This window comes from Vicugna pacos, chromosome 33 (genome assembly GCF_048564905.1).
Source record: "Vicugna pacos chromosome 33, VicPac4, whole genome shotgun sequence".
In the NCBI taxonomy this organism is placed as follows: Eukaryota; Metazoa; Chordata; class Mammalia; order Artiodactyla; family Camelidae; genus Vicugna; species Vicugna pacos.
Window position 1 is genome coordinate 7,115,301 of NC_133019.1, and position 70,186 is coordinate 7,185,486.

At 43.5% G+C, this 70,186-nt stretch overlaps 3 protein-coding genes across 6 annotated transcripts; 1 reads left to right on the forward strand and 2 right to left on the reverse strand.

Moving 5' to 3' along the window:
* Positions 1-15,083: 15,083 nt before the first annotated feature.
* On the reverse strand, positions 15,084-26,175 carry SPA17 (sperm autoantigenic protein 17). 2 transcript variants are annotated; one of them, XM_006209837.4, is made up of 5 exons: positions 26,027-26,175; positions 24,660-24,840; positions 19,491-19,561; positions 17,662-17,736; positions 15,084-15,404 (listed from the first exon to the last, which is right to left on the reverse strand). In XM_006209837.4, the coding sequence occupies exons 2-5, from the start codon at positions 24,811-24,813 to the stop codon at positions 15,264-15,266; spliced, it is 441 nt and encodes a 146-aa protein (XP_006209899.1). In that variant the 5' UTR covers positions 24,814-24,840; positions 26,027-26,175; the 3' UTR covers positions 15,084-15,263. The 2 variants fall into 2 exon arrangements, with proteins under 2 accessions (XP_006209899.1, XP_015099546.1); XM_015244060.3 differs by having other exon boundaries at positions 25,892-26,045.
* Positions 26,176-26,210: 35 nt separating this feature from the next.
* Positions 26,211-59,321, forward strand: SIAE (sialic acid acetylesterase). Of its 2 annotated transcripts, none has more exons than XM_006209836.4 (10): positions 26,211-26,357; positions 30,057-30,215; positions 37,594-37,769; positions 45,950-46,088; positions 48,236-48,413; positions 49,821-49,930; positions 50,509-50,642; positions 54,276-54,433; positions 55,441-55,633; positions 56,888-59,321. In XM_006209836.4, the coding sequence occupies exons 1-10, from the start codon at positions 26,291-26,293 to the stop codon at positions 57,137-57,139; spliced, it is 1,566 nt and encodes a 521-aa protein (XP_006209898.1). In that variant the 5' UTR covers positions 26,211-26,290; the 3' UTR covers positions 57,140-59,321. The 2 variants fall into 2 exon arrangements, with proteins under 2 accessions (XP_006209898.1, XP_072810225.1); XM_072954124.1 differs by lacking the exon at positions 26,211-26,357 and adding an exon at positions 26,975-27,063.
* A 1,386-nt stretch (positions 59,322-60,707) lies between these two features.
* Positions 60,708-69,640, reverse strand: TBRG1 (transforming growth factor beta regulator 1). Of its 2 annotated transcripts, none has more exons than XM_006209835.4 (9): positions 69,269-69,640; positions 67,512-67,582; positions 66,655-66,887; positions 65,937-66,073; positions 65,504-65,650; positions 62,700-62,797; positions 62,309-62,419; positions 61,754-61,896; positions 60,708-61,069 (listed from the first exon to the last, which is right to left on the reverse strand). In XM_006209835.4, exons 1-9 carry the CDS (start codon positions 69,416-69,418, stop codon positions 60,924-60,926), a joined length of 1,236 nt encoding a protein of 411 aa, XP_006209897.2. In that variant the 5' UTR covers positions 69,419-69,640; the 3' UTR covers positions 60,708-60,923. The 2 variants fall into 2 exon arrangements, with proteins under 2 accessions (XP_006209897.2, XP_015099569.2); XM_015244083.3 differs by lacking the exon at positions 60,708-61,069 and adding an exon at positions 61,076-61,270.
* Between the last annotated feature and the right edge of the window lie 546 nt (positions 69,641-70,186).

The window sequence follows — 70,186 nt, forward strand, 5'->3', positions numbered from 1 at the left end:
CTTCTGAGAACTGGATTCTTTATCCATAAAACCAGAGAGCAGTTGTGTCTGTGTCACAGAGGCATATCTCATGTACATAAACTGCCTGCACAGCCAGACATACAGTAGGCGCTCAACAATTATTGGCTTCTGCACTTTCTTACCTGTGTCTGCTGTTGCTCAGGGAGCAGGTGGCAGTTTCCACTGCTACTGCCAAGCAGAGAATGCTATTTTCCAGGTAGCCCAAGATGGAGCTCAGAGTGGGATTCTCCCACACAAACATTAGCTTGTCTCTCTTATTGATTAAGTGGATTTTTATGGATTGATCTGGAAACATACGTCTTATGCCCGTTCTTCATCATTGTGCCCCCAGCACCTGGTATAGGAGGTACTCAATAAACAGCTGTTGAATGAATGAACCAATGTGTTGTTTACATGAAAAAAGACATTTTAAATTCAAGATAACCATCTTACAAAAAAGAATATTTGAAGCATAAGGAGGTCGTAAGTCTGGTTTGCTTACAGAATCTCTTTGAGGCCAGGCTCAGAGAAGACAGGTAGGGGTCCAGGGTGGGTACCTGATCTGCTAGTGGGTTTACCAAGCTATGACCTGTAGCCTAGCTCTGGACATTTTCTGGCCTCAGATGAGACAATAAACTGCAGTGTTTCATATAAATGAATTATGAGGGGGCAGGTCTTCCCAGGAGATCGCTGGTGGGCTGTTAGGGTTAGTAAAGTGGATAGTTAGCCTTGGCCTTGGCAGGAAATCCTGCAACTCACCCTTCCAGCAAATGAGGGGCACATTCAACTGAGGTCTCCTCCAAGGAGTGGTTTGTCTTCCCCTCTTTGTGATAAATACCTCCCCCAACCCGACCCCACCCCACTCAGAATGGGGAGAAGGCCATTCTGAGCTCCATCTTGGGCTATCTGAAAACTAGTATTTTCTGCCTTGGCAATAGCAGTGGAAACCTTATCTCTCTCTCTTTTTTTCCTCTCTCTCTCCTTTTCTCTCTTTCATGTGTATGCGTATACACAAACACAGACGTGTGTGTGTATGTGTGTGTATGAGTTTTGATATTGATTCTATCATTTTAACTCCAAATTCTGTTTTTCAAATGTGGATAGTTCTGGCTTGTTCATTATTCTCTTGTTGCTGGAGTTGTCACAAAAAGCAGTTTCCCATTGCTGAGATAGTGGCTCCCTGTGTCTCTTAGGGGATCAGCAGAGACAAAGTCCTTCCCATTGGACCTCTGGGAAATCACAGAGGCCACTGTAGCTGTGGGCTCAGCATGTGAGGTCCCAGGGAGATTATAGCCCAGTCCTCCCAGGAAGTGTGGACCTGCTGAGCTTATTTGCAATCTCCTTGAGTCCCAGACTTACTGAAGAGTTCAGATCCTCTTTTTGCTTCCTCCACCAAATACATTATAGACTTGCAAGAAGAATCAGAATTCCAGAATCCTTACACGAGAGGCAAAGTCTTTGGCCTTAGCTTTTTTCTTTCTAAAAGAAGCATCTTCACTCCCTGGAATCAGGCTGCCTGGTATCATTAGCTGGGAAACTGGTGGAGAGTAAGAAAATCGTCTTTCTCTTCCTGGGTAGGAAATCAGGTCATCCTCTCCAAAGGTGTAGAATACTCCCCTGGGGCCGTGGAGAGCAGCTTCTGGTTTCTACCCAGAAAAACTATAGAGGAAAATTGTGGCTGCCTACTACTGAGTATCAGGGGGAAAAGCTGAGATATTTTTAACATACGGAATATCAGTGAACAGAATGCTAAGGAACTAGAAAACTGATTCCAATAAATATGAAGCATATGCTCTGCCTAAAGCAAAGCCAGCTTTTGCTATATACAAATTTCATGAAGGAAAAAAAATGTCAGAAATTGCGGAAATATCTGGCCAAAGGCGGGCCACAACCACTTGCTGCAGGAGACCTGGAAGGCTGCGTGGATAGTGTGGCAAAAGTGACTGGGGGTTGGTGCCAGGGGTTCGTGGGATCCTTGGCCATCTTGCCATGCAGGTTGGGGATTGTCCAGAACCCTCTGGAGTCCCGGGAGCACAGCTCCAGAAGGACATCCCCGCCCCCAACCCCCCCCAACCTCGGTTTGTAATGTCAGGGTGTGCGTCACCAACCACCGGAACATCGTCCTGGGCTCCACAACCTGAATCCTCAAACACGGAAAATGCCTGTCTCAGTGGCAGAGATTCCTATCAGGAAATGGCCTTTTGGGTTTTATGTGACAGGTTCTTCCTCTTGCAACCAGGAAAGGCAGTTTGTATTTATCTCATTAGTGAAGTTCTAGTAATTGGAGATACTAATTTCATTTGCTAAAGCTGACAAATATTTTACGCTCTCCTGTAGTGGATAATTGCATTCCCAACAGCCTCTCCTTTCGAAAGGATGTGTGTTTGCCATTCTCATTAATACAATTAGTACCTCAGCATCGCGCCCGCCCCCTCCCTAGCCGCACACTCCCGGGGCGGGGGGGGGCGGTACCCAGCAGGAGGCCTGTCTGGAGGGCCCGGGGCCCGGGCTGTGGGCGGGGCCGGCGGGAGAGCCCTGGGCGCGGCGGCGGGCTAAACTACTGCAATGAAAACACCGCCGCTAACCGCAGTGTGGTGGAGGAGAAACGAGTCATTATGCTGCCTAAAACTCCCCCTGCATCATCTGAGCCCTAGAACAGCTCCCGGCACAGAGGGCGCCGCCCGCCGCCCGCCTCCCCGCAGCCCGGCTGCTGACGCGCTGCAGCCACCCCCGCCCCCGGCTGTCCCCACGCCCGGCTCGCTGCCCCTCCAGCGCGGCGGCCCCGCCGCGGGAGGCTGGGAGCCCCGTCAGGGAAAGGGGAGAGCTGGCTCTCAGCAGACAGGTGTTTGAAAGCCTGTTCCTCTTCCTCAGGAGGAGGAGCGAGCATCGTGCTCAGCCGGCCCGGGCCTGCACGTCGCTCTAGGAATCCATCCCTTCTCCATCCCCCTTCCGAAAGCTGCCAGCTTCGCCGAATCCTCGCTCCCTCTTGGCCCCGCCTTCTCAGCCGTCGCGGGACCCCGACTGGCATAGACGCTGGTTTCTGCTACAGCTTCTCTCCCGGAGGGATGGGGGCGAGCGCAGACGCGGTGTGAGGGATGGACTCCCGCCTGTGTCTCAGGATTCCTCTCTGCTGGTCTCACAGAGGAGACCATGCTGACTGTTCGCTGGACTCCCCTAGCTCCTGCCTCTTCCCAGATGTCGGGGAAATGGGTGCGTGGTGCCACTTATTTCCAACCTCGCCAAAGCGGGAGGGAAGGCAAAACCAGACAGGGTACCCCTTCCCACTCCTCCCCTTCCTCTGGCCTGAGTGTGGATTTGAGGTCCGTTAGGGAAGGGTCCCAGAGAAAAACCACCTCGAAGACTCGCCGTAGTCTGCTCCTGAGAAGGAGTCTGTCCTGCAAGACACTGGTTGTTACAAAATAGGGACAATTTTAAAAAATCATCCTTGGATATGGCAGGTAAGAGTGGCCATAGTACTACACTGTGCACATTTGCCCCGGGATTTCACATTCTTCCCCCCTACTTTGGGTCATGTTCCAATATCATTTTAGCCAGATATGGTGTTGGTATCAAAGGTTTATTTATTTAAATTTTATTTAAAATTTTTTTCTGTTTTCCAACTTTATTTTTTTGTTGTTAGTTTGCATGCTTACTTAAAAAGAAACAGTTTAAAAATAGATTCGTTTTATTTTTATTTATTTTTGAAGGGGGAAGGTAATTAAGTTTATTTATTGATTTACTTATTTTTTTAGTGGAAGTACTGGAGATTGAACCCAGGACCTCTACCACTGAGCTATACCCTCCCCTCAAGACTTTCTTTAAAACACTCAGACTGTTACATTTGGGTTTGTATGATCTTGGGTAGAAGCAAACCCCAGGTGCCTAATCCTGGTTGTGTCACCAGAGGACCAGGAGCTCTGAGCTTCATGTGACCTCTCTAATTTAAGACAGATACTTCTTCCTGAGACTGTGGTTTTTGAAACAGAGCTAAGTGGAAATAGGTGAGCCTTTTAACGAGTTTTCCCTGATTGGAATGGACGCATCCTTTCTTTCCAGCATATGACTCCATACTTCTTCCCTCAGGCAGCTTTCCTTGACCTGTTCTTTTCCTGTGCAAAGCAATCCTCGTGGAGAGTGCACTACCTGTCCCACCCAACTATTGATCTGACAGCCTTATTATGAGTTTCCTGATATATAGGAAGGAGCAACACACTCGTATGTGGTATATATTGCCTCTAAAACCCAAAGAGTCCTACCAAACATCGTGCCTCTTTTTTGTTGGTAGGTGCAACCAATTGTCTTTTACTTTAGAGAGTATATCCTGATGTGAACTAGACCACTGGATCCTTAGGAATTTCACTGACGTGGCAAGTCCTTGAGCTTTCTATCATGATACCCATGTAATGGACTAGTATTGTGTTCTACAGGGTGTTGCGACAATCAAGGTCTATCCAGACTACGTTCTGACAAAGCGCAGGGGCATTAACAGTGGAGGATGCTGTTGTCCCTGCCACTTGAAGTCAGTTTGCTTCCGACTATCTTTGGTGACAGGACTGAGGAGTGGGGAAGAATTTGTTAGGCTAATATCTGCATACCAGCTTCCAAGGGCTGTGTTGTCTTGCTCCAGCAAAGCGACCACATCCAGAATCAGCTGCAAATGGCATCACTGATTAAGTGTGTGATAATCTACAGCCGTTCTCCAAGACCATCTGTTTTCTGAAAGAGCCAGGAAGTAAGTTAACTGGGGATGTGGTTGGAATCACACCTCTGCCTCTTTCAAGTCTGTAATGGTGACACTAACTCTGTAATTCCTCTGGGATGGTTTCTAGCTTTATTTTGGGCTACTAGCTCAGCACAGGGGAGTGGGTTGGGGGTAGCACAGTTCTAGGGCCTTCTACTTAGCCCTGCTTTCTGGCCATATTAGACCTCACCCTGTGGGTCAGAGAACCAATAGGGAGATTTTCCCAGTTACTAAGTGTATCTGTTCCAAATACACCTTCTGAGACTGGGAACCATGATATAGATCCATGGGCCGCTGAGTGTGGATGGAAGCTTCTTCTTTTAACTTTCATAAGCACAGTCTGGCTAGTGAACCAAGGTGGCATTTCAGGTTTTACGATGAGGGTCAGTTCATTTCATTTCTCAGTGCTGTGAGGAATGGAGTATCCTCTGGGAACTCCTGAGGAAATATGACTTGTGCGTGGTTGAGCGGGTTGCATATAATAGATCCATTTCTCATGTTCTTTAGCATTTAGACCTCTTCCTCTGTCTGTAGAATGCCAGGGAAGTTCTGACATTTCAGTCTTGCTGATGATGGCTTACTGTTGAGATTGGCCAATCTATCAAAGCCTCCTCCCAAGTGCTCAAGCCATGACATTAAATCCTAATTCCCCGTTGCGCATTCATTTCGAAAGATTTTAGCTAATCAAGCCTTAAATTATGTTCTTGGCCTGCCAACCTTGGACTCCAGTTACATAGATGTTCCACGACTCCTGTTGATACTAGTTAGTGACATCCTGCAATTCTTTTGGCAGATAGTCTGTCTCCTCCATTACCACTATTAAATTCCAGAAGATTTCCAATATCCCTGAAAGAAGCCCTGTTCCTATTAGCAGTTAACCCCAATTCCTGCTACTCTCATCCCTTGGAAATCACTAATCTATTTTGTGTCTCTGTGGAATAACCTATTCTGGACATTTCCTATAACTGGACTCATACAGTATGTGGACTTCTGTGTCTGGCTTCTTTCACCTAGCATAGCGTTATAAAGATTCATCCGTGTTCTAGCATGTAACAGTATTTCATTCCTTTTTATGGTAAAATACTATTCTATTATACAGGTTGTCCCTTGATATCCGAGGGCGATTGGTTCCAGAAGCCCCATGGACACCAAAATCTGTGGATGCTCAAGTCCCTTATATAAAATGTTGGGAGTACAAGGAATACAGTCAACACTCCATATCTGCAGATGCAAATCCCACCAGTATGAAGGGCTGACTGTGTATTTATTGGAAATAAATCTGGGTGTGAATGCACTCCTGTAATTTAAACCCCTGTTTAAAGGGTCAACTGTATAGATATACCACATCTTGTTTGCCTGTTAATCAGTTGATGAACATTTGGGTTGTTTCCACTTTTTGGCTATTATGAATGATGCTGCTATAAACCTTCATGTACAAGTTTTTGTATAAACATATGTTTTCCATTCTCTTGGGTATACACTGAGAAATGGAATCCTGGGTCATATGGCAATTCTATGCTTAACTTTTTGAAGAACTGCCAGACTCCATTGAGTTTTAGAATTCTGCTCCCAAGTTTGACATTTTTAAGAGCTTTTCATTTCCTGAATGTTTACCCTTTAAAAAAAATTGAATGTAATGTCATCCCTCTCTGAGGGTATCAGTGAAATTTTTGAAAAGGATTTCTTCTCCCTGCATAGTCTCTCAAAGTTAATTTAACTTCATTTTAAAAAATCTCTGTTTTCTGTTAGAGGCTTTGCCCAAATGTCTATGTCTCATAATCCTTGGCTGATCAAGAGTGATTTTATTCAGGAATGAAGAACCAGAAGACTGACTGGATCATTCTCACCATCGTGTGGTTGGTCTTGTTGACTTTGAGTTTCAAAGTGATTTGATGGGCTGTTTGTTGAGAAACCCTCATGTCAGTTATATTACGTCAGATTCTTCAGAGAAGGACCTTCTAATTATTCATCTGAAAGGTAGAATGCTCTGACGGATGAATGGTAAAGAGGCCTGGACGTCCCTGGACTCATGATTCTGTGTGCACGTGGTCACTCCACACTCTTCTTTGGTTGTGGTGCTTCTGTCCTCAAGAGGCCCTCTGTGTCCCAGTCTGGGCCGTTCTATTCTCTCTGGACTGTAAACCTCCAGATTTATGCTAGGATGGGGTAGGGGGTAGGTTCCCAGTGGCATGGAGTGGGAAAAGGAATCTAAAATCTAACCGCTGCGCGAGTAGCTCTTAACCCATCTTCTTTTATTTGGCCTTCCTCCCGATACCTCCAGTTCCAGTGCTAGCTGCTGCCGCCTGTTCCAGGGAACTTTGCGGTGCAAATTGTGTTGATTCTTATCCTCACTTTGGGTTTGGGATTTGGCTCTCTCGGTTCAGCTGAATCTAGACTCCAGCTTCCAAAACTTGTTGATTTTGCCTCTTTTCCTGTTGCACTAACCATGTTTAGTGTAAAAGAAAAATTCACCTGCTGTTGTTTTAAAGGGGCTTCTGGGGGATATGGAATTAGATGCATGTGTTCAGTCTTCCATCTTTGTCTAGAAGTCTGCAACCCACCCTTCTAAGTGAAAAAAAAATCTGATATTTTGATTCTCATCTGAATTAGTCACCATCTAATCAGGGAACAAAACCCACTATACTTATCCTAATAGGTAAGAATTTAACATAAAGAATTGTTAATCAGGTGTAAAGAGTTGTTAACATGTTGACAGTGACGGAAAAAGCGAACAGAGAAAACTCAGCTGTTGAGGAGATAGAAACTGCAGGAAGCAGCTACCACTGCTAGGCCTGGAGGCAGAAAGAAAGGAAGTTTGAATTGTCAGAAACTCCGTGAAAGGGCCTAACGGAGCTGAAACCCAGACCTCTGAGGAGGAACACCGCTTGGCCGGGGCCGGTGTCTCCGAGGGGCTGGGATGAGGCTGGCGTGGCTGTGGGAAAGCTGGATTCCGCTGCTTCTGGCCTGACCTGCTGCTCTGGGGTGGGGAGGAAGCGGGGTGACACCGACAGGCAGAGGAAGCCGGCAGAAGGTTGACAGAAAGGAGCGTGTCACCCTCTCCCTAACGACCTTATTGTCAGAGCGTAATGAGGTCCAGCTCGCAAAGGAGAAGCGTGGAGCGCAGAGCCCAATGCCAGCGTCACAAAGCCAACCAGGAGGTAAGCTGGAGGCTGAGGGGCGATAGCTTAATGATGAGTATTGTCTATTCTTTGGAGCACTTGGGTTCACGTGCGTCCTGCTAAGCATATGTGAACCTGCAGACAACAGTATCCACTTTGTGTTTCTACCTTCTCACAAAACCATTGTCACTGTCTCCCCACGTGAAAAGTCCAAACGTAGGGGGTGGTCTCACTATGTCTGAGCTGTATGCGTTACTGATCAAATTCATAGTCCCATCTGAACATTCTGTTTCTAAATACTGTCTTTTGATTCTAATTTTCCTTCAACTGGTTCAGAATTGGGGGTAGGACAAGAGGGATACCATATATTGACTTTAAACACTAACAGGTGTGCACGTCCTCAGCAAGTTTAGCAGCTACCCTGATGCTTTGCATTCACCCCAAAAGCAGCGTGAGTTCCAGTTGTTCCACATCACCCACTTAGTATTGCCTGACTTCGATGTTGCCTATTTACAAATGAGAAGTTATACCTCACTATTGTTTAATGGACAGTTTCCTTACTGGGGAGGCTGAACATCTTTTTGCCATTTGTTTATTGGATTTGGGTTTCCTCTTCGTGTATTTTCTTCCTGCCCATTGGTCTAATTTTTTCTTAATGGTTTGCAGGAATTCATAAATTTTTTTTGATGAAACATATTTGAAACATACAGATAAGAATAGAGGATAATATAAAAATATTCATGTTTCTATCCCTCAGCATCATTAAATTGTCTTATTTGTTTTTATTGTCTTACTTGCTTCAGATTAAAAAATAAAACCAGAAAAACATACACAGTGGGCACCCCTTATCTGTGGGTTCTGTGTCCATGGGTTTTGCATCCGTGGATTGGGAGAGCCACTAAGGGTCTTGAGCATCTGCGGATATTGTTATCCGGACGGGGGTCCTGCAACTGATCCCTCACGGATCCTGGGGGACGACTGTATAAGTCTGAGATCCTTTTGGTTCCCTCTCCAGTCCTATCTTCCTGCTTTCCTCCCACAGTAATCACTATCATGAATTTAGTGTTTACCATTCTCATGCACGGTTTTTATACTGAGTAGGAGTTATATTCTGGTTAACTAATCTTTTGTTAATTTTATGCATTTTGAATTGCAAATCTCTCCCTCTCATTCTGTGCTGTTTTTCACTTTGCCTATGGTCTTTTTTGATATTTGAAAGTTTTAAATTTTAATGTGATTGTATTTATCAGATGTTTTTCTTATGATTTGTGCTTTTTGTGTTGTATTTTTAAAATCCTTCCTCTGTATTTCTGTACTCTTTTTGCGGATTATGTTTTATCTCCCTGATAAATGTCTTATGGTCCTTGAGAAAAGGATCATGATTTAGGTACTTCTTTTATCCTCTACAATGTTAATTCCAGTAACTCCCAACTGTTAGGTCAGAAAGACCCGATGGGTGAACACCAGCTCGTCTTTCTCCACACATCTGGCTGTTGCTGCTACTCTGTTTAGTCACTACCTCATGTCCTTTCCTCTCTTTTCCTTTGGTTTTTACTTTTTATGTCTACATTTCTCCTTTCCATTCTTTTACTATCAGTTGCATCTGAAAACCGTTCAAAATAAAGGGGTTTAACTGGCTCGTACAAGTGGAAAGTCTGCGGGCTTCAGCTTTGAGTCCCCAGGTCATGGATAGGATCACTCAAGAACACACACGATGTCTTTCTGTCTTTTTGCCCTGCTTCCTCCTAGGTCAGCTTTATTCTAAAGCTTGCTCTCCCTCACAGCCACATGACATTTTTATGCCTAATTTCAGGATTTTTCAACCTTAACACTAGTGACATTTGGGCTGGGTCATTCTTTGGGATGGGGGTCTGTCCTGAGTGTTGTAGGAGGGTAAGAAGCATACCTGGCCTCTACCCAGCAGGTACCAGCAGCATCCTTCCTCCCCACCCTGAGCTGTGACAACCAGATGTCTCCTGGGGGTGAAATCACTCCTGGGTGAGAGCTTCCGTCCTAATTAGGTAGGCCTAAGTCACATGTCAAGTCTTGAAATGATGAGAGCCTGCTGAGGGGTAAGAGGGGCTAATTGACTTAAGCCAATCTGGATTTATTTCTTGAGCTGGCTGAACTTTTGATCCAGGTTAGCGAAGAGCAGAAACCAAAAAGAAAAGCTAGGTACTAGTAGAAAGGGGGTGGTGGAAGTGATACTGGAGAGTCAAGAAATGGCCACCCCTAGAAAAATCTGATATGAGGCCCAAAGTGGCAGCTAAGTGACAGACTTCTATTTCATTATTTAATAGTCCATAGATGCAAAGCCCTCATCATTAGGGCTGCCATTGTGCTGTAAAGAGAAGTGGGGAGGGAGGAAGGGAGGGAAGGAGAGGGAAAGAGAGATCTACTGTCTGTTTCCAAAAGGACACTAATTCCATCATGAGGGCCCTGCCTCATTACCTCATCTAAACATAATTATCTCCCAAAGTCCCCAGATACAGTCACATTGGAGATGAAGGCCTCAACATATGAATTTTGGAGGGGACACAGTTCAGTACATGTTATTACTATTTGAAGTTTTGGTAATTATAATTTATTTAGAGAAGAAATAGAAATGCATATGTATCTGTTATAGATTAGCTCTCCCTCATCAGCAGGTATGCCCATCATTGGGTTTTCATACAGATGCCATTAGAGGAAGAAAAGAGTTTCTAAATGTGCATAAATATGTCAGAGATTTTCAGATTACCTATCGTAGGTCAGGTTCTCTGGGGATGGTGTTTTGAGACCAGTGGTTTTGAGAGTTTGAGTAAAGGTGAAGGTGATTTCCCGGTGAGTGCATTCAGGAACAACACTTGTAAGGATGGTAGGGAAGCAGGAGTGGATAGAGGGCCAAGTTGCAGCACAGGCTCAGCCAATCCTATGGCTGGGAGATGGGATGGCCCTGCAGGGTGGTCTCAATTTGAGGCAAAGGGCCAACCTGTTGTATTACTGAAGTGACTAGTTGTTAGATGCAAGCCATGTCCAGGAAGGGTGCAGTTTAAGCTGAAGCAGCACCCTAATGCTGAAGGTAATTCCTAGAAAGGAAGTAGCCTTCAGTCCTGGGAAGGTAGGATGGGGTGGCATGGGCCCAGGTCTGGGCAGCACACTCTTAGTCTTACGTCACCCAAGCAATCTAAAAGCAAGTGACTCTAAACTCAGGATTGTCAAGATAACACCGCAAGCGCCCTGTTTTCCTACCAATTGCTTGTTAGGTCTCCAGGCAATCATGCTTCCTATTGTTGCAAGGATTTCCAGAACAAGTTTTCTTGATGGTTTCCAAAATCGGTTTAATGACTGATTTATCAGACTGAGCCCTACTTCTTAGTAACATGATTTCAATGGAATAAAGTTCCTTAGTTCTTGGTCAAAAGCCTTTTTTTTCCTTGTTTATTTCTTGGTCAGAAGCCTCTGAGACAGATGTCTTCAGGGACAGAGTGGTGGCCGGCTTTCACACCTTCTCCGTTATATCCGACCCCTGGGATGGTGTGTTTCAGCACTTCCGGTGGTGACCTCTCGGTATTGAAGTGTTGGCAGTCCTTTGCTATCGGATTTGGTTCCAAATGTGGTGGTTCTTGAGGCTTTAGTTAGCAGTGACGTCACTGCTCAGCCGGCGTTTGCATTTTTGCTCTACACAGCAGAGGCTGCTTACTCCCAAGCATATTTCGTTCACGAAAAATAATTTCCCCTTGTAAAGTAGTGCATTTTGCATGTTCAGTCTCTTCTGAGAGCCTTACAGGCATAAATAATTGTCAAGCCCAGTAGCTACATTTGTCAAAAGCACTTCAGATTGGAAATGAGTTTGTCAGCATCGTAAATTGATACAAAATGGGCCATCATTATATGCACATAACAAATATACGGGAGAGCGGGGGGAAGGGATAGCTCAAGTGATAGAGCCCATGCTCAGCACCCAAGAGGTCGCGGGTTCAATCCCCCATAACTCCTCTAAGCGGAAATCAAGAAAACTAATTTCCTCCCCTTCAGAAAACAAATATATGGGGGAGGGAAAACAGGACTGAAAATGAAGAGCCAAAGTCCTAGTCTTATGTTTGTAACCTGCCTTTTAGAAAAATCCTCAGGCCAAGTGAGTTGCATGTAGGACATTAGTACCTGGCTCCTGTATAACCTTCCCTCCTTCCCATAAAATAAGAACATGGGAATAATTTCATAGGAGAAAACCTACAGTTTGAAGAAAATATGGTACCTGATGAACTCTTTTCAAATGTTGGAAAACTCAAGTTGTTTTGAGGTGTAGAGAGGAACTATTGGGTTAATTTTATTGAGAAATTAAGGAAGTCGCTGTTTAGTTTGCTTAGGACAACAGTTGTTACAAAACTGAATATGTTTAGAGGCAGAATGACAGCAACCATCAGATTCTTGACTTGGCCTCCTCCCTCACTCACAGGGGCCCTGACTGAGCTTCATCCACAGTGCAACAGAGAGCACGACCTCCAGATTATGTGGGACTTATGTTTATTACAAAGGACCGATTGCTGCTCTTGAATAGAAGACCCTTTATCTCTAGGTACACTGTTCACACGAACGTTTTATGAAAAATTCATGTTCACAAACTCTCACGCCTAACCTCCCACAGAGCAACATTTTGCATGTATTTTAAAAGCAGTTTAAGTTCTTTTGCTCTCACATGAGTTTTCATATGCTCCTAGATGCCAAAGATCTTTCTTTTGGGAGATTCTCATTTTCTTTGTATGACTCCAAGGAACACCATGAACATGGCAATTTATGGGGCAGTCTACTCAAATCTCTCTGCCTGCCTGTGTTTGTTAACCCCTCATTCACTGTTTTAACAATCTCCTTTCATTCTTGATACTCCCCTAGGCTTTGGTTTTGCCAATAATTTAACAAATGGTGCAGGGTAGTGAGAAGCCACGCGGAGTAAATTATTGTGGTGGGTGTTTGTTGGTTGACTGCCCAGCATCCACTATTTCTTCTTCCTGACAACATTACTCTGTTTCCTATAAGGGACTTCAAACTTCCTTGACTTTCAGCTTGGCTTTTTGAGCAGAAGTGACCCCCTATTCCAAGGGTGGGTTCTGACAGTGATAGGTATAATCTGATTAGCATATCCCCCCACCCCAAATCGCAATGATTCATTCAGGGATGGAGGTACAACCCAATCAAAGCTAATTTGATGGAAGAGATATTTGTTCGGGCCTCTCCATCTTCTGTATAAGCCACTAGAAATACTTCACTCTTTCCTGCTGCATATAAAAAAGGAACTAGATTGTGGACAAAAAACCAAATCTCTATCCTCACAGAGCATACATTCTTGGAGGAGGAAGCAAGCAGTAAACAAGGAGAAAAATAGAAAAGGGAAAATGGTTAGAGAGGTTATAGGAGGCAAGATCTGCATAGAACTTTGTAGACTGCTGCAAAGACTTTAGCTTTTACTCTGAGTGAGATGAGAAACCATTGGGGGTTTTAGGCACAGCAGTGACATGATATGACAAACTCTAATAGGATACTCTGGCTTTTGTGTTGAAAGGGGAAAAGAGTCAAACAGGGAGATCAGTTACAACAGCTGTTAGGCTTCAGTACCTTGAAATATTGGTTCCAATTCTTCATTCCTCTTAGTAGGATTAAATCTAGAGATAAAGAAGGAGACATTTCTATAAAGAAATTGTGAGTGCAGCTTTTGACACATGGAGCTGACTGGAGTCAAACGCGTAGAAAACTCACAAAGTTTTTAAGAAAAGCTTATTGGCAGAAGCACTACCAGCAACTAAAAGAGACAGAGGATGTACGAGACGTAAACATCTTTGTGCTCTCAACTTTCTGCAGGCAGGAATCAGGTTGAGAAACTCACTTATCCACCAAAAAGGGAATTTTTTCCAATGCCATTTCCGAGGAAAGATGCATGGAAGATAATGGATTGGATATTAGAGACCTGTGTTTAGCTAGCATGCAGCTCTCTATTGGCAGTAAGACCTTGGAAGGGGGGATGGCTGCCCAGAGGTGAGTGGAGATAAGAGAATGAATGCCACAACCTTCAACTCATTGACATAAGTCACCTGTATTTGGGTGGAGATCAGTTGGGTGAACTTATGTTGTAGAGCCTGACAAAGGCTCAGTGATGGGGGGGAGGCAATGGGGAACCTGAAATAAAACTGCTTTGCAGAAAGAGAATGTCTGGGCTTATGACAAGGATCTAAGTGTGTGTACTGGATGTGAATCACATATTGCTGGTTAGAAGTTCCTCAAGTCGGAGACACCCAGGCATGTCATTGAGCTTTGGGGAACAATGGCTGTGTGACTTTGGACTAAGAGAGGTGGAATCATAGAACCAAAGTCTGGGACATTCACTGTGGTGCAGACAGGAATTTATATCAGCCAGGACATGACCTCAGTCTGCTGGTAGAAGGCAACAACATTAATTAAATGATCAAACTCTACTTTCTCTCCATTTTGTTTCTGAAAGGGAACTGCATCTTTTGGTCTAAGACATGAACCCAGCGGTTTCTTGAATATTCAAGGGTGGGGAGGCCTCAAAAAGGAAAGACTGAACTTACTAAAAATAAGGCTCTGGGAGCTTGAATGGTTCACGGGAAAAGTAAAAGACATAGGCCTCTGAGTTTGTGAAATGGGTATTATCATTTACACATTAAAGAAACTTGGGAAGTTTTAGCTGAAGAAGAGAGTATTTATGATGTTGTGAGAGCTTTTGTTTTTTTCAAACATGATGCATTAGTCTTGTCTGGAGACTTGGTTCTGGAGAGCAAGACAATAAAAACACTGTCGGCTGCATGAGTGTAAGAACAGATATTTACTACTAAATCCCAGAACGTGAACTGTGCGCGATACATTCCTTCCATAAAAGGTTGAATGCATGCATGACGAATGAAAACCAATGGGTGAAACTTTCAGGGAGACAGATTTTTGATTCAGCTTATCTTTCTAATAATTTGAGTTATTCAAAACTAAATGGACTATCCTTGAAAGGCAGTGAAATTCTCTACTACTAGGAGTGAAACAGGAGCCAAAGGACTATTTTTCAGGGATGTGAGAGAGAGAATTTATTCATTAGATAATGGTTAGATCAGACAGCCTCTGAAATCTCTGAAAACTCAAGATACTCCTGCTCTATAACCCTAAATCCAAGGATCTCTATACACAGCCTTGGGAGAAATATAAATAAGACTCATGATCTGAGAGAAGATCTTCAAGAGGCATGTGTTCAATGGCATGTTTATTAAACAAATGCTCACGACAGATTTTCACAACAGCAACAAATGTTACTTCACTACATCAAGTCTCACTTACTAAGAAAAAAAGGCAATGACAGCAAGGTTGATGGATTTGGATTATTTTTTCGTGTTTTCTGGCAGAGGTGGGGGGTAAAGCCAGTCTCCTCACTTGCTTTCCTGTCTTTTGTTTTCTTGACCATCACCCAGTTTCATTTTCTTTGCCTCCTGTCTGGCTAAGTGTCCCCGGAAGGCTGCTTGGATTTTGACAGCAGCCTTCTCTTTGTCTTTGTCTTCTTCAGAAGATTTCTTTGTGGAAAGGAAAAAAAAGTAGAAGACTTCTTAAACATCCCATATTTTGATGCCATTAAAATAAGCGCATACATTTAACCATTTTAGGAATGCAACAATTGAAATGCGTTGCTTCCTGAGGGAATTTTATATATTGTCATGTTATAGTACACGTACCAAATGGTGAATGCCAAAATAGTAGGCATTTTGTTTTGTCACTCTTTGATATGTCTCTGCAATAAAAGATCATTGCCAAATTCTTCCCCCCAAAATAGCTCCTATTTGACAGTTTCCTATTTAACATTTTTGGGGGGGAAGAAAGTAAGAATCCTTGAAGCATGGTAAAAATGCCAAGAAGAATAGTAAATGTGCTGTTTCAAAAGAATCATGATTACATAAAATGGATTGAAGTGTCCTTAATTTCTCAATGATTAGCTAATCAAAATCATACATTTAAAGTGAAGTGCCCAAAAGAAATCCATTTAGTCCAATGTCAGTTTTACCATGGCTGGCAGAAATTTTGTATATAGTTTCTTTTTTAAAAAATTTAAGTATAATTTATAGATAGTGAAATGCACAGATCTTAAGTGTATAATTCAATAGGTATATAGCTTTAATTTTTTTTAAATTATAAAAGTGATGTATATACATTTAAAAACGAAAATGTCTCTGGTAGTGAAATTTTTCTCCCTTTCCCAACTCCTGCACCTGAGAATTAACCATTATTACAGGCTGAGTATATAAATATCCTTCTAAAATTTCTCTATATGCAAATGTATTCACATGGGTATATATTTGCCTTTTTATTAAAAAATGAGGTCATGCTAATCACAATGTTCTGCAGCTACTTTTTCTAAGTAACAGTATATTTTGATTCTCTTTTTCTGTGTTATTCAGTATGTAATTCTGCCCATTCTTTTTTTTTTAATGACACCTCTGTATTCCATTATACTGATGTACCTTAATTTATTTATTCATTATCCTACTAATGGACCTTTGGGTTGTTAAAATCCCCCCTCTCCCATTATAAACAGTGAGACAAATCTAGCTCTTAAACTGTAAAATGCACACGGATTGGTATAACCCCATCTGAGATGATAACCTTCTGTGGGCAGATGGATCCTGCTGAAGCTGGAAATCAACAGGATCTCAGTTCAAAGTCATAAAGCCTGTGTAAGGGCACCTACTAAAGATGTAAGGAAATGACACTCCCTTCTTCCTGACCTCCCATCGCATCTTATGCTAATGCTTGGCTGATTGAGTTGTACTGATATAATTCTGAAGTGACTTATAAAGGATATAGGGCAAAAGTTATGCCCCATTGGGTAGGAAGTAAGGTATTCCTTGAGGGGGATGTCCAGTTTGGGTGTCAATTATTGGGCAACTAATTGGGACATTAATACACGAAAAGAAACTCAGAAGTTGGGCTTCAGCATTGTAGACAGCGAGTGCTTCTTTCTCACTAGGCTTGGTTCTCTTGAGTCTAGACTATGAAGCACACAGAACAGTGATACCGTGGTAAATGTTGAACAACTGTCTCTCCAGAAAAACAAGTCCTGAGGTGTAGTATTTACTGTGGTCTTAATACTCCTACTGTGGCTCATTTCAGGCTATCAAAGTGGTGTTACTGAACGTGGGGTTGTGTAGATACGTGCACAATTGTCTCTTAAGAGCTGGCTCTAGCACACCACTGAATGCAGGCATCTTTGAGAGTGGACCGAACCCAGCTCATTATTGCTCGGATGTAGGCTGTCAGGCAGAAAGTCATTTTTGTAGAGCGAAATGTATGGAAGGTGAGTAGGACTCATTGTGTAAAGCCATTTCATTTGGTTGTGTGTAATTCCCCAGGAGTTTCCCTTTGCTGTCTCTGAACCTTTGCCACTGTGTGGTGTTGACAGCATCAATTAGTGAAAAATTCCCCAAGTTGAAGGTGAATCTGAAGGATCAAGACTGAGGCTGTGAATTCTGTCTGTTCTTCGTCTTGGGGAGATTTTTCCATCCAATGACAATCTAGATTTCATTTTTAAGGAAATGAATTTCATATTTAAGGAAAATAAGATTTTACTTTTAAGGGGAAGAATGAGTTTTTCTTTATAAGAGGCATGGCTAAATACAATCCACCAGAGAGTATATCACTGATATTAGTTATCTAGAAAGCAAAACCATAATTATAGCAATATGGATAATAGACTAGATTGATAACTGGAGTACAATTTTAAATTGAATGGCATCATTCTTTGTAGGAATCCAATAGTACATGGAAAATATAACTTACTAAGGATGTCTCCTCTTTCATAGATGTCTGAGACTTTTCTTTTCCAGGCGGACACTTCTCAGGTGGTTCTTGCTCCTGGAAAGAAGGGAGAGGGCCAAATAGGCAATGTTTCCAAAATAGTTAAGTCTTGGGTCAAACTGCTTAGAGGTAATTAAATATTACTTTAAGTTATTGATTAGTGGGAATTAAATACATTTTTTTTTACCAAGGTAAGTAGATTGGAAAAGATACAAGAGAAAACTCTCGAGAGAATATGCATGAACAAATATTGAAGACCAATGAATTGGTTAAAAAAAAACCAACAAAGTTTGATCTTTTGCTTTTGGAATGTGTGTAATATTATTTTGTATTATAAACAAACCATTGTCTTATACTAAAAGTTGATTTGATGCTGTAATAGAGAATAAAAAAGAGGTGTCCAATAGTTTCCTAAATAGGAATGAAGTAAATGCTACTGTGTTCCAGAGTGTGAGGTCAAGGTGACTTTTTAATGAAGTCAAAGAAGTGAGTTTTGCTGTGAGGAAGGATTTAACTACAAAAATGGGAAACCAGCTCTGTCTGTTTTGACATGGTTACTGAAATCTTCCTCCAGAGAGAGGCATTGCTAATTCACAACCTGTGCAGAAAGCTTCTTTAATCCATAAAACAGAAATTTAAGGACATACAAGCTAATCAAATAAAGCCTTTAGAATTCGAAAGAGAAGGAAGAACACTATAAAATTGCTATGTCACACAAGATTTTAAAAATTTCAACATTATTCTTTTGATTTCAATAACATGTGAACACAGAGAATCTAGTTAAATTGAAATAAACAGAACACTCCCATACATTCCCATATCTGGCAGGCACAAATGGATGGGACTTCACTTTTGAACTCATGGAATAAGGGCCAGATATTTTCCCAGGAAATCCCCCCAAATCTATTGTGGAACATTATCACAATTTGGCCTTTGTTAATTCCTATTGATTCTAATATCTGCTGGTATATGTGGCCCATGTATTACAGTTGTCTAGAGTAGTGCTTCTCAGGTTTTAATGTACCTACAAATTACTTTGTGGACCTTGTTAAATTTAATGTCTAATTTATAGACCTGGGGTAGAGCTTGAGACTGAATTTCTACCAACTTCCCAGTTGGTGCCAATGATGCTGGATCCCACACAGACTTTCTCAACCAGGTTTCCTCATTGGTACAGAATATTTTGAGTGACTGTTTTCTCAATTTTCCCAGGGATGGTACATAAACAGAATCACTCTAGATACAAAGGAGAGGCATTGATGCCTTACATGCAATGGATGCCTTTGGCGTAGCACTTAACTGTTTTGAGGAGCTTTGATTGAGAAAGGCTGGTTCTGAGAAGGCTAATGGGAAGATGGGCTCAGTCTCTGAACAGACTGGCTTTATAGAGAAAACTATACCATTACTATCTTCAATCCTAATTAATCTTTTGTAAGCTCTCAATGATAATAAAATAACTGGAAGAACAGCATTTTATTTCATGAAATATTTATTAATTCAGTAAATATTCACTGTGTATATGCTATGGATAAGCACTGTGATACTCAACAAAATTTGAACAACTAATGAAAGTAATTATTCTATTACTTTCATGTACAGATCATATTTAAGTACTGTACAAGATTTAAATTTAAGTATAGATACTTTAGAAATGAATTTCTTGCTGGAAAGAACTGCCCAATTGAAATATATGTAACAAGATATTTGTGATGCCTCTCACAATATTCATGATTTTGGGGAGATCCCAGTAATCTCTGTATTGGAGACAGGGAGAAGAGTTAACCAAAGCCCGTAGCTTCTCGGGACCATACCTTGAATGCATGATTGTTATAGAAGCGGTCGTCTACCTTAGTCCCCCACTCTGCTGGATCAAAGTTGGTTTCTAAATAACAAAAATATAATAATTTCAGATTTATTTTGAGTTCATTAAAGTAAATGTAGACTGTTAACATAAAACAAGTTTTCTTTTTTCAAAGCATAGGTTCTTTGCTGCCTGGCAAAAATTTTACTGATGTTGTACATAGCCTAGTACTATAGATAAAACCAGTGATTACTAAATGTTTGATGATGAATTAAACATTAGATGAACCCTTGAAGATATTTAGAAAGGCCATTAAGAACCATAATGGCTGCCTTCAGAGAATTTATAGTAAAATGGGAGAGAGAATAAATGTCAATACCTAAATATAAATATAGAAAATTATAAACATGTATTAGTAAACATAGGAAAATGTGTAAAAATAAATGCTAAATAGTAAGGAAGTTTGGAAAAGCGAAGGATGGAAGAGTTTTTTTAATTAGGCATATTAAGTAGTCAGTTGACATAGAAGTATTTATATTTAAGCAGAATTTTTCTTTATATTTAAAGAAAATTTTCTTTAGCTTTTCATTATGAAGAATTTCAAGCTTAGAAAGTAGAGGGAATATAACAAATTCCCATGTGCACATTACTCAGATTCAACGATTATAAACTCATGATTGATTTTACTTTATTTGTAACTTTCCTCACTTTCCTGCCCTTTCTTCTTCTTATTTTCAGCCCAATCCCAGGCATCTTACTATTTACATTTACATTTGCTAAATATCCTAAGATATAAATTCACAATACCATTATCACACCTAACAATACTAGCAATAATTCCTTAATGTCATCAACTATCCAAGTTTCCCCTACTGTCTAATTGATTTTTATTTATTTAGTTTTCCTATTAGTTTGTTCAAATCAGGACCCAAACAATGGGCACACGCAGCCTTTTGTTATGTCTTTTAAATCTCTTTTAATTGAAACTTCCCTGCTTTCCACCCCACATTTTTTCCTTGCAATTTATTTGTTGAGGAAATTGAGTCATTTTTCCTTTGGAGTTTTCCACAGTTTAGATATTTCTGATTCCATTCCCATGGTGATTTTTTTTAACAAGTTCCTCTGCCTTTGAATTTCCTGTATGCTAGTTAGATCTATAGGTTCAATCTGATTCAGGTTTGATTTTTTTCAAGAATACTTTATAGACAGTGCAGTATAATTCTGTCAGGAAATATATGTCTGGTTGTTTCCTCTTTTTACAGTTTTTGTGGGCCCACTGACTATGTCTGCTTTGATAATTTCTTTAGGGGTTCTAAAATGGCAATGTTCTAGTTTGATCATTACTTCTTTATTTCTGGAGTACTCAACAACAACAAAAAACCTTTCCCTATTTAGTTACTCTGAAATATAGGTCTTATAGAAGAGGCAGGTTAAAGGTTTGATTGCTAACCCTTTATTTACCAGTTTTCAGAATAATCAGTTGGTTCCTTAGCATCCTTTCAACTTTTTTTTTAATTAAATCATTATGAACTAGTGAATATTTAACAAATAGGATGAATTTCAATCCATTGCATTTATTATCCCTATTGATGCTCTCATTGTCCAAAATTGACCAGTAGGAGCTTACTCAGGTGCTGAGATATTCCTGAGTTTGGAATAACTTTGGAAACAACTCTAATAATCTTTGATAACTTTCTTCTTTTCTGGCATGGCAAGATGTTCAGGCTCATCTTGCATATTTCCTACCCAGTTCATGGGATTGGTTAGTTCTCCAAGATGTCCTGGTTCTTGGGAAATGGTAGTTAGAAGCCACAGTCTAGGGACTAGGTGCTCATTGGTACTGGGTTGGTCATTGTTTGGTTTTAAAAAATGTAGAGCTAGAAAATACTACTTTCACTTTTTAAAGAGAAAATATATTGTAAAGTCACCCTGATATTTTTCAACTCAAATTCAGGATTACAGAATTTAACTTCTTTCATTTTTATATTTGCGTGTCATTTTTCTTACACTGAAGATCCTATTCCCAATGATGGTAGGATAGTTACTTACTTGTTATGTCCTACAGTATATAAAAATATTATTTCAGAATAACAGAACTACAGTATTATCAACAATGATAATTGAAAACAATTTAAGATTTTCTTAAAACTTCATTTTGTTTTTAGGCTATATCCACCAGGAATTCACAAATTACTGTGTTATAAAGTCACCTGAAATAATTTTTTTGTGTGGTTATGTTACCCATTCAATACTAGTTAGGATTATTTGATTCATTTTGCTTCTAAATCTTAGAAATTGTTTAACAAGTAAAATTTTTAATTCTATTTTATAAACTATGTTAAATATATATGATTTTGATTTGAGATGTATTCAGAGAAGTCTAGCTTTTATCCTATTCCTTCCATTCTGTTCCTTCTTCCCTTAGAGGTAAATGTTAATTTTTAAAAGCTTTATTCTTTCTTTTAAAAAATATAAATGAACAGTTATATAGTCACATCAACACCCCTTTATTAGATAATTAGTAGCATATTCACTTTTTTCCACCTTACTTTTTCACTTAATAATCCTAAAGATCATGCCATAGCATCATATAGAAATCTTCCTCCTTCCATTTTTGTTTGTTTTTTATAGCTGTACATTATTCAGTAGTGTGGATGTACTCAAGTTTATTCAAGAAATCCTCTATGATGAATATTTGGGGTGCTTCTTCAAGTAACAATACAATGAAAAGTGAAGAAATGGGATTTCAGTGTACAAAGGTGGTTTATGTGTATAATTTTGGCAGATATTGCCAGGGTCCCCTCCTTCGGGTTATGTATCATTTTGTATCTCCTCCAGCAGTGTTCATTTCCCCTCTAGCCTTGCTTAGAATAAGCTGGCAAACTTTTGGCATTTTGTGAATTGATGGGGGGAGTTGTAGTGGTTGGTGGTGGAACTTAAGTGTAGTTTTGATATGGGCTTCTGCTGTTCTGTTATCATGGGTTAGTTTCAGTATGTTTTCATATGTTAAGGTCCATTTGCATTTGTTTTCGTGCAAATTGTTTGCTCATATCACTTGTCCATTTTTTATATAGGGTTTTTTTTTTCACCATTTCTACAAAATGTTTTTATTTATTAGGTTTATTTACCCATTGTGATGTAAAATGCATTTTTTTTTTGTTTGTCATTGGTAGTTTTATATTCCTTATGGTGATTTTTGCCATGTAAAAGTTTACTTTTACATTTTAATTTCAGTTTTCTTCCCTAATTGCTTTTGGATTTTTAAAGTAATTACAGCAACTTAGCTAGCAAAATTTTTTTCTCTTGTTCATTATAGAGGAATTCATCTATGTTTTCTTCTAGTATTTGTATGGTTTCATTTTTTTAAAATATTTAAATCTCCAATCAATTTAGAACTTTATCCTGGTATATGATGTAAGAAATAGATCCAATTTAATCTTTTTACATTTTATCTCAAGGTCATTTAATAAAAAGCCTATCTTTTCCCTAGTGATTTGAGATACCTCTTACATACTAAACCCTTTCCTGTCACAAAAATCAGAAGTTAAGATTAGCAATTACCTATGAGGAACACTGGCAAGGGAATTCTTGCACTGTGTGAGAGACTTGGTCCAGAGGAATTTTTTCTTTCTTTTTAGAGAGACTAAATTCTGATCCTTGTATCAGTTGGACAATTCACCTTGGTTTATGTGAAGGGAAATCGGTGTGGTGCTTAAATTTTTTCAAATAATTCTACCCATTTTTTTATTAGTTAGAGAGCCTGTATTCTGAGACCATTAATCTGAATCACCAATTGCTTTATCATGATCTGGCAACAAATGACTCAAATGTTTTTGTAATGGGATGTTTCTGAGGTCTAAAATTAAATAAACAACTGAAGACTTTTTACTCATGAATTTGTAAAATTAATGTTATAATAACAAAATTACATGAATGTTCATTACAAGTCACCTCTTACCCTAAAGGATTTCTCTTAATAGCTTTTTAGTGGCATTTAAGGTTCAAATTGTGCAACAAGTATTCACACTGACTGGAAATGGAAAAGACCAGCAACATTCAGGAAATTGGCAGAGATTTTGAGCTCTGTGAAGGTAGAGTAAAGAAGACAAGGGGGTGGAGTTGTGCATGTGTTTGGGAGTTGTTTCAATTCAAGCCATGTGGTAGGTTTCCTCCTTCTGTAAAATGATTTAAAATGGAATGTTTATTTGCTGGTGACTATTTCTAGTCACCTTTACTACTCTGTTGGAATACTGTAATCAAAAGTAGTGATGATAACAGCTTATACAAAATGGTGGTTCTTGGAAGATGAGTATAGCTCAGTGGTAGAGCACACGCTTAGCATGCACAAGGTGCTGGGAACAGTCCCCAGGACTTCCATTAAAAAAAAAAACTAAAAAAATCCCCAAAACTAAAATGGTTGTTCTAGTCAAGGTTTTTAATAGAAACTTATAGTTGTAGTAATTCCCACTTTGACCAATGGGTCAGGTCTTAATAGTCATGCACTTTCAATGCTGGGAATTTTGAAATTTTATTTATGGAAGTGAAGAAACTCTGCTTTGTTAGTCAACCAGAGTCACTGATAGCATGAATCTCATTCTCTGGACAGTTTGGGACCATGGAAATATAGAAAAAGAATATAAATTACCTTCCAAGCTGGAAGTTCACTTTTCAAAGCAGTTTTTCTCTGTGCCTTTATCAAGGAACAGTTTCATACACCCCAACGAATACCAACTTATTTACTCTAAGGAGTATAGAACTATATTTTCACAACACTTGTACTTTCCAATAAGAAGAGTCAAAATGTACAGAAAACCACAAACTCCACTCCCAGGAAGAACAGACAGTCAGCTGCCTGGGACACACAGGGCAGCATGCTGGAAAATGGAGAGCTAGACTGGATGCTCTCCTGAGCTCCCCTTCCACCCCATGGGTCTGTGAGAAAAACAGTGAAGAGGGTCTGGGTGATAAACTGGTAATCTTCAGTAATGTGAAATAATGCGATTATTTAAGAGAGCCTGTCAAAAAGGCATATGCTGTTTCAAATAGCAGGAACTGCTAATTGAAGGTACCTGCCTCATAAAGGCTTTCTGTGGAATAGGGATGATCTTAAGCAAGTTTCAACATAATCAAATGCTCCATCTCTTATTTTTTTTTAGATGCCTGTTTTAAAAAAGCTTACTCTCTCTTTTCTCTAGAAGATTCTCAAAATATGCTGCTGCAAAAGCCGGTATATTGTCCGGTTGCTCCCTCAGAATCTCACGTGTCAGCCCTTCAAGAAGATTCCCAAATCCTTGTGGAATTCGGTAGTGGGTGTTGGAGAATGGAATCGACATCTCCTTGGAAGGAACTGCCTATTGTACCTAGAGATTTATTAGAGAGTATTGACTTTAAATTAGTATGATTTTACTTATATAATCAGAACTAAAACAACAAATAATTTCTGAGACCCCAAACTTCTGGACTTCAATCCTTTCCCCCCCCAACACAACCCAAGTCCATCCATCTCTTCCAGAAAGTTTTGAAATTTTCAATTAGAATATTAAAAACATTTAATACGTGAATCACAAATTTTTCACTATAATACCAAGTACTTTTTCCTCTCTGTCCCACCATCTTTCTTTCAAACGGTAATTTTTGCTATCCCAGATGAATTTATAGTAAATGTTAAAAATCCACCTTAAATTGCCGAAAAGACCCTGTTTAGGGTCTGGAATTAAAAAAAAAAATTAAGAACTTGTTCTTTTTTTTTCTCTCTGTGATTTATCATAACATTTTGTGTATATTTCCCTGTGCTATACAGTGTAATCTTGTTTATCTATTCTACAATTTTGAAATCCCAGTCTATCCCTTCCCACCCAAGAACTAGTTCTTGTTATAGAAATAACTAATTTGTTGAATGAGTAAGTTTCACACTTATTCATTCCCTTAGCTTCTACTTCTGAAGCAGGATCTCCAGTGCCTCGTCGAAGCATCTATAGACTCTGGAAGGGGCAACGGGGGCGGAGAAGCTGGGAGCAAGATCATCATTTTGCAATGCCAGCCTTCGGAGTTCTGGGATTCTTATATTTTCTGTTTTTGTTTTGACCAGGCCTTCTCTTCCTGTTGTGGAATACAGGGGCTACATAAGGATAGCTGCTGAGCAGAGGGTTGGGCACTCGGGGACCTGGCCTGTTTGTGAGCGTGTCTATACCCAGTAAGGCTGGAGGCCGTGCTGGGGGTCTAGACAGTTTAATGAGGCCTAGTCTGGGGAGGTTCTTTTTCTCTTTTTGAGGGAACAGGAGATGAAGTATTGAATCATTCTAGGGTTGTGAAAAGGAGGAGACCCCAAACCAATCTGGGGAGTGGAGTGGGGGAGGGGGGGAGGGCACAGGCCTGGTCGGGGCGCGACGTCGAGGGTCTGGGATTTCATACTCGCAGAATGGGTTGCTTGGCTCCCAGTCTGCGCTAAGCTTCCCGGAATGCGGCGGGGATCCTGAGAGGATGCGAGAGGCGAAGGGAAAAGGCGAGGTCTCGCTTTTGGAGCGGAAATGGGGTGAACGGCCTCACCTCTTCGTTCTTTCAGAGCTGGAGCCGATGGTTCCGGTTGTTTTTTCTCGTTGCTGGGCAACCTTCCCCCCCCCCCCCCATTCGACTACGGCGGCCGCGGAGAGGCATGGGCCCTCCCGGCGGCCGCGGACAGCTTCGCGGACTGAGTGGCCTGGGAAGGGCGGGGTCAGGCCTTTTCCGCCCCGCGCAGGCCCCGCCCCAGGCCCCGCCCCTGCCTCGCGTCAACGCCCGAGGCCTGCGCAGGGGCCAAGGTGCCTCGCAAACATGGTCGCCCCGGGATTTGTGTTTGGGCTGGTGCTGCAGTTACTCCTGCTGGCCAACACCAGTGCAGGTGAGGCGGCTGAGCTTGGACCGACCCCTGCCCGCTCGTCAGCTGCGCGGGCTCTGAGATCCCGCGTCCAACGCAAGACTGCCCCCCACCCCGCCCCCTCCCAAGGTCCGGGAAAGAATCCGGGGCAGGAGCCGCGTTGTGCCCCCCGGGCCCAGGCTGCCCCGGCCCCGCCGCTTCCTCCACTCACTCCCACCGTCGTTATGATGTAGCGTTGGGGGCAGCAGGAGAGTGGGTTTGTCTGGGACGCCGAGGGCCATATGTGCCCAGGCCGGGGCCCTCAGTGTCTTGGAACAACTGCAGGGGAACTCGAAGGGGAGGGGGCGAAGCTAGTTAGGTAGTATTTGGAAACAGGTGACTGAGTCATCGAAAACATTTCGGTGCTGCCCCCTCAGTGGCACCCTTGGGGAGGGTTTGCTTCAGGCTGGGTTCCTTGGGGGAATTACATTTTACTAGTTTAAGTTAAGTGGTGATTAGGGCTAAGAAATACAGCCCCCTCACCAGCTCAGAATATTTAATTAAGACTCAGCTTTAATTCCTGGCGCGGCTTGCAGATATCGGTGGTGGGATAATATGCGTGGCCCTGGGGAGGAGGATGACTCACTTTGACTATTGTCCAGGTCATATCGTGTCATTTGGATACCCCAGGCTGGACATTGGGTCACGACCAGAGAGGAACCAGAAGAGGGAAGCTGTCTACTAATGCAAAGTAAAGGGATAAGGCTGGACCTTTTTTTTTTTTTTTTAACCCTTCAGACAACTCAAATAGTGGACCCCAAAGACCCTTGTTAAGAAATAAAAATCGATGTGGGAGAACAGAGTGCAGAAAATGACTGCTGCTCTACCTAAGAACCCACCAGGTACCCAGGTGCAGACAAACTGCAGCCCATAAGTGGTTTTTCAAGGTTTAACGAAAAGTGTAAACCAGCAGCGCTCTACATATCATTACTGACTCTCATCCCCACTCAGTGACCCTTTAGTCCAGTATATAGGTGGGGAGAAGGTAAAGCGGAGAGTAGGGCCATTATTATATTTGTTTTTCTGTTAAAGGCTGTTAGCCTTAATATTATTTTATCTTTGCTTTTGGGTCATATTGTTACATCACCTTCGTTAACAGAGGCTTTATTTTTTATTCATTAATGCTCTGAAGTTTCTTTCCTTATTATTTAGTTGCATATCCTGACTTCTTTCCTTCAAATCATTCCCCTGTGCCTGTGTTTATCATGTAATATTTGAAATATACAGAAATATATGTACCAGTGAAACAAAATGAACACCCATGGGCGCTCCACCCAACTTAAAAACTAGAACATTGCCAGTTTTATTGAGACTCTGGTCATTCCTCCCTGGTGCCTCTGCCAGTTCCTCACAGAGGGAACCACTGTCCTAATTTTATCAGTCTACTTTTAATGACTACTTTTAACAGAACACTAATTCCTGTTTTTCTACTCCAACACCCAAATGAAGAAAAAAAGACCTTAAAAAAATTCCCAAATGTTGTGTCTAGTATTTGACAAAGGCAGTTACCAGTCCCACCTCCTTTCTTGTTCTATTTTGTCCATTGCTTAATTCCTTGGTAATGTTCCACTGTCTACTCTTATCAGCTTGGAATGTGAGTTTTATATAAAAGACAGGGAATATGACTTTTCTTTGATTTACCACCAGTATCTAACTGTGGCAGAGTGGAAGCTGCAGTAACTTTGGAATCAGGTGGTTCGGTTTCTTGTCCTGTCCTAAACTACCTGTGTGATTTGAGGCCAAAGAAGTTTAACATCTGTAGTGTGTTTGGCTCTGTGCCTGCCACAGGTAAGCTCCCCAGTAGAATGTAAGCTCCCTGCTGGCAAGGATTTTTGTCTGCTTTTATTTTTCTCTTTCTTTCACCATTATATCCTCAATGCTTAAAATAGTGCCGGGCATATAATAGGCATCAATAAATATTTACTGAATCAATTAATTTATCTGCAGGCTATTTTAAAAAATAACCTAATCTACTTGGATCTCAGCCTGTTGATCAGTAAATAACATGATTATACTCCAGGGTGTGAAAGATCCTTTCCACCTCTGAATTCTTTAACTCAGAATAGAGCCAGGCACAGAGAGGTTCAGTGACTGTGTGTTGGCGGAAACTGACTTGGGAAGTGAGTTCCCCAGCATGTGAGCCAGTGGCTGCGCACATCCAGGGCCCCTCATTTGCATCCGCTCATGAGCTTGCCACAGCCAGTTTTCTTCACTCCGGTCCTCTTTCTGCTTAGCCCTGAGGCCTCTGGTTTTCAGGTTCTGTTCCATTTGAAGCCCTTATCGGAGACTAGGCCCTCCCACACACATGCCTCTCCCCTTCCCTCCAGCAGGCTGCCAACGAGGTGCTTATGCAATTCTGAGGTGTCCTAGTCTCTCCTTAGAGCATTTTGCTCCTGGTAGCTGTGCATCTCCAGCCTGGTGGGTCTTCTGGATAATCTTTGATTGTCATGTAGGTTTTAGGATGGAACAAACTCAGAAGAGAGAGCTGAGGATGTCTAGGGACGAGGCTGTATTCGAAGCTTAGGACAAGGCCACCAGGTCTGTGTAGGAGACCCCATTAGCTGTGCTGCCCTGTTGGGTGTGTAGCCTAAGGGGCTGTCATCGTTTGTAGCTTCCAGGGAGGAAAGTGTCAGCCTTGTTAGTTCTGATTCTCTTTCCTGCCTATCATTTTTGTTTAAAACCCTTTTTAAAAAATCTTAATTTTGTTAATTATTTTCTTCTAGGGAGTTTTGTCTGTTATATTCAGACAAATTGGGATATAACTTAGTAAGTTTTTTTCCCCTTGTTAAGTTTTGATGAGGAACTCACTGAGGTAATTTGGATAGATGCTTGATATTAATAAAATACTTCGATATAGGCTGGATGTTAAAAATAGGAATGATCTCGTTAAAGTGAATTCTTACTCAGTCTTGTTAGTAACTGTCTAGAATCCACGGTTTCAAGTGCTCTTTTTCTTGCTCTTTTTTTTATAATTTAGCTCGTGAAATGGGTAAATTGCAACGGAAGACCTTTTGTTCAGACATTTTGACCTTCTCTCTCTCACTGACCTTATTTTTTGCATCCTAATTTATCTGAATTTACCTTAGAAGGAAGCGGACTTGTTGCAGATACTCATAAATGCTTATTTAGAATTTTCAGTGGGTTGTCAAAGAACCACAATAAGGAGAATTATTTGAGGGAAACTGACACTGGGAGGATGGAAAGGAGATCAGAGAAGGCTGTGCTGGAGAGAGGCAGGCTGCTTTACTCCCAGCTGCAAGGAGTGGGAGTGGTCGTGGAAAGCAGGGGAAGGAAGTGGCTCATTTTCCTCATACGTACCGTCTGTGGGGTGCATAAAAAGAGCATTTTGGTGATTTGGGGGCAGAAAGTCAAGCGTTAGGGCCAAGCCTGAGAGCAAAGGAAGGAGAAGAGCTCGGAAAGGGGGAGGCTTGTGGACACGGGTTGCGCTCGGCTATCTGAGTTTTCCCTGTTGGTCGTGTACTATGATGCATGTTGCTGGCAACTGTTCTTGTTGTGTTGCTCCCCTGATTCGGAGGAATAAAGCATCGTTTTAGAAAATTACAAGGACTGGTTATGTTCAAATTCTCTTGTATAAAGACTGTGTGTTCCTTGCTGTTTAACCAGATTCAATCAGTGATGAATCTCCCCAGTCATGCTCTTCTAAATGTTTGCCAAATTTTTTAGGTAGTTTTCGCTTTGCTTCCTACATCAATGATTACATGGTGCTGCAGAAGGAGCCTTCAGGGGCAGTGATCTGGGGCTATGGAGTATCCGGAGCAACAGTGACAGTGACTCTGTGCCAAGGTCAGACAGCCATCATGAAGAAAGTGACCAGTGTGCAAGGTAAGGCAGGCCATCCTCTGTTCAGCTTTTGTCTTCTTCTGCCACCTGCTGGCTTATCTGAAAATGAAAGCTTATGCTACAGCTCAGGTTATCTATCCATCCATCCATCCATAAATGTTATTTGGGTATTTACCATGTACACTGAGGGTACAAAGAAAAATAAGACAAAGTCAAAGTCCTTTCCTCAAGGAGCTTATGGAATAATGAGAACAGACACCAAGTCATATAGTGCAGTGTGATAAGTGCTGTGATGAAGGCAGATACGGGGTGTCATGGGATACAGAAAAGAAACATCTGACTCATATTGGATGTCAAGGGAAGGTTTCCAGTGAAGGTGACATTAGAAATGAATCATATATAGGGAGAGGTAGTATGGAGGAGGCGTTAAGAACTTGCACTGTGGAATTCACTGTCCCCATTCTGATCCTGATTCTGTCACTTAATGGCCATATACTCTTGTTAATAAATATGCATGTTATTTAACATCTCTGTTTCACAATTTCTTTATTTATATAATGATGATAATAATAATAACAATAAGAAGAAGAAGGAGAAGAAGAATTGTGAGAATTAAATGAATTAACACATGTGAAATACTTAGAACAGTGCCTGGCACACAGAAAGTACTGAATAAGTGTTAGCTGTCTTTATGGTTATTATTACTGTTATAACATTTAGTCATTCACTCAGATATTTATTGAGTGCATACTGTGTGCCAGAGCCCGTGCTGTGTATGGTTATACAGTGATGAGCAAAGCAGATGTGATCTCTCCCCTCATGAAGATTTTAGGTGACAGGAGGAGACAGAAATAATCAGCAATGACAGTTAAATACGCAAGTGCCACAGTGGGGCAGTACAGAGTGCAATGGGCGTGTGTAGGAGGGATAATTAACTTTGTCTAAGGCTTATCTTGAAAGATGAGCAGAGCCGACCAGGTAGAGGGAGTGGCCTGGACAAAGGCATGGAGGCACGAGTGGGCATGGGTCAGGTTAGTGTGTCTGGACCACTGGGGTACATGGCTACAGGTGGATGACAAGAGACACTGATGGAGATGTAGGGAGGCTTGTCTTTCGTTGCTAAGGACTGTATACTCTCTTTTGGATCGATGGATTTTAAGCTGCAAAAAAGCACAATGAGATTTGTATTTTGGAAAGATTACTCTGGCAGCACTGCAGAAGTTGGATTGGAGATGGATGAGACTGGAGGTGGTGGAGACCTATTAGGAGGCTGTCATGATGTTCAGGTAGTAGACACTGAAGGCTTGACCTCAGACAGTGACTGTGAGGATGCAGAAGCAGAGAGGTCCTGCAGAGGAGTCTCCGTCTAGGACAGATGAAGACACACAAGATAGTATGTGGGGGAGCTAGGAGTTACTGGGTGCAGGAGAGCATGCTCAGGGCTGGGTCAGGTGGAGACCTGATTACATCTTAGTTAGAGGTAATTATATAGCTGTGGGATGTGGAGGTGACAGACAGGTAGGAGGGTTCTCTCTGGGGCGGGTGGGGTTAAAGTGGCGGTAGATGGTTTAAGAAGGGACTTGAATACATGTGACAATGAAGCTTGTGGACATTTTATTGGCCCCTGAAAACAAGGATTTCCTGATTAGTTTTTGTCAATATACAGGACTGATATCCAGTCCAGAGTGACCCAGACCCTGGTACAGACTCTTAATAATTCATGTCCATTCAACAAACATTGAAAATACTAAGCACCAGGCATAGATGCAAGGTAAGTGCTTCTAGTTTGGGGGTTTTAAGACTTGTTAAGATTAGACTGTTACTGGGTGAAACTCAGAGACCTGGAAGGGAAGCTTAAGCTGATTGAGAAGTTGTTCTCTGTTAGATTTAAATGCTATTGATGACTTGTAGGATATATTGAAAGTGAAGAATTCAGGGGACTGACAGCGCTTTTTTTGTGTGTTGTGCCCGGATGAGCAGTACGGAGTGCAAAGGGTGATATTCTCGGTAAATTGACATTGATTTAGAAATCTAAAGAATTGATGTAGTTTAAAAATAAGAAATAGGGTTTCCTTGGTGCTGATAATTAACATTACCCATAAATATTCAGCAGACAGATGGCACAGTACTGTAGAGATAGAGAAAGCACATAACATATAGCATGTCAGTTTTTAAAGGTATTCTTATGCATCATTTTTAGTTTCTTCCCCTTCATGGCTGTTACAGGACCAATATTTGGAGTGGCCAGAGACGAGGCAGGAGGGTAGGTGGTGACGAGAAGGAATAAGATAATAATTAGGCGGATGAGCCACTCTTTTCCTTTACGGTGATAATGAACTTGCTCACTTATCTTGAGTTCAGTTCTATAAACATCACTTGAAGGCTTACTGTGTGTAGAACCGTGAGCTAGAAACCCCAGGAAATACACAGAAGAATGCCAATGGCGCCCATCCGCCAGGAACTCACCCTCTCGGGCTGTCCTTTCAACATTTAACAATTAAGGTTCAGATGATGCCTCAGTTGCTTCACTGCAAAGTGTTGGGTCATTTGGAGTTAAAATTTCCAGCAGCAACCGAAGGGAACCAAGTGATCCATGGACGGTTGATGGTAATTTTGCAGGAACGGAGATTGTTGCTATTGGAGGAGTGGGAGAGAGATCTCTACATTGGCTTGGTAGAGAAGGAAAGTTTTTTAGTTTCTACAGATCCACAGACCTACTTCAGTGGACTTCTTGCTCTGTCTTGCCCATGAAGCAAAGTGGATAAAGTGTTACTTGGAATGAAGGAGATAGACATGTAGGAAATTTCACAGGGCAGAGAGGAAAATGTTTCTCAAAGGAGATACTACGAGGTATATTGAAGGGTTAGTTTCTACTTAAATTTTGACGACGACTCTGGGATTTTCAGCCAGCCTACCTCAATCTGCCACCCTGTCTATCTCTGTTAATATTTAACTTATTACCTATAATCCCCTAGGTGCCCACAGAAAGTGGAATTTAACGACAGAAAGGCTTTTTTTCCTGCAGCCTGACACTTTTAAGCACTGGGAAAATTAAAAGCTGGGATGACTGGGAATATGGTCAGGTTCTGGGCCTGTTCAAACCGTGCTGTCAAGTGAAGCATGAGGAGTCTTTCAGACACAAGGAGTGAAACTGGGGCAAATAGACTGTATCCTCTCACTTTGACACACACGGGGGATGCTTATGTAGATGATGAAATGAAGGTGTATCTGCCTGAATTTGTCATCACGGCTGAGGTTAAGGAGACAAATACAAAAAGCCTAAACCCCTTAGAAAAATAAAAAGCTCCTGGTTGCAGTGTTAGCATGCATGCTTGTTTCTGTGCCACATAATAAGTTACCACAGACTCGGGTGCTGAAAACGACACGCTTTTCCTGAGTCACAGTTTCTGTAGCTCTGAAGCCTGGCCTTCACTTAGCTGGGTTCTCTACTCAGAGTTTCAGAAGGCTGGCATCAAGGTGCTGGCTGGGCTCCGCTCTCATCTGGAGGCTCGACTAGGGAATGATTTGCTTCCAAGCTCCCTTAGGTTGCTGGCAGATTCATTTCCTTGTGCCTGTGGAATCCGTGACAGCATCTCTGCTGCTTCCAATCTCTGACCTCTCGACCTTCCTAAAGGGCTCACCTTATTTAGGTCTAGCCCACCCAGGATAATATCCCTTTTTATTAACTTAAAGTCAGCTGGTTAGAGATTTTAATTACATCTGCAGAACTTCATTTTTTCCAAGCAACATAACCTAATCATGAGAATGGCACCCCGTCCCCTTTGCCATTTTCTGCTGATTGAAGCAAGTCGTATATTCTGCCTGCACTCAAGGGGAGGGGTTGTACAGGGGTGTGACTGCTGGGGGGTCACTTTAGGGTACATCTGCCATAGCATACTATAGTTTAAGTAACTTGCATAAACAGCTTTATTGACAGAAAAATATTTAAGTCTTTTTCCCCCACATTTATATTTGGTGACGGCAGAGATGAACTTTATACAGAATAAATGCAGCTCAGGAAGGGGCGGTTTGGGCTGTGAGGGCTTCCTTACCTCCAGGTCACTTCCGGAAATCACTGAGCCGGTCTGTAGCTGCTGAAGTGCCAGGGTTCTGTGGGGGGAGAAGTGATTAGGGCTGCTTCCAGGACTAGGTGCTTCCTCTTGGGAAGAGAAAGGTTGAGGATAATTTTCCTTTTCCTCTTGTTGGCTTCTGAGACTTGGCACAATAACCTGAAAAATAATTAACATCTGATGTGAACAGTGAGGAGAAAAAAGCATGATGTGCCTTATGACTAATCGTGTCTTTAGACAAATTCTTTTCATTTTTTGCCTTTGGTTGTTTATTCTCCCCATTTTGAGGTGGGTGTTGGTCAGGGAGTTGGAGAAAAATGGAGAGAATTCTTTGCTTATGCCCATGGCTGGAACTTGAAGAGAAAGGGACAGTGAGAAATAGACCAGAGAGATATGCCAACTACTGGGTGGGAAACCACAGAGCACCAGTCAGTTTACACGGCTTTCTCACCAGTGTAACCCACAGCTGAGGTTTGCTGTCTGCCGTTTACTTGATGGAGTGCCTGGCACCCGGTGAGCATCCTCAGTGTCTATCCAGTGAAGGAAGGACATGCATCTCCCTAGATGGGACAAGAAAGAGTGCAAGGAGGCAGAGATTCGAATGTGACAAAAATGAGAATTTACAGAAACCTGGGCCCTGATTGGTAAGTCAGGTTACAAGGCAGCAAGTGACTGGGGCCCAGAGGACAGGACCAGGGCATCTGTTGCTGAGAAAGGCCCTCAGAAGCAGCAGAAAGCCGGCTGGACGTTGAGCTTCAACTCTTCATGGTCGGTCACTCAGTTTCATTACCCACTGGACAGTGTTTGTGAAATCTCTGGCCAGACTCCATTGGCCTGCAGTCCATACCGCTTTAATCATCTGGTCCTGAACGGACAGGCTGCGGCCCAGTTGGTCCTTGTGAAGCGTGGGTCGCCTTTGCTTTTAGTGTCCCCCACTTGCCTTCAGCCTGAGGAACAGTCTTCACAAGGCTGCTCTCCTTGGTGTATTCTTACATGGGAGTAAATCTGCATTGTTTTAAACCAGTAGTTTTTGCGTTAGTTTGACCATTAGTAACCTCTCTGTAGTGGATCTGGTTTCCCCGGCCTTGCGTGACAGTTTACTTAATGCTCAATATTGTGTCAGAGTTTATTTTTCTTGTATGAAGTGAGAGGGGAAAAAAGCTAGACACTAAACAAACTTGAGGACTAGAACAGAAGGAAATTCTCCAAGGTCTCTGAGGAAAGGCAGAGGTTCCTGCAGGAGAGCAGCTCTTGGAACAAGGTTCAGATCTCGATGCCTAGTTCTCTCCAGATGCTTTCGGCTCGAGGGGGCTCTTCCTCTGGCTGTAGTGCGGTGGTGGTGCCATGTTCTGCCCCAGAATCTCCCCCTTTCCTTCTTTGTTGTTTTTACTGCTGGGCAGCCAAGCTTTCAGAAGCTCTGGTTAAGGTGGTTTTCTCCACCAGCCATTTTGCCTGGACTGAAGCGAAATGTAAATCCCTACTTAACAGCAGTGACTGGGAAGCTTGTGTGGTAGTAGAAGGCTGAAAACCAGTCTGTCCTAGGTTTGCTAGGGATTGACCTCTTCATCACAAACGAGTCATGTTGGCGGCAGCAGGACAGAGCTCCAGTAAGACATATCGGTGCAAGAAGCCTGGAAAGACCTTGGCAAGGCTGTAGTTGGGACAGATTGGGGCGTCTGCCTGCTCAGACGAGAGAGCCATACGGAGCACGTCACACCTGTGCGACACAATCTGGACTAGCTGCCCACTGTTTCCAAAACAGTGGTTTTTCTGCTCTAGGTGAATTATAGTTTAGTATATTGATGTCTGGCTATTGCTGGTATAAAAAAAAAGAGAACATTTGGTTCTCGGCTTAATTGACCTCTCAGGAGTGGGAGTAGCAGGCTCCATTGGTTGTGCTTTTGAGATGAGTGAACATGCCCCCTTTCACTGATGCCTGAGGGTTTGGACAGTTCCACTGGGACTCTGAGCAACCCTTCCTGGTCGGGGCCTTCCCCAGTCTCCTGCTGTGCATCTGGACTTCTGTACTCGGCTCTTGCTGATTGGGAAGAACTTAGCACAGCGTCTGGCCAGAGCAGGCACTCGGCGAGTATTTCTATAATTATTATTTTTCCCGGATGGTATAGTAACTTCAGGATGCACCACTTCCAGTTCTTGCCATTCTTCCCTGTGAATTTACGTTGATCTGAGGGCACAAACTGTGAATCAGTTCATATTCTTTGGCATTATGCCAAGAATATTTATTTTAAAAATGATCGTCTCTCTTATCTATTTTCTCATTGTCATTTCTTCAACTTTGTTCCTGTTGTTTGGTTCTCCTAGGCATAATTTTGCCACTTTGAAGACTCTTAAGTTTCTGAATATGCTGTTGGCAGTGGTGGTGGTGTGAGTGGGTGAGAGGTAGGAAGGTGGCAGGGGGGTGGTTCCTAAGGAATATGCTGTGAATGTCTGAAATAAGGTCTTGGATAGCTTTTCATCTCCCTAATTGAGTCCGAAAACCTTAGGTCTGGTAAATAACTCTGTGAAAATAATTAATTGGGCGAACCTAAGTATCTTCTTCAAAAAGAGATTAATTTATACGCCTCCCACAGTTCTTTATGGGTCAGTTTTTCCACTCACGTTGTTTAACTGTTGATAGGAGAACCCAGAGTCATGGTAGCATTACTCTTTGAAAGCGACATGGGGAAGAGTTGGGGGGATGGATGACAAGGATGATACATCAAGTAAGCGGAAGTTTGAGATTATAAATGATTTTCTCTAACCTGTGTTCACATCTGATTGGATAATTACAAGTTAGTTTGGGCGGGCGCTGTGTAAATCTATTAGATTATGATTATGTTAATATTGACAGTTGGATAGTATAGTAAAATTTCTCTTTTATGTATTTTTTATTAAACTTCCTTGAATTTTAATCTCTGTATATGTTTGTTTATTCTCATTTAAAACTATAATTGGGTGACTTATTTTTCTTGCAAATGGCTCAGTTAAAAGTAAGGAGGGATGAAGGGGAGGGTATAGCTCAGTGGTAGAACATGTGCTTAGTGTGTGCGAGGTCCTGGGTTCAATCACCAGTACCTCCATTAAAAAAATAAATAGATAAACTTAATAACCCCCCCAAATTTAAAAAAAAGTGTTTTTTTAAAATGAGGGATTGGTATGGATTAAAGATAGCTGCTTTTGTTATTTTTATACATTTGTCCGAAATTTGTCCAATCTTCATAGTTTTGAATTCAATTCATCACAGAAACTAGGAGTAGTCACATATGAGTCTGATGCACAGCGGGACTGGGCTTTAATTTCATTTTGGTTAATTGATTGACTAATTCCTTAGTGCCTTGTTATTGTTTCAGTGCACTCTAATAGTTGGACGGTGGTACTGGATCCTATGAGGCCTGGTGGACCTTATGAACTGATGGCACAACAGACTTTTGAGAGAATGAACTTCACCCTGAGAGTTCAAAATGTCTTATTTGGAGATGTCTGGCTTTGCAGTGGACAGAGTAACATGCAGATGACAGTTTCACAGGTAATTTGCTGAGTCTCAGTAATAATGCTGATGAAAAGAAAAAGGAGGAGGAGGAGGAAGGGGACAAGGAGGAGGAGATAGAAACCTCCTTTTTCTGCCATGTGCCAAGATCTGTTCCAAGGGCTTTCTTTGCACGCATTAATTAATTAGATTTAACAACTTTATGGGGTCAGCAGTGTTATTCATATCACAGATGAGGAAACTGCCCCAGCTGAGGTTAAGTTCCCTGCCTACGGTCACAGCGTTAATAGTGGACCCAGGACATGAATGCGAGCCCAGAGCCTGCTTTCTTAGTCATGGCTAGTGTGCTGTCAGTGTGCAGGGCACTGTTTTCTCACCTTCCTGGGCTAAAGGCAGAGGCTAGAGAACATCTGATGGTGATGGAGACTTCATATCAAATTGAAGGCAAAGTAGATTACTCTTCCTCTTGGTTGGTCTTAGAAGATGAGCTTCTGGAGAGAGCCTAGAGAATGCAAACAATTAGATTTTGTTTTAATGCTGAGCAGCTAACATACCCTGTCTTTTGTTGTCATGGAGATTAAAAAATTGAGACTGAATGTTGGCTTTGCCTCTTACTAGTTATATGGCTTGGAGTAAATCACTTGATGTTTATGAGACTTTGTTTTTAAAACATGATTTTTAAAAATTGTGGTTAAAATGGATGTAACATAGTATTTATCATTTCAACCACTGGTAAGCATACAATTTGGTGGCATGAAATAAATTCACAATGCTGTGTGTACCCATCACCACTGTCTATACTCAAAACTTTTTCATCATCCCTAACATTTTCTCTGTACCCACTAAACCATAAATCCCCTATTGCCTTTCCTCCAACCACTGGTAGTCTCTTTTCTGCTTTTTCTGTGAATCTGCCTTTTCTAGGTACCTCATATAAATGGAATCAGACAATATTTGTTTTTCCATGTCTGACTTATCTTACAGAGCATATGCTTTCAAGGTCTATCCATGCAGCATGTCAAAATTTTATGCTTTTAGGTTTGGATTGTATTCCATTGTACATGCCACATTTTGTTCATCTGTTCATGTGTTGATGAACACCTGGGTTGTTTCCACCTTTTGGCTATTGTGAGTAATGCTGTGAACACTGATGTATAGATGTCTGTTCCATTTCCTGCTTTCAATTCTCGTGGATGTATGGCTATAAGTGGAATTGCTGGGTCATCTGTTAATTCTATATTTAACTTTTGAGGAACCACCAGACCATTTTCCACAGAGGCTGCACCAAGTTACATTCCTACCAGCAATAGGCAAAGCTTCCAATTTCACTGCATCCTCACTAATGTGTTACTTGCTGTTTTCTTGATAATAGCCATACTAGTAGGTGCAAAGTAGTATCTGAATGTGGTTTTGATTTGCATTTCTCTAATGACTAGTGATGCTGAGTATTATTTTGTGTACTTGTTGGCCATTTGTGTATCTTCTTTGGAAGAATGTTTGTTCAAGCCCTTTGCTCATTTTTGAATTGGGTTGTTTATTGTTAAATTGTATGAAATTATTTATATCTTCTAGGTATTAATTGTTGCTAGATACATGATTTGTAAATATTTTCTCTCACTCTGTAGTTTGTCATTTCACTTTTTAAAGAGTGTCCTTTGATACGTAAAAGTTCTTAATTTTTATGAAGTTCTGTTCATCTGTTTTTTCTTTTGTTGTCAGGGCTTTTAGTGTCATCTTGAAATTTTTACCAAATCCAATGATGTGAAGATGTTCCCCAATGTTTCTTTTAAGAGATTTATAGTTTTAGCTCTTAAGTTAAGGTCTTTGATCCTTTTTGATCAATTTTTGTGTGTAGTGTATGTAAGGTGAGAGTCTAATTTCATTCTGTTGCAAGTGGATATCCAGTTCTCCCAGCAGCATTTGTTGAAAAGACTGTCCTTCCCCTACTGAATGATCTTTGTACCTTTTTCAAAAATCTGTTGCTCATATATATAAGGGTTTATTTCTGGGCTTTCTATTATATTCCATTGGTCTGTATATCTCTCCTTATGGCAGTACTATACTGTTTTAATTACTGTAGCTTTGTAGTCAGTTTCAAAGTTGGGAAGTGTGAGTCCTCCAACTTTATTCTTCTTTTTCAATATTGTTTTGGCTATTCAAGATCCCTTGTAATTCTGTATGAATGTGAGGATATGATTTTCCCTTTCTGCAAAAAAACATTGTTGGAATTTTTGATAGACATTGTATTGAATTTGTAGATTGCTTTGGCTAGTATTGACATGTTAACAATGTTAAGCCTTCCTATCCATGAACATGGGATGTCTTTCCATTACTTTAGATCTTTAATTGTTTTTAGTAAAGTTTTATAGTTCTCAGTGTACAAGTCTTTTACCTACTTCACTAGATTTATTCCTAAGTATTTAATTCTTTTAGGTGCTCTTATAAATAGTATTTCTTTTTTTAATTTCCTTTGAGGATTGTTCACTGCTGATGTATAGAAACAAATGATTTTTAATGTTGACCTTGTATCCTGAAACTTTGCTGAATTTGTTTATTAGCTCTAGTAGCTTTCTTGTAGATTCTTTGGGATTTTCTATGTATAGGAGCATATCATCTGCAGTTGGAGATAGTTTTACCTCTTTCTTTGCCATTTGGATGCCTTTTATTTCTTTTTTCTTGTCTAGCAGCTCTGGCTAGAACTTCCAGTACAATGTTGAATAGCAGTGCTGAAAGTGGACATCCTTGTCTTGTTCCTGGTCTTAGGGGGAAAGCTTTCAGTCTTTCTTTGATGTTATCTGCAGGCTTTTCATAAACACTTTTTATCGCATTGAGGAATTTTCCTTCTATTCCTAGTTGTCTTAGAGTTTTTATCATGAAAGTTTGTTGAATTTTGTCAAATGTCTGAGGCTTAGTCTTAATAACTATACTACAACAGTGATGATATCTGACTTAATTTACAGGACCATTACAAAGATTAAATTATTTTGTTTATCTCTAAAAGGCCCTTATAAATTGAAAAGTGGTGTTTAAGTATAAGATGTCATTATTCTCTTAAACTTTTTATTGTAAAAAAAATCAAACACACACAAAAGTTAAGAGACTTATAAATACCTATATACCCATCACCTAGATTGACATTTGTTAGTATTTTGCCATATTTGGTTTACCTATTTTGTTGTTGTTGTTGTTGTTGTTGAACTACCTCAGGGTAAGCTGCAGACATCTTGATACTTCAACTGGGTGTCATATGTCAACTTGATACAGATATATTCATATATCAAATCTGTCTATCAAATTTTCTTTACACAGAAAGAAGGGTAATAGGCCAGTGATGACTCTTTTTGCTCTACTTTTTCATAGCCTAGGATTTCTTCTGTTAGTGTCAGTTTTTTTCTGTTTTAGTCATGACCTTTGAAGATTAACTTTTCTTAAATTTTGAGACCTAGCATTTTTTTTTCTCCTTTGTTATAACTATAGAGAGGCTTCACTGGGCTCTTTTATCCTGATAGAATGTCAGGAGGAAGAGCACTGTGTAGGCTCCTAGGTGGGGTTGGGCATATGCAGTACATGGAGAATCAAGAGAGACAGAACAGGGGAATGCTGCCCTGCCAATATGTCACATGTCGGTCAGTGAGGAAACTCATCTGGAGACGTTCCTGTCTCCATTGCTGTCAGAGGATAGGGCGCCTCTGACAGATTACAAGTGAGGTCTCTTAAGTAAAGCTGAATAAAAAGGACACTGAAAAAGTTACCAAGGGAACAGGCTTCTTGCTTGTTTACTGCTATCCTAGCAAGACAGCAGTGGTAGGACAAAAGGCTTGGTGCTGCATGGGGATCAAGTCTACTTTCTAATTGAACACAAAAATGGTCTAGAATAAAGACAGTGAATTTCTGGAGAGGGTTTGATGGGGTTATTGCTTTGGGCCTCAGAATTGCCATTGCTTTGTTTGTTTTGTGGAAGCTATCTGATTTAAAAATAAAATAAGGGAGACCATTGCTGTTTCATTTGTATTAGGATCATGGTTGAACAGTAGCAAGTTCATAGACGTATGTAAAGAATGTCAGCTTAAAAAATATTGCTGAAAGATTAGTAAATATTTTTTACTCCATATCAGAGCTCCTGAGGAATTAGTATGAGTTAAGTTCTTGGCACATTTGAAATGGGGATTATTTTTGCTTGTCTATATTTTCTGATTTTTCTATAATCAGCATGAAATAATTAATTTTTAAGAGAAATTTATAAAAAACAAGAAATTGATATTCACTTAACTGATACCTTAAATATCAAAGGTCAGTTTACAGTAAAGATGTGCATTATGTAAATAAGAATCTTAGGAATAAGTTATTTAATTTGCACTATTGATCAGAACTAATATGTTCTGTATACTTTAATGCGCACTTTCATTTGTTCCCTTTAATGGGTTTCTATGCCTTATAGTTTCTTCTTTTTTTCTTTTTCTTTTTTTAACCAATTACTAAATAATGCTAGTAAAAAGATTCTATTCTGGACATACCTGCTTCATTTCATTATTAGTTTTTGAATTTAAAATCTAAATTCTTGCATTTATGTCTTCCTAACCAAAATGTTAGTCTTGCTCCTTGCCCTACAAATATATGGAAACCTTTTTAATTTAAATGTTTATTAAACTGGACTTTAACTGGGCTCCCTTTTAACATAAGTCAATAGAAGCAAAATTGCAATTTTATCTCATGATAGAAAGCATGGTTTTATATAGAAGTGGGATTGCTGTTAACTCATTAAGGAAAACAGTATTTTCCTTAATGCTTTAATTGCAGCTCCCTGTTTGCACAGGAAGGCATGGACCAGATCTGTTTGTCTGTATACAGTCAGGTTCTCAATAGCAGTCTGTGCCAGGGGATCTCATCCCACTTTCTGTCAAGCTAAATCAGATTTTGATTATTAAGACTGAACACATTCTTTCTGCCTAGAATTTACTCTTAAGCATCTTCTATATTAAACTAAGGCTACAAGCTCTGAGATACAGGGAAATGGAAAAAAAGGCTCCATCTGAAATGGCCAAGTGTTAATTTTTTATTTTTTTGTTTTAAGTCATGCACTTGGTCTGCAAGACAGCATTTTAGCGGCTGACAGTACCAAAAGCCAATTTTCTAGTCTCTTAACCCCCTGTAGAACTTTATATTTTGATCAAAAGGGTACTTCACACGACTCCTCCTTTATTCCTTTGCATCTTTTCCCTTGAAGACCCCCAGTGTGCGCACATGTGCGCGCGCGCGCACACACACACACACACACACACGGTGTCTCTCTCTTTTTCCTTCCCTCCTTCCATGTGACTTTTCTGAAGAGATAAGATTTTCACTATAACCAACCACTCTTCAGTCACATGAAGAAAATGGCAGATTGTGTGCCCATCTTGCTGTTAGGGTAAAGTGGAATTTTAAAATCGAGTGTTATTTATAACACTGAGTGAGATGTTTATAAATGGAGGAAAGTCTAAATGTTCATCTGTTGCCTCCCAAGTCAGGGTATGTCTTAAGACTTGGATATTTCTAGTTAGGCTCAGAAGAAGATGTCCAATGTTAGACAGGAAACCCATTTTCTGACATCTCAGCAATCCCCACGTTCCTACTTTACAAATAGGGAAATTGAAATCCAGAAGAGAAAGGCTGGCACCACATCACAAGAAAAGATCCACAGGAGTTATGATGACTGGCTTATTTATAGTTATTCTCTCAACTTTAAAACTGCGATGTTGTTCTGTAGTAGAAGGTAAAGTAATGTAAAGGATCCAAATTCTTCTAAGGAGACCTTCCATGTATCCTTCAGTGCGTGCATGTCACACACACACACACACCCCTCTCACCCATGCCTTGCTCCCCCATGCAGACCTCGTGCCAAGATTCTCTGAGGAAATAGATTCTTGACGTTTCTTCATTAATTCAAGAATGTGGTATAAAGGTTACAAAATGAACACCAGTGAGCAGCTGCTTTGATGGTGAACCGCGGGGTCCCCAGGGAGGCGCTGGGGCGCTCCCGTCCCGGCAGCCTTAATGACTTCAAATACCTTGGTATTCATTTACATCCTCATTTCAATACTTGGTAGAAAAATAATTACACTGAGGTGTTTGATGAGATGAAATTTGATCTCAGCAGATGGAGTAAGGCTTCCCCTTTCATCAGCAGGGAAACCAAGTGTCATTTAAATGAAAATCTTCCTGAAATCTCTTTATTCCTAAGTTTGCTGCCAATATCCCTGGGGAATGGCTTCCATCAAGAAGGCCTGGTGATACTGGGAAAGGGCACCAGTTTCAGAAGTAATTGCCATCATGTACAGCAAGTATTTCCCCCCCAATCCCCACCCCCACCCCCGTTTTTGCTAACACTTTCTGTGGCTTTCAAGTTTTGGCTTGAAATAAGACACAAATGTGAGTTTGGAAATGGAAATTTTCCAGCCAATGCTTTGGATCCAGTTCTGTGTGCTGGTAACAACAGAGGAGGACGCCAAGTCCCCTCACCCCTCCCTCCCATCCTGTTGGCCTTGCGATAGTTTGCAGTGTTAGCAGCGGGTCTAAAAGACAAGAGGCATGTTCACCATGCTGCCAAGGAGGCACTGGAGCTCCCCGTCGGTGCAGAAGCTAGTGTGGGTGGAGAGAGCGAAAGCAGTTTCATCCACTGTTTCCATGGAAGCAATATACGATCCTTAGCGCTTGGTGCAGAACTGAATTTCAAGGGAGGCGACTTTTTACAGGTACCTGCTGCTGAAAAATAATTTCCCTGCCAAAATATACTGTGAGTGCATTAGCCTGTTCTTACTCTTTGATGTTTATTTTACATGAAATATGCCAGGCAAGAGCCTGGATGAGCAGGGCTGGACTTCCTCTGGAATTTTCCGAGACCGTGTGTGGAAGACCTGTCACCCTCCCAGGCTGGTGCTGCGGTTACCTGGGGAGCGTTCCAGGCTGCGGCCCCCACTGTGACCAAAAGAGCCGTTTCATTTGCATCTGGCCGGCCTGTTGGCCGCAGCAGGCTCAGTGGCCAGTCAAAAGACAATTCCAGGGGCAGCGCGTTTCAATGAAAGGCTCCGTGGGGGCACCCTGGCTGCTCCACGTTTCCCTTACACTGTGGGCCGGAGGGCCAGCTGCATTCTCTGTGGCGGGTGGGGCGGGGGGGGGGGGACGCCAGCCAGCTGCACACTGTGGCCAGCGGCCAATGGAAAGCGTCCCAGCGTCCCTCCTCTCGCTGTGGCAGTCCTGGCTCAGCTGGAGCTCTCGTTCCCTGAGGCCAAGGGTAACTGGGCTGCTCCAGGCTCCTGTTAGCCCTTTGTTTGGGGAAGACCAGACTGTCCAGGGGGATCGAGAGAAGACCAGAGAAGACAAACGCTAATAAAAAAGGAAAACAATATATTTATGATAACCTTGTTTTTAAAATAAAGAGAAACATAACCGCTGAAAAATCAGGATTGAAGGAAGCAGCACTTCTGTGTAAGAGCACAGAGGAGTGAGGCTTTATCGGACGGACGGAGAAGACACACATCCGCGTCCGGCCCGAGGCCACTCCTGTCACACTCTTGGCAACTGATGAGCTTTCATAAAGTGCTTTGGGCAAAAGTGATGTGTCTTTGGATGGACCCTTTCCTTTGTCTAGGTTCTTGGGATTATTCTCAGCCTGAACACCACCTTCCAAAGTGCCATGCTCCTTGCTTTTCCTTGGTGCTTTGCCGGGACCGAGATGAGAAGGTCAGCATTTGCAGACTGATTTCAGTGTGTTTCAGGAGCTCAGCAGTCATTTCTCAGAGGCGTTTCTTTTGAATAAACTTCTCTTACGGGGTGTGGATTACACAAACCTACCTCCCCAGGCCCTTTTTGGTTCCCTTAAAGGAAAAAAAAGTTAATGCCGTGGCTTTCCATTGTCAGACACTTTTTCCGAATGGAAGTATTTCTGTTTGAAGGTATTGGCCTTCTTCAGCCTAAACCCAGCCCACAGCTCCTCTCACCTAATACAGACCCACTCTTTGAGATCTCAGATTTCGGTGTATCCCCGCCCTTGGGGACATGATTTCCCGCGGCCTCTGTGGGACAAGGTGGACCCAGGCGGCCCGGAGCAGCCCATCGCTGGTTTTGGTATACTCAGGGCTCCGAAGGAGCTCAGGGGGCTGGTACTGTTTTCTAGGAGGCAGTGGGATCGCCAGCCACCCACTAGGTTGGTGTAAGAAATGACATTCCCGTTTCTTTTCTAGATAGTTAATGCCACAAGCGAGCTGCTGAACACCGCAGCCTATCAGTCGGTGCGCATCCTCTCCGTGTCTCTCAGCCAGGCTGAGGAGGAGCTGGAGGACCTTCGTAAGGTCGACCTGCCGTGGTCTAAGCCCACCTCAGGTAAGTGGTCGCTGGAACGTGGGCCAGCCGGTGCCCTGCGTGGAATCTGTGACCCTGCATTTGGTTCTGACCTATTTATCATGATTACCCATCCTTTCATTCGTTTCTTATTGACGTCCCCCCATTCCTCGTGGCACCTGTTGTGCGTTTCTTCCCGAGACCCCACAGTGAACCTTGCCCCTCGTTGTGGGCAGAGGACTCTTCCTCCGACCTCCGACTTCGCTGGCCACGTCCTGGCGGCTCAGCCAGCATCTCTTCAGCTCTGACGCTCTCTTCTCCTCTGGTCTTTCTTCCTTTGTTTCCATGTCTGAGCACAGCTGACTGTTGCCTTTCAGGGCTGCCTCTGATGTGGGCTCCTCCCTCCTCCAGGGCCTTCTCTTCTCCCCCAGGCTCTGTGCTTTCACCCCACTGCTGTTTCGCACCAAGCCTTTATTTCAGGCCGACTCTGCGGCAGGCTGTGTCCTGGGCCGCGAGGATGCAGGAGGGAGCAAGACAGACGCGGCCCCTGCTCTCAGGGCTTACTTAGCTTTGTATTGGGACAAACCCAGTGGAACAAACAAACGCCCCTCTCCTGGTACCTCACCTGTCTCCTTTGCTTCGTTAAACCTTTTAGAACATCTTTTCGTTCTTTCACTGCCTTCCCCCGTGTTCACTCTCTAATCCTTTATAATCTGCCTTCTGCGTCCCCCCAACAGCCTGTTCCCCGAGCGTGACCACTGCTTCTAGGACCTGCTCTCCCCTCTGCGCTGCGGGGCCCCTCCTCTCCTTCCTTCTCTCCCGTCTTCTCCCCGCCCGTTCCTTCGCTTTCTTCCGTCCCTTCCTCCAGACGTGGCCCCTTGTGCTCTTTCTAGTCCTTTTTCTCTTTCGCCTGTGCATGCTTTACCCTGGTAACCTCAGTTGCTCCTGTGTTTTCAAGTATTAATTCATTCAACACATATTTGAGTCCTGCCCTGTGCTGGGTGCTGTTCTACGTGCTGGGGATGCAGCCAACAGACATTCACTGCCTCTCTGTTAGCACCAGACATTGGGAAGAGGGACGTGAGTGGGATGGAGCCCTAACGGTTTAGTGGCGTGAAGGACCCACGAGGCACAGAGCGTTCCGGGAGCACAGGGAAGGCCAGTTGACTAGGCTTTTCATGATCTGCCTTTCATTTAATGTGCTTTTATTTGCTGTTAAAACACCTTAACACTTGTATGTAACTCTTAACGCACTAAGCCGCATTTTGCCATATATTTTACTCAGCTGAACATCTGTTTCCTTCTGCAGAATGTAAGACCTCTGAGGAGAGTCTCCGTGTCTCTGTAATTACTGTGCCCCAGTCACCTGCAAGTGCCTGGCACCTGGCAGGTGCTCAGTCGATACTATTGATTTGAAATTGATTTCAGTTCCCACTATCGCAGTATCAGCACTTTGAGTGCCAGGACCATATCGAGCTTGGCTCTTCCATGAGCCAAACCAGGGACATCTACGCGGTGGCTCTTTAATAGCTGTTGGGTTGGAGTAACCCTGTCAGCTGTGTGTGTGCACAGCCCTCTCCGCATCTGCTTTCTTCTAACAAGGACGTCGCCCCTTCTGGTCTGTGCTGGTTCCTGAGCTGCATGGACAAGTGAGCTGGGTGATGCTAACACTTAAACACTGGTTTTGGTTTCTGCTCCTTCCCCTTTCGGCCAAACTCCTCATCACATGTTTGTCCGTGTTTTCATTACCGTCACTATAAAACTGGATATAAAGCTACACAGAAAAAAATACACCTTTCTTCTTGACGTGCTCCGCACTTCTTGTTCCCTCCCGCAGAGTTAAGTGGGGTTGGATGCTGGGCAAGAGGAGGGTGGAGATGAGGGTGGTTAGGGGCCAGGGCCCTTTCTGCCCCTCACCTGTCGAAGAGGAGTGTTAATACTCCTAGAGTCGCAGGAACCTGCATGTGGCAGGGAGCAGCGGGGAGGCCCTGCTTGCCCTGCCAGAGAGCTCTGGCTTTCTGCCAGTGAGACAGTTGCCTCTCAGTCTTATCTTACGCTTGGAAAGTCTTAGAAGGGAGTGCAAGGGTGGACTCACACCCATTTTTCTCACCTGGACCCAGCTAGGAGCTGTAGTCTGTATCCATCTACTTTTTCCCTGACTGTGTTTCTGTAACTGTTTCTCTGAACAGAAAACTTAGGCCATGGAGATTTCGAGTACATGTCAGCCGTGTGCTGGCTCTTCGGGCGTCACCTGTACGACACTCTGCAGTATCCCATCGGGCTGATCTCCTCCTCGTGGGGTGGGACACCCATTGAAGCCTGGTCATCTGGAAGGTCACTGAAAGCCTGCGGGGTCAGCAGTCAAGGGTAAGAAAGCATCCTCCAGCCTGGGAGAAAGCCTGCCAGAAAATCATGCAAGAGGGAAGGATCACTGCCTCCGCTGGGGAGTGAAGTACACGTTGAATGTCCAGACTTGTACTCAGTGCGTGTAACTTATTCCACAAACACGTCAGGTATTATCTTCTCTGTTATCACCATCAGGATCATCTGAGAATATGTCAAGAAGTGGTTATAGCCCTTTTCCTTAGAAATAGTCATCGCTGATCCGTACTGGAGGCTTTCTGTGTGCCCGGCGCTGTGATAAGCACTTCATATGTATTAGGCCACTTAATACTCACAACGCCTCCTTGAGGGGTGGGTACTATTAACATACGATGGGGTCAAGGTACAGAGTCTGAGAGAGGCTTAGTAACTTGCTCCTGGACACGACCCGTCAGTGATAACGTCTGGCGTCAGTCTGTGCTCCCAACCACGGTGCTGCGTGGCCTGTAAGGAAGGACGGTCACAGGAAGAACAAGTCACATGTAATCAGAAACAGAGGAGAAGACTGACGGTGAAGCCGCACTCAGGAGAAGCTGGGTCAGGAAGAATACTGTGGAGGTGGAGGTGGAGAAGGGGCTAATAAAATCCCAACACTGGCGTTAACACAGAGCTTGACGATCTGTGAAGTGCTTTCACAGACCGTGTCGGTTCCGGGGGGCCCCTGGGAGGAGCGTGGACTTGAGCTCTTGGTATATCTTGAGGAAAGGCCCGCCTGTCGGGAAGTGAGGACGTCCAACTTTGAACAGAAATACTTGCCATCGATAGAGTTGGCGGAATCTAAAGCCAGGCTTCCCAGGTCTCTGGGGACATGGAAGGGACAATTGCAAGGCTGTGGGGAAGTGGGCATTCTCACACACAGCTGCTACAGTGTAAATTCATGCAAGTACCCCATAGAGACAATTTAGGGATACATTCAGAGTCTTTCAAAAATGTGCCTTTGACCTGGCAATTTTATTTCTGGGGATTTATCTTAAGGAAATAATTAGGCTTGTGTGTAATGATTTAGCTCCAAGGAGGATAATCATGGCATTGCTTATTAAAGCCAAGAGCTTAAAACAACCCAAGCGTCCATCCATTGAGTACTTGTTAAATGAATGTATTGCCAGTGTGATAGACTCTTTGCACAACTCTCCCCTTCTCTGGTTTTCATCACTTTATCTGGAAATAGGGATGGCCCATGCTGATTGATACATTTATCCTGAGAAGAACGTGCAGCAAAATTCAGAGGCTGTTCCCATGTTTTCATGTGAAACAGAGGGGTTCAGTTTAACTCTGTGTTACTGTCATCAAGACTTCGCCCCACGTGAAGGCTGGACAGACGCCCAGCTTAGGGACCCTCGTGTGATCAGTCCCTAGCTCTCTCCTGACCCTTGTGTATCTTACTGATTTCAGGTTCCTTCCGTCTGATTTTGTCACTGGTCCCAGTAAACATTCTGTTCTCTGGAACGCCATGATCCATCCACTCCATAACATGACTCTGAAAGGGGTGATATGGTACCAGGGTGAGTGTTCAATTTGCTCTTTTTTCATTGGATCAGTTAACTTTCGCTGTGTAACAAGCCAGCCCAGAACTCAGCGATTTAAAACAGTAATGATTTTATTTAGCTCCCTGTTCTCTGGCTTAGCAGGGTAGTTTTTCTTTCTGGGCTGCTTTGGCTAATTTCTGCTGGGATCATTTATGTGTCTTTGGCCACCTGGCGGGTCATCTGGAGGCTGGATGACCTCGGATGGCCTCTCGCTCACCTCTGCTGCCTGGGGCTGGCTGGCTGTCTGCTGGGGCCTCACAGTCCTCACACGGCCTTGCGTCCCTCAGCAGGCTGCTCAGACTTGCTTGTCAATTACACAGCAGCTTCAGGGTCCCAGGTGTGTCACAAGGGGACAAACTCCAAAGCTAAATTGCTTTTTGAACCTCTGCTTGTGTTGCATTTGCTGGGCCGCATCAGCCTGAGCAAGGACAAGGCCAGTCCAGAGAGCCCGCGGGAAGGCCCACTACCTGAGGGCGTGGATGGAGACGGGGGAGTCACGTGGGGCCGTTTCCGTGTCTTCTCCAGTCTTCTCTCACAGTTTGGACTGTTTTTAGGGGAGTCCAATGTCAATTATAACAGGGACTTGTACAATTGTACGTTCCCTGCACTCGTTGAAGACTGGCGCCAAACCTTCCACCGTGGCTCCCAGGGGCAGACGGAGCGCTTCTTCCCGTTTGGATTTGTCCAGGTACGTGCTGAGAGGAGGACGCGCGGGCACCGGCGTGCCGAGGCCCTGCTGAGCTCTCTTCCCAGGAGTCCCCGTCCCATCTCAGTTCACCAATGGGACAGTGGAATCTTTAAAAAGTTAATAAGTAACTAATATTTATTCTTATTAAAAAGAATTACATGTTCATTAAAGAAGTATTTTAAAAAAGGAAAAAAAAAGCTATTTATAATTCCACCATCCAGAAATAAGCAGACCTCTTCTGCTTAGGTGGTTTTGAAATAGGATGCACGTCCTAAGCCCGTGCTGTGGCTCACCTTTTCTCTTACTGTGAGCATGTGTCGTATTGTGAACATTTTTTCATGCTGGTAGATGTTCGTTTTCTGCACAATTTATGATTGGAGAGTATTCTGAAACATGGTAGTATTGTAATTTATTTAACTAGTCCTCCATAGATGGGCACTTAGGTTACTTTAAACATTTGGCTTTTATAAGCAGTCATGTTTATTTTCTTTGTAGCTAAATCATTACACACATGCTTAATTATTTCCATCAGATAAATTCCTAGAAATGAAACTACCAAGTTAAATTGCACACTTATTAAGGCTTTGAACACGTCCCCAGATTTCTTTGTGGAAACCTACTAATTTGTATACTTTTATGCTCTTAGCACCATGTATGAGAATGACCACTTCCCAGCATTTCATGTTACCTCTCCCGGCTTAGCATGAACCTAGCTCTCACTCATGCCCAGCTCACTGTGCGTGCTTTTTGACTGGACCAATCTTTCTCTTCCATACTCTCCTAGCCAAGTTTTAATCCTCTGGGCCTCGGCCTGGGTGTCAGTTGGGAAGCCTTTTGTGACTTTTGGATTTGGTACCCCTGACCCCATGTGGGTGATTTCTTAGCACCTCCTGCTTTTCCTTTTTGCTTGCATGTAGGTTGTGCAAATGACCGTCTTTTCCTGGATCACATTTATATTCCCAGGACCTAACTGATCAGCAGTTATTGGATATGGCTTAACACACAAATGAAAAAATATAGCAAGAGAAGCCATACTTTTAATTAGTGGTACCTAGGCAGGACTCAGCTCTTAGCCTTGCCTAAAGGGAATAAACATATTTAACCAAGTTCATAACTGCCTTGCCTCACCTGTTCATGTGAGCCCTCCAAGGCCTAGGCTCTCTAGCAGGGTGGTAGCCCTGACTTTTCTGGAACATAGGACATTAAGCAAGTCAGGTGTTATAAAAACGAGGCCCAACTTACAACACAAAAACACAGTAGGCTTTCATATTTGAATTGGATGTACCTACTTCCAGGCATCTGCCTCTGCCTGTCTCACACTCCCTCTCCCCATCTTCCTGTCTCCTCGGCCTTGTCCTATTTCACGTACCTTTTTTTTGGATAAAGATTTTGATAGACCTGCTTTCCACTTACAATTACTTTACAGTCATTTTCTTTCTTTCTTACATTTGTTTTGATTTTGTTTTATTTTCAAAATAGCAACCCTGTCCCCAGTTCTGTATTACTGTTGGTGGAAACTACATTTTGTCTTTTGAGAGAGTTTTTTTTTTTTTTTTGCCTTTCAGCCTACGTACATGGTTATTTGAATGTGACTTCAGTCAGTTCAAACCAAGAATATGTTGAATGCTTAACATATACCGCAAACTGTGTGAGGTGCTAGAAAAACGACCTGAATCCGAGAGACCGGGTCCCTGCACTTGTGCCTTGTGGTTCAGTAGAAGGACCTTAGCCTTGGGTATTGACCTCATCATCATCTACAGTAGGCTGATTGTGGAAAACTGGGAATATAAATGTGTGACTTCAAAGGGAAATAGTCAGGTAGGTAACGTAATGGTTCAGAGCATAGTCTGGGGCTTGTCTAGCCTAGATTCGAATCCCAGCTCTGACTCTTCTTTAGCTGTGTGGTTTTGAACAAGATATTGAACTGCTTTGTTATTTTAATTTTTACATGAGTTAACCCATGGGAGGCCTGGCCTATGTTAGATAATGTCAGTGTTTATTAACGAGAGAAGTCAGAAAATCTGCAGGGACCGCTGGTCTGTAAGGAAAGATGAACTGGCTTGGTACCAGTGCTGGCTGGGAAATGATGCTTGCAGTGACTGGAGCACAGTTAGAGGTGGGACTCGGGCTCTGTGGGGAGAGCAGGGCAAGACCCGTGTACCTGTGAGTCCTTAGCAGAGAGGCGACCCAAAGCATGGGGAAGAGAGAAGAGCGGGAGGCCAGGGACTGGAGTCCCAGGAGTAGGCTTTTTAAAGGAGTTTGGAGGAACAGTGGAACACACAGAGGACTACAGACGCTATCGTAAAGTCCTCTGAAGTGGCCACTTTTATATTCTTTAGCTGTTATATGCCTTCAGCAGCAGCAGTGTTTCTACTAATCACTGCAGGGAACTGAACAAGTGCCCTGCTTTATCTCGGATTAGGAAAAACACAGCAATTTCTTTTGGGTATGGAGTATGCTGGCGCCCCCACGTGGCCAGGAGGCAGTAGTGCAGTCGGTGAGAGTGGAGACCGGCCACAGGAATTCTGAGCCAGCTGCCATTTTAAGACAGCTTCCTTGGCTTGAGTGGCTGTTACTAGCATTTCTCCCTAAGCGCTTCAGGCTGGTCCTCACCGCAGCCCCTTTCTGGTGGCTTTGTTGCAGTGATGCTCAACATGGCACTGGTTCCACTTTCAGTCTTTGTTGAGTGGGAAAGAAGTGGGGTTACTCACTGGATCTTTTTATTCCCGTTTGCATGAAATTTCATTGTGAAGCTTCAGCACTTCTTATCATTTCATATGTTAAAGCCAATTTGCATAGGAGAGTCTAATAAGAATCAAGTGGTAGAGAGATGTACTCTCAGTGGGAAAAACCACAAAGCCACGTGGAAGAGGGTGTGGCTGTCGGAAGGTATGGAGAACTGGGGTCTTTGATGCAGTTGGCCACACGGTCGGGCAGAGTCCTCTCTGCTTCCCTGCAGTGCTTTGCTCTGTGTCACACACAGAGGTACCAGCTCCCTGTTGCTCTGTAACAGATTCCCCCAAACCTGGGGGCTTACAACGTCAACCATTGTGTTTACTCAGGATTCCCTGGGTTGGCCAGGCAGGGCCCGGCTGGGCTGGCTAACCTCTGCTCTGTGACATCAGCTGGGCCTGCAGTTGGAGCTGAAGGATCTAGAATTCACATGACTGGCCCCTCAGCTGGGACGCCTGGGATATTGACTCCTCTCTCTCCTCATGACCTTCCAATTTCTAAGGCTGCTTTCTCTGCATAATTTCTCCAGCAGGGTAGCTGGACTTTTGTTTCACGGCCATCTTAGGGTCCCAAGAAAATGAAATCAGAAGGCAGGGCTCTGGAGGCCAAGACTCAGAAGCAGCACAACATCACTTCTGCTGCCTTCTGTTCGTCAGAGAAAATCAACAGGCCGAGCGCAGGGCCTGTGGGAGGAGAAGCAGGCCACCTCCTGCTGAGAGGGGTGGTGGGGGTGCATTGTGGCGTGTGGGATCAGAGGCTCGGCCACAAGGGTGAGAGGCTCAGGAAGTGCTTGTAGAATGAGGATATGAATGAATGAATGAAGCAGAAGCAGGGTCTAATTGTGACAAAGACTTTCTTCTGACACAATAAAATTCTGATGCAACAATCTCTGCTTTCTAGTTATCTTCCTATTTGTCTGGTGCAACCTCTGATGATGGATTTCCCCAGATCCGTTGGCATCAAACAGCAGACTTTGGCTCTGTCCCCAACGTAATGATGCCCAGAACTTTCATGGCTGTAGCTATGGATCTCTGTGACAGGGATTCGCCTTTTGGCAGGTGGGTGCTTCCTGGGCTTTGCCTGAACAATAATATATGTTCTTTGTCTGTGGCCTTCGCTCTGCTGTCCACTTGTCGGGGGCAGAGAGTAGGTGTCCTAAGGATCGGACCTTAGAAGCATGATCTATCCATCATTGATGCTGCGTGTTTAGGAACCCTCAGCGTCTCAGTGCCTTGATGTAACCTTATTTCTTGCTCACACTGTCTGTCTGAAGATGGTCAACAGAGAGGCTCTGCTGTCATAGTCCTTCACAGATCCAGGGTGACAGAGGCCCAGGGCCATCTGTGCTTCCACAGTCACTTAGGTCTCACATGGGCAATTAGGTGCTTCTGCCTAAAGCAACACAGGTGGCTTCTGCTTCCACCTCATTGGCCAAAGCAAGTCCTGCTCCTGCTCTCCCCGAGGACAGGCCAAAGCCAAAGCCTGTCCTCAGGGATAGCAGAGACGGAATTCTGTCGTGGGCCCGGAGCGGGAGGACTGGCCTCTTTGTGAATCGCCCCGACGACTACCGCACGCTCGCTGAGGGTACAAGGGGATTTCAGTGTGCAGTGGAGCCCAGCACAGTGTCTGGATTACAGTGGGAACTTGTATGAATATTTATTTCTGAGTGAGTGAATGTGTATTGAATGAACGAATAAAACCTGGAGGGGACCAAGTAACGAACAGCTGATTCAGATGAAACACAGGCCTTCTAGTGGTCGGAACTGTCTTCTGTGAGCTCTCCCAGGTTAGCTGCAGTGCCCGCCCTCCCCCCACCCCCTTTATTCCTTCCTTCCAAGTCCTCAGTTATTTCCAGGTCTCTGACTCACAGAAGGCCCGGACTCCCATCATGGCTTCCTTCCACCATTTCTCGTAAGTTGACTAGTCACTGATCACTGGCTGTTTAGATTCAATCAGCTTTATTCTTAAGTTCTTAAAGGGTGCTTTGTGTAATAGTTTTTTTTTGTTTCTTAAGTCACTATTGTTGAGCTGAAACCCAAATTCTCCGCTGTTCTTTATCTTGCAGCATCCACCCTCGAGATAAGCAGACTGTGGCCTACCGGCTGCACCTGGGGGCGCGAGCCGTGGCTTATGGTGAGAAGGTGATCTTTCAGGGACCGGTGCCTCAGAATATCGAACTCTTGGCCAGCCAGGGGCTGCTCAACCTCACGTATTCCCAGGAAATCCAGGTGCAGAGGCAGGACAACAAGACATTTGAGGTGAGGATATTGGGGCTCAGGATTTCCTCCGCACTGAGGCCCATCTCTAACTGCAGCATTTCTATGAGGCAGGTCTTGGTTCGTGGGGCACTGAGTCTACCTCCGAGCGACAAATAAACAGCTATTAATTCATTCGCTTAGAGGCAATTTTGACAGACAGAACAATCAAGGAAGGGAAAGTGAGTCCACATTAGATTGATGTTCCTTGTCTTTTCCCTCCCAGAGCAACCGTCCCGGCTCAGGGCCTGCAGCTTTTTCTGTATGTTACCTGTTGAAAGGATGCTTGCTTCAGAGTATTTCCCTCATCTTTGGATGTCTTTTCTTTTTGTCACGCTATTGTAAATTCTGATTTTGAGTTTAGCATCTCCTTTAAGTGGTTTAAGCTTGGCGACTTGTCACTTAGTGTGTTACTGTAATGAAATGCTAGAATATCTTCTAATACCTGGCGAGGATCCTTCACTGTGTAACTGGGGCTGTTGATTCAAGAGGCTATTCAGGAGTCTTCTGTAGTTGGGGTGGGGGTGGAGGCATTCTGAGATGGGGCATTGAAATGTGTCTTTGGGAATCCTGGGGCCATTAGGCTGTAGGGGGCGGAGTGTGAACAGGGTACCGGAGGGGATGAGAGAATGTTAAAGACCACGGTGAGTTACACAGGAGTTCATCCAGGGCTGCCCCGCCTCTGGAATCCTAACTATGGGTGCTTGGTCACACGAACTCCACTTAGCTTCTCTGGATGCAGGATTTCAGGGGCATCCTAGCTCCTGGGGAGGCTCCGCACACTGAGTTCTCCTCTTCGGTCAGCTGCTGGCCGTGCCCACCGTCTGACCTGGACTCACTGCTTTCTGACTTGGGAACAGCTCATCATCCCAGCTTCCTTCATTCCCCAGCTCCTCTGCGAGCCAAGGAGCAGCCCAGGGGCCGGTGGGCTTCTCTCCCTCCATCCTGCCTGCTTTGCCATCAGGAGGGAGGATCAGCGTTCAGGGCGCCTTCCCTACTTGCTTCATGGGATTATGCTGGTCTCCTTCAGTCATCTAATGTTTTATTTGTTGACTTACTCTTCATGTGAATTTTTATTATCGACCCGTGGCTGTGTTGATCAGACCCAACCTGGACTCAGGTTGGTTCTGGTTATTGTAGGAAACGTGTCCTCAGCTAAGAGTGGCCCCTTCTCTCCTTTCCGTCTGTCTGATACAGCAGTTCTGTCCTGGAATAGCCTTCTAACTGTCCTCATTTGCGTGTGACTCTCCTGTTTAGATCTCATGTTGCAGTGACCATTGGTGCAAGTGGCTTCCGGCTCCCACGGACACTTTCTCCACCTGGACCCTGGCCCTGAACATCAAGTCTTGTCCTGGCACCGTGGCTGCTGTTCGCTATGCCTGGACCACGTGGCCTTGTGAATATAAACAGTGTCCCCTGTACCACCCCACCAGTGCCCTGCCGGCCCCTCCCTTCACTGCTGTTGTCACAGACCGGGCTTCTGGGTCTAACAGCAAGGCTGCTAAGTGAGTTAGTTGTAATATGATGACATCTTAGATGTAAGTGTGGCCCCTTTAGATTTGGGACTTAGGAGTTTAAATGACAACTATTGCTTTTAAAGGAGGCTAATGGAATTGCCTCACTGGGAGCGCCCGGCTAGCACGTGGCTGTTTCCATATTCTGAGATGCCAGGGCCGGTAGGCAAATGAGATCCTTGCCTTTTGTCCCCTGGCTAGGCAGGTATCTGAGTTAGAGTAATTCTCAACCACACACAGCTTGAACCTCTGTGTCAGTCACTTCCCTCCTTACCAGGAGTGAACGATCTGAACACGCCTATCCCCTTACGTCCAGACTGTGGAAACTCAGGGCTGGAAGAGATTTCAAGGCCAGCTCGCATCTATGTGTTTTTTTTTTTTACAAACTCTGACACGTGGTTATCAAATCTCTGTATAAAGTTTCCGTTCTAAACTTCCCAACAGTTTTTCTTTATGTGGAACTGAAGTCGTTCTTCCACTGGGCAAGTCTTTCAGAGAACTGAAGACAGTCCTATTTTGTTCTGAGCCAGAAATCATTCTATTCCTTCAGTCTAAATAATGATCATGTGAATGTTTAAAACAAAGAAACCAGAACTACACACAGGCATTTGGGGAGGTGCTAAGGGACCGACTCGAGGAGGGAAAAGGGCGAGGTGGTGGCAGCCTGGGGGGTGAGAGCTGCGTGACCAAAGCAGTCACTGAGAAGCAAATACAGATACCAGACTCTTCAAAGGTAAGAGGTTTAACTATAAACAGGATAATCCAGATGGAGGAACAAAGTGAGGCTGAAAGTAAAGCTACACGATGGTATTTAGAAAACCACCCAGAGGGACAGATGTGAAAGAGGGCTTTTGTGCCTCCTCCTAGTAATGCTGTTTATAGGTTGATTAAAAGCAGTTAACAGCGCTTGCTAGCTGTCTGTGTAAGAATCTGGAAATAAAAGTGCAATTTTTCTCTCCGGTCAGAACTGGGTTAAAGATGGGCTTGCAAACTGTCCTGTGAAGCTGAGAAAGGAGACTCACCTGTGGGTAGTTTCCATCCCCTTCATGTGAAAAATGAGAAAGCAGTGAGCGCCACTGTCCCCCCCCCCGCCCCCCCCCCGGGGTCCCGGGGTCCCTCTGAACAACAGGAAGTCAGTGCCAGGATTTTATTTAGTAAAAAACCAAAACAACTATGCAGTTTACAAGGAACTGTGGCTCCTTTGAGGACTTCCTAGAGCACAGTTAACGCCTAACCGTTGAGCCTTGACCACGTACTCACCTGGCTTAATGGGAACCACGAACCCAGTAACAGCTCCTGAGAAAAGGTGACCCTGCCTGCCCGCCCCTCCCCACACACGCTCGGGGGCTGATCCAACCGGGAGGCGGCGACACAGTCAGGAGCGCCAGGCCAGGGGCCGCTCACCCCACACCCCAGGGCACACGGTGTGAAATGTTAGGTTTAGGTAGTGGGTAGCTTAATGAAAAGTCATGTGAAAGTTAGTTTTTAATGGCTGACTAATTTAAAACATTCTATAGGAATTCAGCTTATTTCCCAGATTAAAATAAGTTTGAAAAATAAAATTTATAATCACTGTAGAGCATGCTAAAGAAAGGTATAAGCAAGTAAAAAAATTAGCCCAAAGTTCATCATTTGGAAACATTTAACATTTCGTTGAGCAGTCACTTGATTTGAGTCACATTTTACCTACTACATGGCACATGAGTTTATAATCTGTTTTTAACTTATTCTAGCAAAATAATTTTCCTATGTAAATTGAATAGAGATTCAGTTTGTTTCAGTTTGTGGGAGCACGGTTCTTTAACCAGTTTCTCATTAGTGGACATACAGGGTCTTTCCAGTTTTTTCGTATAAAATCAATACTGTGAAGCTGTTACATGCGAACACCGTACCGCACTTAATTTGCTAGGGTCCTTCATGTGGAATGACAGGTTTAAGGGTCAATATGTTTCACATTTTAATACCTACAGCTTACTCCTCCCAAAAGGTTCAACAGTTTACATTCCCACCAAGGCACAGTTCCATTTTTTCCCCTCATTCTCACTGACACCGGATGCTGTCAAATGTAACAGATCTATCTTTAACAAACCAATAGATGAAAATAAAATTAAGTATACTAGGGCAGTGTTTTGCAAGTATTTTAACACGGTAATCCACAATAAAAACATTTTACATCATTCCATGTATCCCTGTATGTACTGTGTGACTGATACACAAATATTTACATACATACTATGGCTGAAACCAAACTTTCAACCTTTTGTCATGCAATGCATTCCAGTATGTTCCGTCTTCTAATTTAATTCTAAAAGATGTGGGTCTTGACTACCAAAGTTTAACAACAAATGGGTTGAGATCTGTAGTTTGAAAAACACCGTTCTAGGAAAGCCACAAAGTAAACTCTTAGTAAACAGTGCACTACTAACTTATTTAAACATTTTTTCAAAATGTCATTCAGAAAATGAATTTAACTGTGAGCTTGTCATTTCCTTAGGCTGTAATAGAATGGAAAGATGTTATATGTTAAATGCAGCAGATATCATTTCTGTGTAAGTGTAAATAGGTTCAGGCATCTTACGAGAAAAGACAAAAGGAAAGCAGTAGCAGCTGTCAGTAATCCCCTTTCCATCCCTGATTTGCTATTACCCACATTTTATTCTTTTGCACTATAAAAGCTGTGTACCTTTAAGACTACGTTAAGAGTCATAAAACTAACATTAGTCACTTCAGTTTCTGATTCCTCACCATGGCCAGTGTGATGTCCTCTAAGTGCTGCTGTCTGGTTCCCTCCCTCTGCTGTCTAAGTCTGTTCCTGTGGACTGCTAGTCCCATTTGTTTTCTCCCCAGTCAGCAGTCATGCAGTCGCAGCAGTGACAGCCCAGTTCTCACCACTCCCTCCCCATCCCTTCTGCTTCTGGGGCCCTTTGGTTCCTTCCCGTTATACCAGCCCTGCTACCTGGTGGGATGGGCAGCAAAGGCATCCCACGAGGTACGTGGAGCTGTGGGTTGGGGTTAGGGATGTGGTAAGTGTCTACCTTTATGCAGTAAGTAGGGTCCAAAAAATCCAGTTATCCAGAATGCAGTCACGTTACCACACGATTAATGAGCTGACGGGGTCTGTTATGGTGGGTGGGAACCAATCCCCAGTCATGTTCTATCTAAAGCTGTTACTATGTGGTTTCAACATATTTAGCTAAAAGCGCATTCTCCAATAAGAAACCACAAAAGGGAGGTAGAAAGGGTTACAGAGGATTTTCTGATCCCCTTGAAGAATCTGCAAATGTGAAAAAGATGAACAGTGGGCCTTGGACTGGACCTTCCAGCTTCAGGATAAGCAGGACTTGATTTTGATGATACTGATAAGGACATAAAGCAGCAGCTGGTTGCAGGGGTGGGGACCTAACACTCCTTGAACGAGGATGAGAACCAAGGGTAGAAGGCTGTCAGAATCTTAACTACCTTCCTCGTGCGTCAGCAGCCGTCTCTCACTCGGGTTTATGAAGGACTTTACCGCAGGCAGAGCTAAGCAGAAAGGTTATATCCTGATTACAACACGATGAAAATAAGCAGAACTGTCAACAGAAATTTATTACTAAAAATAAAGCAGCTGAAGTTTTTCCCAGGAAAGCTGTCACCATGGGAACTTCCATGACAAAGTGCGTTAATTTACTATCTTCTTCACCCCCGAGTTGCTGCCTTCTTCTATATGGTCTTAAACTTTAGTCTAAGTTAAACCATTCATCATGGTGAAAATGAGGTGGTATCGGATCCCTTCTTGTTCAGTCTGAAGACTGAGTTGGGCTACGCTGCGAAGGAGACTTCAAGTGCTGCAGCTGAGCATCTACCAAGGGTTCGTGTGTCAAGAACATGGGTTGGTAAGAAGACACAAAGGCTGCAGGCTGAAGCTCCGGGAGGTCCAAGGATCCTGGAGAAAAAAATTCCTTAGGTTCCACTGTTGCCTAGACATCTCGGGCGACAGGCTTGATCAGACACATATATGTTCTTTCAATTCTTTTAACTCCTTTGCATCTTTCAGCCCAGTTTTGCCCATGTTAGGTGAGGCGTAGGACAGAGATTTACTTCTACGATGAAGAAAACTGTGGCTGAAGTCGATGCAGTGACTTGCCTAGGGTTATAGAGCATATTAGGCAAAGAGAATTGAATTGTCTTCTTATTTCCATCCAGAGCTCTCCCTATGTGACTCCAATGCCAGGTCCCCCGACCACTCCAATTACTTGTGGGAGGGAGTCCACGGAACACAGGCAGGACCAAGGCCGTGACCAGATCCCCTTTACATCATCTGAAATTTCAGTCCCACAGTAAGCCCTCCCTGCTAGTTCTGCCTGGGTCTTACTTAGGTTAGAAAATAAGACCTCCTGGTTCCTCTGTAGGCCCTGCCTCGCTGTGACCGCAGCCACGCCCCTGACTTGCGCGAGGGCCGCGGGAGGGCCACACAGGCAGCAGACCCTCCGGGCCCCGGGCTCTGCGTGGCGGGAGCAGGGAAAGAGTCACTTAGGGCCCAGATGTGCGGGGTACTCAGTGATGAATGAAGAGGGAAGTTGCCTAAAAATGACCAGTTTTCAAATCAGGAAAGAAAAATAAAAGATACCTTGCAGAATGGGATCACTGTGATCTTCATCGAAGGTGTGTCTCTGAAAGGCCTCAAAGCTCGTAGCTGCGTCGCTCTCCAGCTGTCCTTCAGGCGGTGGCCCGTCCCCAGGTTTGCACACGTCAAACTTCACCCACTGGTAACTGCAGGACCAAAGGGATCACTATTGAGTTACCTGTTGGCCATAACACCCACTTCTTCCCTCCAAAGGGATCAGGTATTTTTTCTTTCGGTCTCTCCCACATGTATCTACAACACGTATTTACATATTAACCAAAACACAGAAGACAGACAGGCTTCTTCAGTGACATATTCTGTTTGCAGGACTTCCCAACCTGTTTGCTGTCATGGTGCACAGAGAAAGGGCTAACAACTTTCGTACAGTGGGGTACCGGCTCCTGCTCCGTCCACAGGGCTAAGATGACCGATAACTGTGCCCTGTGCACTGAAGCAGCTCAACAAACACACAAATGTGCAGAGCAGCAGCTGCCAGTTTAGGTCCCTGCCGACTGATCAGGGAGCTTCTTTCAAGGGAATGGGTTTGACCTCACTTACTTGACGCATTTTCGAGCTCCCGGACAACTCTGGATCAGGTTGTGGATGGTTGGATGAGAAAACCCAAAAAAGTCAGCTCCAGATGGAAACAGGTTGGGCACTGGCCTCCCCCTGAATAGGAGAGGGAGAATTTGAGTTTGAGACCTGAGAGGGAGATGAGAACAGGTTTGGGAGTGGAGGTCGGTGTGAACACACAGAATAAGCTTTCCTGACATGGACCCTCCCGAGACTGCAGCTGCTAAGACTTTCGAAGGACACAGGATAGCTTTCTATAAAACAAGGATTCTCCCCTCATTAAGAGAGAAGGTCTCACTGTACCAAGAACAAGAGAAGGGCTCATGAAAACCAAGAGGGAAGGTTCAGCCTGTCTCCAAGCCACGGGTCAACTTACAGAGCAGCACTTATGGTCCTGAGCAGGTCTGCGTGGCAGGCGTCTGCAGAAGAGCCGACAACGGCATCCTGGGGGTCGTCTTCGGGAACAATTTCAAACTGAGAAAGAGAAAGGAGCGATGAGATCAGTCAAGGGGAAAGCTGTAGAGAGTCATTCCAGTGCTGTAACTACTTCCTCCCTCTGGAACTTGGAGCTGAGTGTACCAGCGAGGAGGCAGGTACAAGTTACTAAGGGGCTGTTAAAAACTCAAAGCCAAGGAAACGGAGAGAAGTCCTTTGACAGTTTCAATTCTACACTCTTTGCTTGACTGCTCTCCAGATGTCAACAATTTGAGTAGTAAAATACCTTGACTATTTATAAAAAGAAACTGTTAAATCAAAAGTATACTAATACTAGGGAATTTTTGCCAAGAATGTACTGTTGTAACAAATGCCAATGCAATTCCTTGACCAGTTTTCTACAAAGTTCAGTTAAGCAGTTTTCAGCTTTTCAATGTTTATGTCAATCAAATCAGTCCACACAGGATTAATTTATTTTCTGTATACATATATATATTTACAATAATATATATTACTGATCATTTTTTAAGAATCCAAAACAAACTATATAAGAGTCTATTGTTAGTTTTCTTGTTATTTCATGTGATTCAATTTTCCTATGTCAAATTTTAGAGATCTCTCAATTTTGTCAATAATAAATTATTTTGTGAGTACCTTTTTAGTCAATGGCTTTGCTACTTTGATGATGTTGCAAGTTTAAGATTCTGATGATTATATTTATTTCTCAGCTAATTCATGAAAAAATTGTTAACAATTACCTTCAAATATTTCAGGATTCCTCTTCTACTTGGTATTGGTCATGGTGTGTGCACACACTATATATCCTATTTGCACAAAGAGCAACTATAAGGCCAAAATGTCTTATTTTGGTCTTGGGATCCTTCCCTGTCAGTATGTGTAAATCTACGTCGTCCTTTTAACTGCCGTATACTACTACCCTAGGAGGATATATTTTAATTTTTAACTATTCTCCTATTGATGGGTATTTAGGCTACTTCTAATTTCCTGCAACTGCCAACAATGCCACAATCACATTGTCATATGTAACTCCTTTGTTCACATTTCCATGTTTCCTTAAGAAATACTAGAATACCTCGAAGTATACTGGATCAGAGGATATACATGTTAAAATTGCTGATACTGCCCAGCTGCCTTCCAGAAAGAATAGAGATTTTCAAGCCTACTAATACATATTTACTTGTTCTCCTACACTCTGGCCACCACCTGATATTATCAATCTCTGATATTTGCCCATGAAAAATAAGATCTTTTTGTTTTACTTGCATTTCCCTAACTACTAGTGAGGTCTGCTCTTACTGGCCACCTGCACCGTCTCTGTGAAATGCCTGTTTCATCTGGCTGCTTTCTATCTTAGACTATAAGGGCACTTTATCTGGATATTAATCCACTGTATATATTTTCTTCTTGTTTGTTGCTTGAGTTTTAACTTTGATTATGGTGTTTTTGGTCATTCAGAAGTGTTTAAATTTTTAATAGTCAAATCTCTTACTGTTTTCCTTTGTGGTTTCTTCTTTTCATGTCTTTGCTAAAGAAAACCTTTTCACCTTATCCTAGGATTATAAAAATATTCTTCTACATTTTCTTTTAACATATTTATAGTATAAAACATTCTATACAGCTAAAGTAATTAAAAGCCATATTGGCATTTATAGATGAAACAGAATCATCTGGAAACACGCTCAAGTATTGTATGTACATACTAAACATGTCACTTGGTGTTGGGGGAAAATAATTAAAGCCTACAAAGTACCTGAAAATAATGTCCAAAGGGTTAACAGCTTAAAAAAAAAAAAAAAAGGAAACCGAAAACCCTACAGGCTCTTCTTTTTCAAAAATATTTTGGCAGTTTGTCTTTCAGAGGAAATTAAGGATCAGCTTGTCAATTTGCATTTACACTCTATTAGGATTTTGATTACATTTGCCTTGAGTTGATAGATTTGTTATAGGTCGGGTGTATTGCTACAATATGGAGTCTCTGTGTTAGAGCACTTTCTAAAGAGGAACGCTGTCTGGCCAACAACATCCAAACACTCAGGTGCGTCCCACAGCGTTCTAACCAAGATGGGAGCCATGTGACATTATCCACGTGTGTCGGGCAGGCTCTCAGCTTCTGCTCAGCGGGTCTTTCCCTTGCTTCTCTGTTTCCACCCCATTTTTGAGTGATCTGTAACATCATCAGAAAGTGGAAATGGTCTATTTTTCCCCAATGATCAGAGGTGATGGCTTGAGAAAAGGAATTGCCTTGAATCTAGCACTGAGAAGGATGAACAAATGTATTCAGACACTAGATTCAGGTCTCCCGGGTCCTTGAGAGGACGTGCAGTCAGGAACGACCATGCAGTTCCTTTGCTACCTCTGTTCTGGACCTACCTGAACCACCGAGTGTCGCACTAATCTTCCCTGCACGTGGGCCTGCACTTTAGGAACAAGCAGCTTGATCAAGCCTCACGTGGTCGCCATACGGTCACAGTAGAGGCGGGAGAAGGTGTCAGGAGGAGAATCACAGAACTGCGTTGTCACATCCCAGCTCAAGTCACATCCCTTGCTAGCAGAGGGGTGACTCGGGGCCAATCCCTTGCTGCACCCTGGGGTTACCCACATGGTGATTACAGTCTCTACCCTGTAAAGTGTCTGAATAGGTGAGAAATATTAAGTGCCTGTCACAGAGAAGGTTGGCAAAAAAAAAAAAAAGAAAGAAACCAGCAGTGTTCCTAGTGCGGGCACCTGAGGCTGCGAGCCACCGTCCTTGATCTGACAGGTGTACAGACACTCCTGGTCTGGACACTTCATGCTGGCGTAGGTCCGAGTACTGCAGTAGCCCACAGGGTAGATGGCGCTCTCGTCATGGAAGCCAGGTCGGTCGGTGATGATCTATAAAAAAAGATTCCCCCAACCAGCCACTGAGGCCACTGGAGAAGTTAGAAGTCCAGGGTGCTGTGGCAGCCTTTAGAACCACCATGGGGCTGCAAAGAGCGACTCAAATCAGAGAAAGAGTGCAGGCAGTACCACAGACAAGACTGACCTGGTTTCCCAGGGACTGGAGATTTCTGGGGTTGGTCTGGATCAGCAAGGGGCTGCTGCTGATGGGACCAGGGAGGGGAGGCTCAACCCTCTTCCCCTCTCTTTCTCCTCTCTCTTTATCGCTGGTCTCACTCACCTCCCCCAGGCTATATACTGTTAGACCCCCCAGTCCGATGGGGAACACAGGCCGTCCTGAGGGATCCAGGGCAATGGGCTGAACCAGCTTGCGAGCACCTCCCTCCATTTTCTTTTTCTTGCATGTTTTCTTCACAACTGAAACGCAAATCTGGGGTCACCCACTTTAGGCCCCTCCCAATGCTGAGGGGAAGGAAAAAGTTTACATGATGCTAAGAGCAGTGAGCCAATCCCGGTTCTGTATACTCAATGAATGGGCACATGGGACTTTCCCCAAAGCCCTGAGTCAGCTTTCTAAACCGCCCACTTGGCAGTAATCAATTTTAATATTGGTGCTTAGAACCTGAAAGCCTTATTCTTTATAAGGCCTCTTACTTCATTTATAAGATCAGAAATTTCCCAAGCCACCTGTGTGCTCAAAAGGCCACCTTGCCCATTTCCCTGCCTCTAGGAAAGACTCCACAGAAGGCACCCAGAGAACTGGGGTGTGGGAGAAGGGGGAGGCCTCAGCCTGCTCCCATCACATCTGACCAGGTCTAAATGGAATTCCTCCACCCAGAGGGGCTTTAACACACTTGGTTTCCAGGGGCTACCAGGGCTGCTTCAGGACCAGGTGAGAGTGTAAGTCATCGCCAGGTCGAGTATCTACCAGTTAGTACCAGTTCTCTGCTATCAGTCACTGAGCTGCTGGGGCATCTGATATCCTCTCCCCAAGGTACCTTCCAGTTTGTTGTTCTCTTTGCCTTTTTCTTTTTTCTCCTTCTTGGATTTCTTCCCAAATGATTCCTCAGCCCCAGTGCTAGGCCCAGAAACGGGCCCAGCTCCCTGTATAGTTCCCACAGAGCTGGCCACACCGTAAGGCAGGGGCAAACTGGAGCTGTGGGGAGGCGCGGCAGCTGGTAGCTCCCCTTCCGTGAGAGCCTGGAGCTGCAGGAGCTTCTTCAGCAAGTACCTGAGCCGGGAAGGAGAGGGAGCAGAGGTATGAGCTTCCGCTTTCTCTCAATTCCACGTTTTAGTCCAGTCCTGGGAAAAGCCAGAACTATATACAAAAATAAGGTTCTTACTGGACCCTGGGAAAAATGAAGCTCCAGAGGGTAATATCCCAAGAAGCCAAGGATAAAGGACTGTAATGTATCTCTGCTGCACCTGGATGTCGGAAGGTGTTAGGCTTCTGAAGGGCACCTACCACGACTGCACACGTAGACACACTCACAGAGCAGTGCGTACTGAATAAATTATTTGTAGAATACAAATGCAGTTTCAAAAAAAAAAAAAAAAAGAAATGCAGCTTCTTTTATCCCTTGGCGTTTCTGACTGCAGAGTTATAACAAGATTACTTACTACATGTGGCAAGAGGGTTTTGTCAGAAAGATGAATGGAGCTGTGCATCACCACGGTCTAACACGACTTAGGGAAATGGGAACCAGGACCACAGTTGTGAGTTTCTCTGTACTAGATCAGTGGCCAGTGGGCTGTGCAAAGCACAAAAAGCCCACTGGAGGAAAAGTCCCCAGAGCAGTAACACCACATCAATTACCAAAAACGTGATTCTGAACACAAAATGAACCCAGCTCACCGTCTTTCTTCTTTTGCTTTAAGAAATTTTTCCTCAAGACGAGCAATTTCATCACAAATAGCAGCATTTTCCTTTAAGAAAAATTTTGAATATAATTACATAAAATGAATAAAAGATCAAAGTATTATGCCTGGAAGAGGAGATACATTCCAAACCAGATTAATCTTTGTTGCTGGGTGAGAAGGAAGAGCCAGTCTCCCAGGCAAACTGTAAACTAACCTACAGGTAAAGATAGGGCCAAGTTCTACCAGGGGCCGAGCAGTTAATCTATGGAAAATGGGGCACCTTTGATTGAAAAGAGGGGGCTGTTAATGATTACGTGAGAACAATATGGCAAACTAGGGCTGTCCTAGGCAAACCAAGACGTACGTCATCTTAATTTGGGTCGCCTTTGGCAGAGAAAAGGGCATACTGCTCAAATCCATAGATGCTTAAACTCAATCCTTGTAAGTATGGGGAATGTCCATTCCCAAGTGTCTTACGGAGCTTACAAAACCAAGCTAACCCAAAGCATCCCATGCAGTGTTAAACATTAAAGAGAAGAACCGGATGGAACAAAATCAAGTCTACTCCATAAAATTCTTTAATTTCATAATCTACTTAAGTGTATTCGAGTATCATCTTTCTAATACTGATGACTCAATCTATTTCCCAAGCATCAGTCCTCAGGCGACTGCTCCATCTTGATGTTCCATAGTTGGGACCTCAAACTCTCAATGTTCAAAACAATTATCCCTTTTCTTCACAAAACCTTCTTCATGCACTTAATGTAACAACAGAACCAACATCCATCTAGTAACATAGCTGCCAAGCTCTAGGTACCCTTTGACATTTAGGGGATAAAAGAAAGGTAACATCAGTTAGATACCAAATCCTCTTAATTCTACTTTTCTTATTTGTCTCCAGTGCACATGGCAAGTGCTAAGTGAATATTTTCAGAATGACCTAATTCCCGCGCCTTTCCTTATGCTTCCAAAAATGCTAAGGGTTGTTCAAGTTTTTGGCAGAAAGAAGAGGCAAGGTGGTGATTCAGATGCGGGAAAATGTTTGAGGACTTCACTTGCTATTTCCACGCGGAGAGGTGAGCTTGTGCAAGACTGAGTATTTTAATACTTAGTTGGGCTGGCAAACCATTTCATTATTCGATAAACCCAGTGCCCCTACAATAAAAGATGGGCAGAAGCATTCGCAAGACTCAAAAGAGGTCAGAAGCGGTGAGGGGAGCGGGGAGATTACTGAAAGCTTCATGTGCCTTGTTCAGGGAAGGGGTCAGTTATGGGGACCGTGGGGTGCTTGGGAAACAGCTGTGTAGCGGAAGTAATAAACTAGAATCAAGGTGTTTTGAGTTGGGGTCAGTCAAGTTATCTCCTTGGGCAAATCATCTCCCTGGGCTTCAGTGTTGCCACTTAAAAAAAACAGTGCCTCATTCTCAGGTATCTCTAGAAAATCAAACACATTTCCAAGAATTTTGTGGTAATAACGATAATGACTAAAACTTACTGGCCATCTCCTAGGTACCGAGCACTTTACTTTCCTCATTTAATCTTCATTAACTCTACAAGGTTAGCTATTAGCTTTCAGCTGCAGATAAATTACGTGATCCGTCCAAGGCACAAGGCAAACAAGAAGTACTCTATACTGCAAAAGCTAACACTATATTAATACTGCCACTCTAGGAAGGGGAGCAGTTTGGGGAAAGATTTCGAGAGTTAGGAGAATCTCGAGGAGGAGAGGGGCTGAGCGACGGTCACACTCACAAACACCGTGGCTTTGGCCGCTTTGCGCAGCCGCAGGTATTTGAGCCGGTACTTCTCGTTCTGGCTCTTCTTCGGGAGCTTTTTCATCCTGGCCTTGCTGGACTGCAGCGCGGTCCGCGGCGAGGAGGCCAGGCCGCCCAGCAGGCTCATGGTCCGGCCCCGCTACGGGGGCTCCAGGGCGCGGCCGGCATCGGCTCCTAGGCCGGGGAGAGGCCCCCCGCGCCGGCTTCGTCTGGTCTGGGCTGACAGAAGCGGCCTCTACGAATCAACCTCTCCAGAACGTTCCCGAGGCGCACAGCAGGGCCCGAAGTCTGGCAAGCGAACCCGGCTCCCGGGGCCTCCTTGCACTTCCGCATCTGCCCCGGAAGTCAGCCCTGTCCGGATGTTACGTAACGGCGCGGGCAACGTGTAACTTCCGGGGCTGGGAGCTGTGGGGAGTCTTCCCCGCGGGGCGGGTCCTCGGCTCGCGGGGCGGGTCCTCGGCTCGCGGGGCGGGTCCTCGGCTCGCGGGGCGGGTCCTCGGCTCGCGGGGCGGGTCCTCGGCTCGCGGGGCGGGAGGCGAGTGCTGGTCCCGGAGAGGAGGACCGGCCGCCGGAAGCGACCCACTGTGACTCGCGTGTGCGCGCGCGTTATCGTTGAGCTGAGGACAAACTACAGAAGTCTTCCGAACGCCAGTCTCGTACACGCTCCCCAAGCCCACTTCGTGTCTGCGCCACCTTTTCACACTTGCTAGAGACTGGCCGTCCCCGATTGTGCGACGCACTTGAACAATGGTGTTCAACGGCTGAGACTGCGGTTTTCCTTGCTCCCCTCCTTTATAGAACCCGAGGGCCTGTTACCCTGGGTTCTACTGGGAGCTGGCATTACAGTGGTGATTAGAAAAAAGACCTCTACTCTCAGAAGAGAGTCTGGTAGGGA

What these genes read in the sequence shown, in the direction of transcription:
- SPA17 (XM_006209837.4), bottom strand. Translation starts at nt 24,813, where the DNA reads ATGTCGATTCCATTCTCCAACACCCACTACCGAATTCCACAAGGATTT. An exon ending in ATAACAATCATGCATTCAAG is followed by an intron (nt 17,737 to 19,490) that starts GTATGGTCCCGA and finishes CCTTCTTTCCAG; the next exon opens with GAGCAAGAACCACCTGAGAA. An exon ending in TGAAAGAGGAGACATCCTTA is followed by an intron (nt 15,405 to 17,661) that starts GTAAGTTATATT and finishes CTTTCCACAAAG; the next exon opens with AAATCTTCTGAAGAAGACAA.
- SIAE (XM_006209836.4), top strand. Translation starts at nt 26,291, where the DNA reads ATGGTCGCCCCGGGATTTGTGTTTGGGCTGGTGCTGCAGTTACTCCTG. An exon ending in TCCCGTTTGGATTTGTCCAG is followed by an intron (nt 50,643 to 54,275) that starts GTACGTGCTGAG and finishes TCTGCTTTCTAG; the next exon opens with TTATCTTCCTATTTGTCTGG. An exon ending in AGGACAACAAGACATTTGAG is followed by an intron (nt 55,634 to 56,887) that starts GTGAGGATATTG and finishes TCTCCTGTTTAG; the next exon opens with ATCTCATGTTGCAGTGACCA.
- TBRG1 (XM_006209835.4), bottom strand. Translation starts at nt 69,418, where the DNA reads ATGAGCCTGCTGGGCGGCCTGGCCTCCTCGCCGCGGACCGCGCTGCAG. An exon ending in CAGTATATAGCCTGGGGGAG is followed by an intron (nt 65,651 to 65,936) that starts GTGAGTGAGACC and finishes CTTTTTTTATAG; the next exon opens with ATCATCACCGACCGACCTGG. An exon ending in AGGACCATAAGTGCTGCTCT is followed by an intron (nt 62,420 to 62,699) that starts GTAAGTTGACCC and finishes TCTCCTATTCAG; the next exon opens with GGGGAGGCCAGTGCCCAACC.